General features: G+C 46.9%; 2 protein-coding genes across 3 annotated transcripts; one reads left to right on the top strand and one right to left on the bottom strand.

The window, feature by feature from the left end:
* The first annotated feature begins 41,814 nt into the window (after window positions 1-41,814).
* Window positions 41,815-45,914, top strand: LOC109773859 (disease resistance protein Pik-2). 2 transcript variants are annotated; one of them, XM_040390423.3, is made up of 3 exons: window positions 41,838-42,946; window positions 43,674-43,752; window positions 43,783-45,914. In XM_040390423.3, exons 1-3 carry the CDS (start codon window positions 42,003-42,005, stop codon window positions 45,742-45,744), a joined length of 2,985 nt encoding a protein of 994 aa, XP_040246357.1. In that variant the 5' UTR covers window positions 41,838-42,002; the 3' UTR covers window positions 45,745-45,914. The 2 variants fall into 2 exon arrangements, with proteins under 2 accessions (XP_020188176.1, XP_040246357.1); XM_020332587.4 differs by having other exon boundaries at window positions 41,815-42,946; window positions 43,674-45,914.
* An 8,966-nt stretch (window positions 45,915-54,880) lies between these two features.
* Window positions 54,881-56,415, bottom strand: LOC109773860 (uncharacterized). The gene has a single exon (XM_020332589.4). It carries the CDS (start codon window positions 55,794-55,796, stop codon window positions 55,059-55,061), a length of 738 nt encoding a protein of 245 aa, XP_020188178.1. The 5' UTR covers window positions 55,797-56,415; the 3' UTR covers window positions 54,881-55,058.
* Window positions 56,416-72,089: the final 15,674 nt, after the last annotated feature.

Genomic DNA, 72,089 nt, shown 5'->3' with positions numbered 1-72,089 from the left:
TCCTTGCTGTACACACCTTTTGGAGAGACACACATGAGTCGGAATTTATTAGAATACTCTATGTGCTTCACTTATATCTTTTGAGCTAGATAATTTTGCTCTAGTGCTTCACTTATATCTTTTTAGAGCACGGTGGTGGTCTTATTTTATAGAAATTATTGATCTCTCATGCTTCACTTATATTACTTTGAGATTCTTTTAGAACAGCATGGTAATTTGCTTTGGTTATAAAACTAGTCCTAATATGATGGGCTTCCAAGATGGGTATAATAAAAACTTTCATATAAAGTTCATTGAATACTGTGAGAAGTTTGATGCTTGATGATTGTTTTGAGATATGAGGGTGGTGATATTAGAGTCATGCTAGTACAATAATTGTGAAATTGAGAAATACTTGTGTTGAGGTTTGCAAGTCCCATAGCATGCACGTATGGTAACCGTTGTGTAACAAATTTGAAGCATGATTTATTCTTTGATTGTCTTCCTTACGTGTGGAGGTCGGGATCGCGCGATGGTTAACTCGTACCAACCCTTCCCCTAGGAGCATGCGGGTAGTACTTTGTTTTGAAGACTTGTAGATTTTTGCAATAAGTATGTGAGTTCTTTATGACTAATGTTGAGTCCATGGATTATACGCACTCTCACCCTTCCACCATTGCTAGCCTCTCTAGTGCCGCGCAACTTTCGGCGGTACCATACACCCACCATATACCTTCCTCAAAACAGCCACCATACCTACCTATTATGGCATTTCCATAGCCATTCCAAGATATATTGCCATGCAACTTTCCACCGTTCCGTTTATTATGACACGTTCCATCATTGTCATATTGCTTTGCATGATCATGTAGTTGACATCGTATTTGTTGCAAAGCCACCATTCATAATTTTTCATACATGTCACTCTTGATTCATTACACATCCCGGTACACCACCGGAGGCATTCATATAGAGTCATATTTTGTTCTAGGTATTGAGTTGTAATTCTTGAGTTGTAAATAAATAGAAGTGTGATGATCTTCATGTTTAGAGCATTGTCCCGTGCGAGGAAATAAATAAATAAAAGAGGCCAAAAGAGTCTCCAAAAAAAGAGAAAGAGTCTCCAAAAAAAGGGGAGCCTCTGAAAAAATGAGAGAAAAAGAGAGAAGGGACAATGCTACTATCCTTTTTTTCCACACTTGTGCTTCAAAGTAGCACCATGATCTTCATTATAGAGTCTCTTATTTTGTCACTTTCATATACTAGTGGGAATTTTCGTTATAGAACTTGGTTTGTATACTCCAACGATGGGCTTCCTCAAATGCCCTAGGTATTCGTGAGCAAGCAAGTTGGATGCACACCCACTCAGTTTCTTTTGTTGAGCTTTCATACATTTATAGCTCTAGTGCATCCGTTGCATGGCAATCCCTACTCACTCACATTGATATCTATTGATGGGCATCTCCATAGCCCATTAATATGCCTAGTTGATGTGAGACCATCTTCCTCCTTTTTGTCTTCTCCGCAACCACCATTCTATTCCACCTATAGTGCTATGTCCATGGCTCACGCTCATGTATTGCGTGAAAGTTGAAAAAGTTTGAAAATACTAAAGTATGAAACAATAGCTTGGCTGAAACCGGGGTTGTGCATGATTTGAATATTTTGTGTGATGAAGATGTAGCATAGCCAAACTACATGATTTTGTAGGGATGAACTTTCTTTGGCCATGTTATTTTGAGAAGACACGATTACTTTGTTAATATGCTTGAAGTATTACTATTTTTATGTCAATATTAAACTTTTGTCTTGAATCTTTTGGATTTGAACACTCATGCCACAATAAAGAAAATTACATTGATAAATATGTTAGGTAGCATTTCACATCAAAAATTCTGTTTTTATCATTTACCTACTCGAGGACGAGCAGGAATTAAGCTTGGGCCTGCTTGATACGTCTCCAACGTATCTATAATTTTTGATTGTTCCATGCTATTATATTATCTGTTTTGGATGTTTAATGGGTTTTAATATGCTCTTTTATGTTAGTTTTGGGACTAACCTATTAACCGAAGGCCTAGTGCCAATTCCTGTTTTTTTGCCTATTTCAGTGTTTTGCAGAAAAGGAATACCAAACGGAATCCAAACGGCATGAAACCTTCACGATGATCTTTCTTGGAACAAACGCAATCCAGAAGACTTGGAGTTGAAGTCTGGACCTCCGTGAGGCGGCCACGAGGCAGGAGGGCGCGCCCAGGGGGTAGGCGCGCCCCCACCCTCGTGGGCCCCACGGAGCTCCACCGACGTACTTTTTTCACCTATATATACTCTTATACCCTAAAAACATTAGGGGGAGCCACGAAACCACTTTTCCACCGCCGCAACCTGCTGTACCCGTGAGATCCCATCTTGGGGCCTTTTCCGGCGATCTGCCGGAGGGGGGATCGATCACGGAGGGCTTCTACATCAACACCATAGCCTCTCCGATGATGTGTGAGTAGTTTACCACAGACCTTCGGGTCCATAGTTATTAGCTAGATGGCTTCTTCTCTCTCTTTGATTCTCAATACAAAGTTCTCCTCAATGTTCTTGGAGATCTATTCGATGTAATATTCTTTTGCGGTGTGTTTGCCGAGATCCGATGAATTGTGGATTTATGATCAAGTTTATCTATGAATAATATTTGGTTCTTCTTTGAATTCTTATATGCATGATTTGATATCTTTGCAAGTCTCTTCGAATTATCGGTTTAGTTTGGCCTACTAGATTGATCTTTCTTGCAATGGGAGAAGTGCTTAGCTTTGGGTTCAATCTTGCGGTGTCCTTTCCCAGTGACAGTAGGGGCAGCAAGGCACGTATTGTATTGTTGCCATCGAGGATAAAAAATGGGGTTTATATCATATTGCTTGAGTTTATCCCTCTACATCATGTCATCTTGCTTAATGCGTTACTCTGTTCTTATGAACTTAATACTCTAGATGCATGCTGGATAGCGGTCGATGTCTGGAGTAATATTAGTAGATGCAGAATCATTTCGGTCTACTTGACACAGACGTGATGCCTATATTCTTGATCATTGCCTAGATATTCTCATAACTATGCGCTTTTCTATCAATTGCTCGGCAGTAATTTGTTCACCCACCGTAATATATGCTATCTTGAGAGAAGCCACTAGTGAAACCTATGGCCCCGGGTCTATTTTCCATCATATGATCTTCTATTTTCCATCATATAAGTTTCTGATCTACAAGTCTAGTTTCCTATTTATTTTATTTTTCAATCTTTACTTTCCAATCTATACCAAAAATATTTATCTTATTACCTTTATCAGATCTCACTTTTGCGAGTGACCGTGAAGGGATTGACAACCCCTTTATTGCGTTGGTTGCAAGGTTCTCGATTGTTTGTGCAGGTACTAGGTGACTTGCGTGTTATCTCCTAATGGATTGATACCTTGGTTCTCAAAAACTGAGGGAAATACTTACGCTACTTTGCTGCATCACCCTTTCAAGGGAAAACCAACACATGCTCAAGAGGTAGCAACTGCATGCGACCCAAAAATATGTATGGGTACGGTGGTGTGTGATGTGTTTAAATCCCGAATGCACAACTTCGATGGGCCACCAACTACATTACAAACAGAACACCGTACCGACCCCAAGCCTAGTTCAATACATACGATGTCAGTTTCCCAACTTCGAGGCGGAGGCGGGGGGGGGTGTCGCCCAACGCATGCGCTCAAACTTTATTTGGTCTAACATGGCACACATAGCAATCGGAAACCATCATGGTCAAACCCTTCTCGCTGTTGGGTCAAAGGGATAGATTGTGTGCCTCCCCCCTCATTATCGGTAAAGGATAATATATATACCTCAGGGAGCCCACAGATATGTGCAACGTCTATAAACCGCACAAGGGAGACATGCTCGATTAGAACACCCTGCCCCCTATACCCTGCATATGACCTGAAAAGGTTTATATAATCGCCATGACAGGTCACTATAGAGTCAATCATTCTTTAATTTTTTAGAGCAAAAAATAACCAATAAAAACATAGTCTACAAATTAGCAAAACAAGGATCCCAAGGTTTATATAATTGCCATGATAGGTCACTATAGAGATATTTATCTCTATAATGACCGTGTCATGGCATTTAAATGAAGCTTGAGATATGCAACTTCCCACCGGGTCACCCATCCTTGGACTACTCTAGCCCGAGCACGCTTAATTTCTGCGTTCTATTCGACTAGGCTAGCGGATGGGAAGCCGCCCCTTGCTGATAGGAATTGCCTCCTTGCCTTTTTAAGGCATTATACGCTGGTCACCCTATGGGACCTAGCTACTCCCTCCTATCACACACATTTGTGCATTTAGAAACTGTGTGCGATATTTACATGGCCCGTGTGTCACCGCCTAGCCTTCAATGAGCACTGACACTGGTAGCGGGAAAACGATGGGAGAAGAGGCGGGAAAACGATGGGAGAAGAGGTGGGAAACCGTTGAGAGGAGTGGTGGGAAACGATAGCCTATTTGGATATATAACAACATCAATATAGAAAACTTAGTAGTGAAGGAAGCGTGAGCTAGCACGACGCATGCGCACAGTGCTTACCCATATACTGCATGTGATGTCGAAAGGGCTGAGGATTGCCATTCGATCTGGGAGCATCCAACGGTGCAGACGTACGATCCATGGGGTTTGGGTTCTGGCCAATCAGAACGCAGGACTCAGATCGCGCGCGCAGCAGGGGGAGGGGGGCATCGGCCACGGTTTGGTAGGCACACGGCTTTTGTGAGTGAACCGTGTGCTATTTGAAAACATTTCGTGAGAAGAATCTCAGTTTTTAAATGCCCTTAAATCCAAAACTCACCCGAAAATCGTGAAACTTGGCATGGTGTCACGACATGGCACATATATGTCGAGGATTTTTTTTTCCATTTTCGCGCAAGTTCTATTACAAGCCTCTTACAAACCGGAGCTTCTCTCAAAGAAGCCTCGTGGTTCTGATAGGGAAACGTGTCCCCCTTGTGGGCGAAACGATAATCACTGCCTCTTTTCACCTTGTATTTTCTTCTACGGGCAACATGGAATGACAAGATATCCGTGCTGAAATTTAAACTTATCCAGGGTTCGTTTGGCCTTTTTATACACTAATTGAGTTTCCTAGGCATTTAGTGTCCATAATTCAAATCTGAACTACAAATACATGCTCCAGTTCACCAAAATGGCTAGAAAAATTATACATTTGTCCTTGGATGCATGTTTAGGTCCCATGCCAGGAATGGGAATGAATTAAAACCGTACCGGCGTCCTGGCTCGTCCTCAAACATTTAGAATCTCGGTTTTTAAATCCCCATAAATCCAAAACTCGCCAGAAAGTCATCAAAGGTGGCATGGTGTCACATCATGGCACATATATGTTGTGGTAAAAACATTCTCCGATTTGGGCCAAGCTTTCTTACAAACCTCTTACAAACCGGAGCCTATCGCAAGAACCCTCGTGGTTTCGATAGGGAAACGTGTCCCCTTGTGGGCGAAACGATAATCGCTCCCTCTTCTAGCCTTGTATTTTCTTCTACACGCAACACGGAACAACGGGAGATTCGCGTTGAACTTTGAAATTATTCAGGGTTCGTTTGACCTTTTTTATTCATTAATTGAGTTTTATAGGCATTTAATGTCCATAATTCAAATCCGAACTACAAATACATGCTCTAGTGCACCAAAATGGCTAGAGAAAATGTACATGTGTCCTTGGGGTGCATGTTTAGGTCCCATGGAACGAATGGTAATGAATTCAACCGTCTCGGTGTCCTGGCTTGGCCACAAACATTGCGAATCTCAGTTTTTAAATCTCTGTAAATCCAAAACTCACCAGGAAATCATGAAACTTGGCATGGTGTCACTACATGGCACATATATGTCGTGGTAAAATAATTGTCCAATTTGGGCTAAGCTATATTACAAGCCTCTTACAAACCGAAGCTTCTCGCAACCCTCGTGGTTCCGGTAGGGAAACATGCCCCTCTTATGGGCGAAACGATAATCGCTACCTCTTCTCGCCTTGAACTTTGTTTTCTACAGGCAACATAGAATAACAGGAGTGTCTTTCTGAAATTTGAAACTGTTCAGGGTTCGTTTGGCCATTGTATATGTTGGCATTTAATGTAGTCCATAATTCAAATTTGAACTACGAGCACATGCTCCAGTGAAGCAAAATGGGTGGGAAATCGTACATGTGTCATTGGGTGCATGTTTAGGTCTCATTTAAGGAATGGGAATGAATTACAAACTTCTCGTCGTCCTAAAACATTGAGAATCTCTGTTTTTAAATCCCAGTAAATCGAAAACTCACCCAAAAAACATGAAACTTGGCATGGTTTCATTACATGGAACATATATGTCGTGGTAAAAATCGTCCAGTTTGAGACAAGGCGCACACATTAATAGCCAGCGAAGTCGTTTTCTAATAAATAGCTGACACGTTAATATCGCAAACGGTTGTATTATATGAACCCTGTGTTCTCGTAACCATTTACGTGCGGCCACTACCTCTGCCAAAATTTAACCATACTCGGTGGCGTGCGTGCAGCTGTTTGATTAGACAGGACGAGCGAGAGAAGTCTGTCATGCAGGCTCGACGGGACACGTGCGAGCAGTATGCCGCGCAGGCTCCACGGGACGCGTGCATCCTATCCACCTCGCAGGCTCGACGGGACACGTGCGAGCAGCAAGGCCGCCCATGCTCGCGGGGAAGCGAGCTCTTTGACCTCCATCCACCAGCCGCCCGCCTCGCTCACAACTTCTCCATTAAGGGCGGCCGAGCCGCTGTTTAACACACGGTTAAATAAAGCACCTGGACGGAGGGTCTTTGCTTGTGATCCCATGGCAGCATTTGCTTTGTTCGTGTTTTCAACTCGTATTCCGACCTAATTTAAATTGCCACATAGGGAAACGGATAATACGACGACAAATAAAATGGCGACGGATGATACGACAACAAATTTACAATGGCGTGGATAATAATTGTCTTACAAATTCTGGATAATTTAAAATGCCACATGCGGCAAAGCAAGGAAGACAAGGGGGCAAGAGAAGAAGGAAATCGCAGACAACGATCTAGGTCGCTACTCTCTCTACTCGTCGATGGATCGCCGGGTGACGACATCCTCCAGCTCCTTCTTCAATTCCTCACGACTTTGCTTGAAAGCAGCCACGGATTCCTCCACCTCCTCCTCACGCTTGATCCGGAGCTTCCTCAAGTCACCCATCAGTTCCTCGACGACCGCTATCAGCGTCATCCCCGAGGCACTGCTCTGCTCATGCGGCATCTTCCAGCCGGCGGCCTCCTCCTCCTTCTCGGTGAGCGCCTTGAGGAGCTTTGCATTGTCACCCATGAGTTTCTCAACGAGGCCGGTCACCTTGTCAACCGAGGCATCGCTGATCTCGAGCAGCTTCATCAAGCCGTCGGCTAGCTCGTACTGCTTAATGAGGCCAGCGAGAATGTCGTCGTTGCCGGCCAAGGATTTTAGCAACGCCAGCTTGTCGTGATCGATGACGCGGCGAGTGCACTTGTGAGAGCCCTTGCGTGCCTGTGAGAGCTCATTTGAGGGCTCCGCGGTGCTCCGGAACATCTCTGCTGCGGCTGCCGCTTCGCGGCGGGACCTCTCTAGTGCTTCCGCGGCCTTGGTCTTTGCTGTCTGGTTATATGTCCACCCGAAACTCCTACCAGTCATGGTGGAACGACTTGATAGGAAAGACCAGTTTTGTGGGTGATGAGGAGAGGAATTGTGAAGTAATTTTTGAGTGGGTAGTTTTTATAGCCCCGTGCTAAGTGTGAACACATATTAGTTTGATAGGTGTGAACAGGTTTGCAATTACTTATTGCGTTGTAATCTGCAATGTGACGAGAAACAAGGTCAAATTTTTTTGATGGTTCTGGGCCTACAAAACCCGTTTCTGTTGTTCTGACTCATCACAAACAGTTCTTTTGGATCAACCGTATGCCACGCATCGGAAGCCCGAAACGTGGGCCTGCGTTCTCGGATGTACGTGTATGTGTCTGCCCACTATCACACATAGTCAAGATATCACCATCGTGTCCTATGGATGCGCCGTCGCGCCTCCCACGGGGTGCCAGAAGGTTGACCACGTGGTTGCTCGCTGTTGAGGCGGCCGCGGCGCGCTCCGCTCTGGTGTCCCTACGCGCGCTCTCCTCGCCGTTGAGGAAAATTTACAATGGAGACGGTTAATAATTGTCTTACACATTTAGGATAATTTAAAATGCCACATGCGGCAAGGCCCAAAACACAAACGACCTACATATGCATACAATTATAATAAAATATAGGCTAAAAGGCTGAGCTGGCAGCCTTCCAACGACGGTCTTCTCGGACTCCATGATCAGCATAGCATCCTTGCGGTCGTTCATTCCAAGTGTCCCGACCCGCCTCCGCCTACGGAGCTACTGGCGTTGGGAGGCTCTTGGGGCTGCTGGGCCTCTTCCAGAAGAGCTTGACAGCGTGCAATCGCGCGCATGATATCTCCGCAGAACCGCTCCATTTCCATGTCTCTAGCCTGGTAGCAAATTCCGTCCATCACCTACATCCTCAAGATATCACGTTGGTGATGTTCTACTTCTTCGGGGACGTCAACTCCGCCAAGGATGCGCTCGAGCCTGGCCACCACATCGCCGGGATCGAGGTTGACACGGCCGCCGCGGGCAATGATGAAGGTGCAGGCTGCCTGTGTCTTGACTGAATCGCAGAGGTCCCCTGCCAATTCCTTGCGGGGCATCAGGCTCTCGATGAGCACTGGTGACGGCGACTCTTTGGGTGGGTCGTTGATCATGTCGCCGAGCAGCTCTAGATCTTTTGCACAGTGGGTGGCAAACTGCTCATCAAACCTCCTCTGCAATATGTCAATTGTGCGCCCAAGGACTGTCACGCTGATATCGCTGCCGATGGGCCATGGTGCCTGCACCGGCCGGTGAAGCTCTTGCTCCCCGACCTTCTTAACGCGGGTAGGGGTCAACGTCGAAGCTTTGGTCGTTGCCTGGCATGCTTGGAATAACTAATGGTAGATGGGTAAGGACTAGATTTGCGCAGAGTGTCGCGACGGTGCGTTGCCGCCTGGGTTATATGCAGCAAGCCATTAGCTGGTGGCGGGAAACCGATGAGGGAAGAGGCGTGGATTTTATAATTCACCCATGTGGAGCGTGGGAAGCATTTGCTGGAGCGCGAGAAGACTAAGTGGAGCACACACACAACCCGAATACCGTATGCGGTGCCACGTGTTATTTATCACACACGTGTTAACATAAGGAAACGTATGTGTAACTTACTAATCATCGCACATGAGTACTCCCAGACGCATCGTATGCGATACTCCTAGCCACCGCAAGCAACTAGTTTGCATTATTCAAAGTTTTTTGTACGAACAGAATCGCACACGAACTAACTATAGTAACCATTAGTGTTATAATTTCTCATCACAAACAGTTCATCCAAGTGGGTTGTTTGCTGCGTATCACACACATCTTGTTTACACGAATCATTTGTTTTCTTTTGGCTCATCGCAAATAGTTCATCTATGCGAACTGTATGCCACATATCACACACGTCTTGTTAAGTTGAACCGTTTATGTTCCTAATCGAAAACAGTTCTTCCAAGTGCACCATATGTCGTATATCACACACACCTTGATCTGGCTGATAGTTTCTGTTGCATTCCCTAATAGCACACAGTTCATCGGAGCGAACTATAAGCCGTATATCGCACACACATTGATATGGCTGCCCGTTTCTGTGTTCTGCCTCATCGCAAACAGTTCTTCTGGATCAACTATATGCCCTGCATCGCACACGTAACTAAAATCTGAACCGTGTTTGATGTCTCCGCCATCACAAACATTTTGCATCTTTTTGACATTTTTTTACATCCCCGTTTGTGATTAATGCATCGCACACAGTTTCGTCAAAGGGGCTCTGATCGTAGTGTCGCGTTAGCAGCATCCTGAAGTAGTGTCATGTCAGTAGATTGGGAGGCTTTTTTCATGCTGTCCAAGTTAAGGCACTTCGCAGATTGGGGAGTGACCATACTCCCTTGGTTGTTGATACTTGTGCTATTAACATACCTAAGACTAAGATTTTTAGATTTCAGAAATGGTGTCTTGGTGTGGAAGGTTTTAGAGAAGTAGTGATTAAAGCCTGGAACATTGAATGTCATTTCTTAAAAGCCATTGATATTTGGCAGATTAGGATCACCAGAAATGCTATCAAAGGGTGGTGTATAAACTATGAGGCTGCTCAAAATAGACATAAGCATGCCTTGATTGCTGAATATAACTGCTTAGATATTTTGGCAGAATCTCAGCCTTTATCTCCTAACTCCAAAGATAAAAATCAAAACTATTTCAGGTGAGCTAAATGAAATCTAGTGCAGGGAGGAGATCAAGGCCAGACAAAGATCTAGGGAGAGGGATATTCTTGAAGGAGAATACAATACTGGATAGTTTTCAAGCTATTGCTAATAAAAAGAGGAGGAAGAAACATGTTCTAATGCTGAGAGGAGACGATGGGCTTGTGACTGATCCTAAAGGTATTTTAAATATTGTTGTTGATTATTATAAAAAACTTTTTGGGTACGTGGATAGATTAGACATCAACCTAAAAGTTGAATTTTGGGATGTTGCTAGTAAGGTATCTACCTTACAAAATGATATCCTAAATACCCCATTTACTGAGCAAGAAATTAAGGATGTTGTTTTTGGCTCCTGGCCCTGATGGGTTTCCTCTCGTTTTATCAACAGTTTTGCGATTGATTAAACATGATTTGTTTGCTTTGTTTAGAGATTGGGAGAAGGGTGAGCTAGACCTTTATAGGCTCAACTTTTCCCTACTTACACTAGTACCAAAATAGGTTGATGCTGTTAGGCTAGAGAAATTTATACCTCTGGCTATGACTAACTGCAGGTTTAAGATTTTCTCTAAATGAGCCACTAATAAGTTTGGCCCTATTTGCAATGAATTAATTTCTCCTAATCTAACTGCTTTCATAAAAGGCAGATTTATAGTGGAGAGAATTGTAGCTGCTCATGAAATAATTCATGATGTGACTACAAGGAAAATGTCTGGTTTTGTGTTCAAATTAGACTATGAGAAAGCCTATGATATGATTAATAGAGAATTTTTGATAGATATGATGAGTAGGAGAGGCTTTAGCCCCTTGTGGATTAATAAAATTAAGTCTTTACTGTATAATGGTTCTATTGGTGTCAGGTTAAATGACACTGACAGTGACTTTTTCCTAACTTGTAAAGGTGTGAGACAAGGTGATCCTGTTTCACCCTTGTTGTTTAATCTTGTTGTTGATGTGTTTACTAGGATCTTGTGCAAAGCTTCCAGTAACAAGATGATTGAGGGTGTGTTTCCTAACCCTGCTAGAGTTGTCAGTATGCAATATGCAGATGACACTCTGCTATTCATGGATTATAATCTAGATCATGCTAAGAACCTGAAGTGGTTATTGTTATCTTGCTTTGAACAAATTTCAGGCATGAGAATTAATTTCCATAAGTGTGATCTGGCCCCTGTCAATATTGATAGAGATAGTGCTCATATTTTTGCTCAAGCTATGGGTTGTAAACTTAGTAGATTTCCAATTAAGTACCTTGGAGCTCCTCTACACTATAGCATACTTAGAAAAGAGGATCTCCAACCTGTGGTTGATAAGATTATTAAAAGAAGGGAAGGTTGGAGAGGTAGACTCCTTTCTTTTGGCAAGAGACTTATTATAGTTCAATCTTGCCTTGCTAGTATTCCTTCCTACCTAATGGGGATTATAAAATTCCCTAATTGGGCCATTGCCCTGATAAATTCCCAGCTAGCTCATTGCTTTTGGTGATCATGAGGGGCATAATAAATACCATCTTGCAAATTGGGGTGCTTTAGCCACCAAGAAGAAATTTGGTGGTCTGGGGACTACAAATTTGACTGGTTTTAATCTTTGCTTGCTTGCTTCCTGGGGTAAAATATACCTACTGGATGATGGTGAGATTTGGAAGAATATTATTGATGCCAAATGTAACACCCACAATCCTAATATTTTTACTTGCTCTAGCATTGGTGCCTCCCCCTTTTGGAAAGAGTTTTATGGGCCATCAAAGCTTCTATGTTTGGATATTCATGGAAGGTGGGTGATGGTAGAAGTATTAGATTTTGGGAAGATATCTAGTGTGGTGAGGTTAACCTTGCTACCCAATATTGGTATCTTTATTCCATTGCAGTGGACCATCAGGTCACTATTAGTGATGTTTGGGATGTAAGTAAAATTAATTTTAGAAGATGCTTCTCTCCCAAGATGTTGATGGATTGGAACAAGATGTTCCACAAGGTTAAATGTAACACCCCGCATGTAACTTTCCATATTTGTAACTCCGACTCTTGCCATTTTCGGCTATGTGCTATGATATTCCCTCTGTGGTCGGGTTTTCTCTTTCGTTTTGCATTTTGTTCATGTCATGCATTTCATATCATGTCATCATGTGCATTGCATTTGCATACGTGTTCGTCTCATGCATCCGAACATTTTCCCCGTTGTCCGTTTTAGAATCCGGCACTCCTATCTCCTCCGGTGCACCCCTCTTGTTTTCTTTCGTGTGCGGGTGTCAAACATTCTCGGAATGGACCGAGGCTTGTCAAGTGGCCTTGGTATACCACCGGTAGGCCACCGGTCAAGTTTCGTTCCATTTGGAGGTCGTTTGGTACTCCAACAGTTAACCGGGTAACCGCAGATGCCTTCTGTGTGTTGCAGCAAAACCCCCCTCTCTAAACAGCCCAAAACCCACCAAACTCTCTTCCATGCTCTAGGTCGTTCGATCACGATCGTGTGGGCGAAAACCGCACCTCATTTGGACTCTCCTAGCTCCCTCTACCTATTTATATGTGACCCTCCCGAAAAACGAATGGCAGACGAAACCCTAACCTCGCCCTCCGGCGCCGCCGGACATTTTGGCCACCGATGGACACGTCCACTTCCTCCGCCGCCGCCACGTGGCAGCCGTCCCCGCGCCGCCGCCGGCCCGCGGGCCCGCGCGCCTCCACCGCCCGCGCGCCTCCCCCTGCTCCCGTGCGTCGCCGCCTGCCCGCGCCGCCGCCGTGCGCCGCCGCCGCCTCGCCGCCTCACCGGTGCAACACCGCCGCCGCGGCCCGCTCCCCGCGGTGCCCCGCCCTTCGCCGCTCCGCCCGGCCTCTCCGGCGACCGCGCCCCCCTCTCCGGCAACTCCTCCGGTGACCACGCCCTCCTCCACTCCGGCAAGCCTCCGGCCGCCCCGACCTCGACGAGCCCCGGCCAGATCTGGATTGCCCGATCCCGTAGGTTGACTTTTTCCCGAACCCTAGAATTCTCCAAGTCCTTAAGATTTCTCAGCAAGTGCCCATGTTCATAACGTCATAACTCTTTGCATGTAGCTCCGTTTCGCGTGTTATATGTCAATTTGTTCGCCTCGTGATTCTCTACATTTTGTTCAATTGCACCATGTTCATTAGAGGCCATCTGGATGCCCAAATTTCTGTTGCAAGAGTGCTAGTTGCTGTTATCTTCTGGTTCTTATCAGAACTTGGAGATTTGTCATTTTTGTATCATTTAATCTGTGCATCTTATGGGCATGAGCTCTACATGTGTTTTGTTGTATGCCATGCCATCTTTCAAGTGGTGTATGCCATGTATTTTTGTGATCTCTGTGGTGACTAGCATAAGCATGCAAAGTAGGCTCTGTAATGTTTCTGATTTCAGGTACTTGGTGATTTCTCCAAGTCCTTGTCTGCTGTTATTTTGTTGCCATGTAAACTTGATGCTACAGAGAGATCCATGCATATTTTGGAGATGTTTAGTAAGGATGTTTTGTAGATATTGTTGTAATTGATCCATTCCTGCCCTCGTTGGCATTTATGGAGTGCCATAGCATGACTCAATCTTGCTCTACTTTTGCTATAAAATATTTCTGGCAGATTCTTAACATGATATTCATTTTGCCAAGCTTGGTGTAGTTGATCCATACATGCTATGCTTTTGTTCTTTCCATGGATAGCTTCATAAACTTGCCATCTTGCTGTAGGTATGCTTGTTTTGTCATGAATAGCTCTGTAGTGAGTGCATCAAGCTCACAAACATGTCCTCATATTATTGTTTCTGCCATGCTCTGTTTTCTGCTAAGTCTGAAACCTGATAACAAAACTTGCTATGTTTACATGCTTGCCATCGTATCTTCTGTTCCTTTTTGGCTTATGGTCAGTAAGGGCCTTTTGTCATATGCATTTAGTAGAACACTGTCATGCCTTGTTTTGCTATGTTAAGTTCCTGTAGCATGTTGATTTCGTGCTCTGAACAGTGCTACCTGATGTTGTTTTCTGTCATGTCCAGTAATTTCACTAAGTCTGTGAACCTGTTATCTTTTGTACTTTTGCCATGCTTGTTTGAGTTTGTTATGTTGTGAACTAGCCGTAGCTCAGTGTTCATCTTTTGTCAAGCATCTCCTGTAGATTACTGTCATATGCGTTTTTGCTATGTTGGAGTGCTGTAGCATTGTTGCTTGTTGCATTCTAAGTGCTATCATGCTGTTAATCGCAGATTCGTGTCATTCTTGTTTTGCTTGCCATTTGCAAACCGTGCATCCGTTTCCGGTGATCCTTATATCGATTTCGACCGAAATCATCTCATATTTCCAGTGGCATGCTTGGTTTGCCAAGTTACTGCCTTGTTCATCATTTTCCTTCCGGAGCACGCATATGCATCGCATATCATATCTTGCATATCATACATGTTTTGCATCATGTTGCTTGTGCATTTCTCGTGGTTGATTGTGGTTCCGTTTGTTTGTGTTCTTGTCTTGGGTAGAGCCGGGAGACGAGTTCGTTAACGAGGAACCTGTTGAGTACGCTTACGAGGATCAAGCTTTCGACAACTCTGAGAACCTTGCAGGCAAGATGACCACCCCTCGAAATCACTTCTATCTTTGCTTTGCTAGTTGCTCGCTCTATTGCCATGCCGCATTACCTATCGCTTGCTATATCATGTCTCCCATATTGCCATGTCAGCCCCTAACCATCCTTTCCTAGCAAACCGTTGTTTGGCTAAGTTACCGCTTTTGCTCAGCACTTCTTATAGCGTTACTAGTTGCAGGTGAAGTTGAAGTTGGTTCCATGTTGGAACATGGATATTTTGGGATATCACAATACCTCTTATTATATTAATGCATCTATATATATTTGGTAAAGGGTGGAAGGCTCGGCCTTATGCCTAGTGTTTTGTTCCACTCTTGCCGCCCTAGTTTCTGTCATACCGGGTTTATGTTCCTTGAGTTTGCGTTCCTTACGCGGTTGGGTGATTTATGGGACCCCCTTGACAGTTCGCCTTGAATAAAACTCCTCCAGCAAGGCCCAACCTTGGTTTTACCATTTGCGACCTAAGCCTTTTTCCCCCGGGTTTTCTAGAGCCCGAAGGTCATCTTTATTTTAAACCCCCGGGCCAGTGCTCCTCTGAGTATTGGTCCAACCTGTCAGTCGCCGGTGGCCACCAGGGGCAACTCTGGTCTGGCCTATCGGAAGCTTGGACAATCCGGTGTGCCCTGAGAACGAGATATGTGCAGCTCCTATCGGGATTTGTCGGCACATTCGGGCGGCTTTGCTGGTCTTGTTTTACCATTGTCGAAATGTCTTGTAAACCGGGACTCCGAGACTGATCGGGTCTTCCTGGGAGAAGGTTTATCCTTCATTGACCGTGAGAGCTTATGATGGGCTAAGTTGGGACACCCCTGCAGGGTATTATCTTTCAAAAGCCGTGCCCGCGGTTATGAGGCAGATGGGAATTTGTTAATGTCCGGTTGTAGAGAACTTGTCACTTGACCCAATTAAAATACATCAACCGTGTGTGTAGCCGTGATGGTCTCTTCTCGGCGGAGTCCGGGAAGTGAACACGGTTTGAGTTATGAATCACGTAAGTAGGAGTTCAGGATCACTTCTTGGTCATTGCTAGATGATGACCGTTCTGTTGCTTCTCTTCTCGCTCTCTTTTGCGTATGCTAGCCACCATATATGCTTATTGCCGCTGCAGCTCCACCTCATTACACCATCCTTTCCTATAAGCTTAAATAGTCTTGATCTCGCGGGTGTGAGATTGCTGAGTCCTCGTGGATCACAGATTCTACCAAAACAGTTGCAGGTGCCGACGATGCCAGTGCAAATGATGGGATCGATCTCAAGTGGGAGTTCGACGAGGAACGTGGTCGTTACTATGTGTCTTTTCCTGATGATCAGTAGTGGAGCCCAGTTGGGACGATCGGGGATCTAGCACTTGGGGTTATCTTATTTTCATTTGGATCTTGGCCGTAGTCGGTATATGTGTGTATTGGATGATGTATGAATTATATTTATGTATTGTGTGAAGTGGCGATTGTAAGCCAACTCTTTATCCCATTCTTGTTCATTACATGGGATTGTGTGAAGATGACCCTTCTTGCGACAAAACCACTATGCGGTTATGCCTCTAAGTCGTGCCTCGACACGTGGGAGATATAGCCGCATCGTGGGCGTTACATTAAAAACCATGCTTTGAGTGACAGACCTGACACTCTCATATGGAAATATGAGGCAAAAGGGTTGTACACTATTAAATCCTTTATAAGACATTAATTTTAAGGGGGGGTTCTTCCTGGCAATATTCCTATTGTCTGGAGGTTGAAAATACCCCCAGGATCCAAATATTTCTTTGGTTGTTAGCTAAGAATAAGCTGCTAACCAGAGATAATCTTCACAAGAGACACAATGTTCCGGATTTGACATGTTTATTCTGTTATGAACCTGAGTCCTCTTGCCATCTATTTTTTGGGTGTTTTGTTGTTGTAGAGCTTTGGAGAGTTGTTGGTGAGCTTACTGGTAGTGCTAGCTATGCCTGACCATTAGGGACATAGCCCCAACACGGTTGCTGTTATAGTCCAAGCATCAGCCCTGTGGGCTCTCTGGAAATGCCTAAATGACATTTGTTTCAACCGGACAGTTTGGTCTGGAATGCAGGTGATTGTGAGGAAAAGCTACCAGCATCCTTACTATGTGGGAGGTGCTCTGGCCAGATGCTCTGTGAAGGTGGAGATGAAAGAGTTTGTGCGGTGACTAGAATAGGTAGCAAGAGACACCCCCCCCCCCCCCGCGTGCGCTCATCTTGTGGTCGGATACAGGCTGATCCTTGGAAGATGTGGCCTCTCTCCAGGAGGTGTGGGGCTCATTGATTAGTAATCTGGAGGAGTGCGGATGAAGGGGAGTTGCACCCTTGTCCTTCCCTGTTCCTACTTGTTTTCAGATGAAGCGTGCTTGGCGCTTTCCCTCCTCTAGCTTTTGCTTTGTTTAGTTTTGGTAAACTTGTTTAGGGAGAGTTTATTATTCTAGCTTTAGCTTTCCCCCTAGTTTCCCTTCGCGTGCGTTCTTTGTAATAAAAATAACTGTACCCTGGCTTTGTTGGGGTTTCATTTGTATGCAATGGAGCCGGGACCAAAAGCCCTTTTCATCTAAAAAATATCTGCCCGTGCAACCACATCCTTCACTTTCAAAACCTCAAATCTATGCAACTACATGCGTGTCGGTCAATCATTTAAGATACAAATATACATAACAATGAATACCACACATAAATACAATTTATTCGTATAGAAAAATACATAGTTCAAACATAAAATTTATTTAGAGCGCAAAATTCAAACATGATCGACAAGATCGTTGAAGTAGTTGCAGTGGATCTACTGATGTTGAAGTTGTCGGTGCATCTCTACAAAGTTCACAATATGCGCTTCATCTTGTTCTAGCTAGGAGGTAGACATGTACTCCGGGCTTCTCAAAATCATGTGTGCGGGCTGCTCCTACACCCCCATCCTCCACAATCATGTTGTGCAAGATTACAAAACATGTCATCAGCTGTCACATTGTCTTCGGTTCCCACATCATTGTAGCTCCATGAATAATATCCCAACGAGCTTGGAGCACTCTGAATGCACTCTTCACATCCTTTATAGTATCTTCTTGTATTTGTGCAAAGAGACATTGTCTGTTACCTCTGGGCTTGAATATTTTCTTCACAAACACCGCCCATTGAGGATAGATACCATCGGCAAGTTAGTACCCCATGTAATAGTTTTGCCCGTTGACGGTGTAGTTGCACGCAAACCATCCCCATCGCAAAAGTCTCTTAAACAACGGAGATTGCTGGAGCATATTGATGTCGTTGTGAGACCCAAGCATATGGCAAACAAAACATGCAAAACCCATGAGTCATTTGATGTCAATGCTTCAAATATGATGGTGTCCTCTTTGGTGTGACCTTAGTACTGCATGCGCAAACCTTTCAGACAGTTCTTCCATTGTCAAATGCATGCAATCAACCGAATCAAGCATACCGGGGAAACCTTTTGTTGTTTCAATTGCCAATAACTTTTATGTATCCTCCACAGTTGGTTCTCTTAGGTACTCTGATCCAAACACCATCACCATGGTGCGGGTTCACCGTGGCCTCAAGGCAACATCTATGGCTTTACCATATGCAAGCATCCTCGGAGCAGATATGTATTTTTGCATAGGAGAGAATGATAGTTGTCCACAACAATCCTTCATCGTCTTGAAGTAAGGATCATATTACTCCACACCATTCACTATGCGTAAGAACAATGTTTTGCTCATCCGGGAGCAACTTCGAAAAAAATCCTCATGGTATGTTGGGATGGGTTTGGATTAGTTTTTATGAGAAGTCGTGCGGCAACGATCCTATCCTAGGGCTCCTGCCATTATCGAAGCCTTGAAGCTTAAAATTGCTGGGAATTAGCACACAAATGCACTTGTGGTGAACTAAAAACTGCAGGGGAAACAAGGTAATCTCAGCACCACATCAAGTACTAACTCAAGGATCGTTACTTAGCACGGAAGGAAACATATGCAATAGCATACATGAAGGTAAATATGTTACTCAGCAGACAACACACTCCCCTGATGAGTGTCTTGTGGTAGAAGTAACTTTCTAAACAGCAGCAAGCATCAACAAAGAGGCACCAAATTTTTACGTGGAAAACCCCCTAACTTGAGGGGAAAAGCCACGGGCCGAAGCCACTCAATCCTCTTCCACTATTATCAAATATGGAATACAATAAGTTCTTTCTTTATATGTGCAAACATGAATACTCAACTACAGATGTTGGGATGGTCAAAGCATTCGCCAAGTTCTTGGAAGATATTGGAAGTGGTAGTGCCAGTAGTGATGCAGAACATGTTCATCTGCTAATGTTTGACATGCATGGCCATAAACATGACTTGTTTCAATGTTTCAGTAAATCCTTGAATCAAATTGCTTAGATGAAGCATTGATCGATTCTTTTTATTTGTTCACATTCTCACAACATTTTAGTTGTACAGTAACTATTAGCTCTGTTGTGTGAATCATTGAGATGCGTAGGCATCTTTGTTGTACTTATTATTTGAATCTTATGGGTTGGTTGTGAATCTTGCAAGCTAGGAAACATGGCATGATGATGCAGAGGAAAACAACCCTAACAAGTTGTTCAAACTTGGCAGTATTGTATGTGTGAAAGTCGGCAAATGAGTTGATCATGTGCGTCCTTAGAATAATAATTCAAGTTGTTTTGCATGTTGATCATGTGACACTGATGGAACGAGCCAATGCTTTCCTTGTTTTAAAAATAAAATTTAAGTAAAGCAAATAAAATTTATAAGTAAAGTGACCACACTAACAATTGCTATTATAGTGCAAATGCCGACCCACCGTGAATGGACGCGTGGCCCGAATAGGTTTCTCGGCTTCCATGCGGGTTTAATGGAGGTGTTTGAATGTGTCGAGGAGGCGTGTTCTACCGTGCGTGCAGCAGGCAAGGGAGGAGGGGTAGTAAATGTTGATCCCTAGTGTAAATAAGGAGCCCTTCACTATCCATATCTCCCCATCGTCTTCATCTTTCCCCTGCCCCCAATCTGCACAAAACAAGAATCGCCACATCAACTCTGCATGAGAAGAGACTCCAATGGCGATCTGAGGGGTGAGCCTACTGGATATGGACTTCAGCAAGGAGTTCACCTTTGAGTTCGTCGTTTAGACCCTTGGCAGCACCAAGCTGAATGTGATGTACACCAACGATCCAGACTCGGTGAAGCTCTGCCTCACCAAGTTCAAGCAGTACCTACACGAGGAGAAGCACAAGGCCGCGGGACAAGACCTTATGCCCGTCCATCTGTCTCCTGATAGGGACAAGCGGATCGCTATCGCCCAAGTATGCATGCAGAATGAGGTTCTCGTCTACCACTACTGTAGGGCCATCAAAGGTTCTGGAGCATTCGCCCATTTCATCGGCACCGCCGATTTCACCTTCGCTACAGTGGAGAGCAGGAAGAACGCCATTGTGCTTTATGATTCGGCCATCTGGTGCAAGAAGCTCGTTGACATCCAGAAGCAATACAAGATCATCGGCAACTGGTAGGGGAAGGACTCCGTGGTTGACCTTGCCGTGGCCATCATCGGCCCCTTCCATGCCAACATGAAAGAAGACATGGATACGAAGGACCTGAACACGTGGGAGGTACCTCAGAATATAGCCTACATCACCTATGCGGTCAAGAATGCATACGCATGCTACAACATGTACAGGCGGATCTTGGACATGAGGTCGTGTCTACTTCCTGTAACCGAGGAGTACACGGACAGCCACAACGTCATGATCAAGTGTGGCAGGAAGATCTAGATGGTGTACTTTGTCTGTTTAAGCACCTTTATCATCTGAGTGGTTCATGCATTAGCCTATGTGTCGTAATTATCTGTTTTATCTGAAATATTTCGTCAAAGAACCCATTAACCTGTTTGCTTTTTCTGAGTGGCTATTTGCTTATGTATGTAATAAGAGTACTAGTTCACTGGCTGCCATGTTACCACGTGGTTGCCCAACGCAGGTTTCTTTTCTTAGGACATCCGTGGCCCATAACATGATTATGGGGATCCAGCAGGTGTATCATTTTTTAGTGCGGTTTTTTCATTTTGAAGTCTGAGTGCAGTTTTCTGTAGGTCGCACAGTCATTCGTTTTGCCGAGATTACCAGAGAACTTCACTCAGGGTGGTCATCTTTGATCACAATGATGAGAACAAGTTAATTTTGATACCTCTTGCGTCAGTCCTTCCGACAGCCATTAGATTCAAATCCAACGGCTGGTGTGCTTTGAATCTCCTTCCTCCCAACATGTTTCCCTTCTCAGGTGGACCTAACAGGTCTCGTACACAAATATCTGGGACCAACCACCTATCCATTTGTATTTCTTTATTTTGTTCAATCTTTCATCCTCTTCCTACAGCGGTGGCGGCATGACATCCCTCTACTCCCCACATCTCCTTTTTTTTCTCCAGCGGAGGTAGCTCCACCGGCCCACCCTACACCCGAACAAGTCAACCCTCGTACTCCCCTCCGCCTGCGGCTTCCCCGGCTCCGGTTCATTCTGGTCTGAGGTCTGGACGTCGTCTTCCGCCTTGGTGCTCTTGTCGCGGCGCCGCCGTCTGTCGTTCTCAACATGGTCAACAACTGAGAGGAATCGGGAGATGACTGTACGTGGAGAGGCTGACAGTCTGGGATCACCAGGTCCATGGCCGTACGCAAGCAAGTGCCTTCTTATATATTGCAAAAAAATTATTTCTTCATATGGTATGTTGACGTGTGGGGCAGAAGAAATTGTCCACATAGTCAATAAACGAGAGAATTTACAAGGAAGACTGTCATCACGGACCTTTTTTTAAGGTGGCTGTCATCGGTACCGAGCAGGAAGTCATTTTTTAGAGGTCGAAAGCCTAGGTTTTGTTGTCTAACATGCGCGGCCCACGACATGGAGACATAGTTGAACCAACAGGTTTCAACTTTTTTTAGGTCTAGCAGGTATCAAGCGGCCTCTGGGCCTCCCAGCCTAGCTTGTTTTATGACATCAGTGGCCCAATTTATGTTTGTTTTTTCAAGACAACGCACAACTCAGTTCTATTTTTCTATAAGAACGCCAAACTAAAGTTATGTTTCCCTTCTATAATAGTGTTTATATTTATATTTTATTATATATATAGGTTCCGGTTTGACCTGTCATTCATCCAACCTTTGTATAGACCTTTCCACTTCCTTTATTTTTGTATTTTATTAATCCTATTTCTGAATTTTCTCCCACTTTTTGGAGGTAATACGATTTTTCTCCCACTAGTTTTCCCTAGAACCAACTCAACTGTCCCACGTCTATGCTAAAAAATAATAATACCTCACGTCTTATTAACTCATCAAATTAAAATAATATTTTATTTAATAAATCAATAAGTTCTTACAAATAATAATAATTGGTTAACAATAAGTTAGCAAGTTAATCCCTGGTGATTGCGTATATAAGCTTGCTAAGATTTTAGACGTGCAATCACGTGTTTATGTTTTTATAACATTTCTTTGTCCAGCCCAACATGATATTTTCAACCAGCCCAGCAAATCTGTGTATTTAAAAAAATACAAATTGACTGTAAATTCTAACAAAATATATAAATGGGTTGCATAAACGCTACATTATTGTTTCACCCAGTCCACCAAATGGACTGGATGACATGTGGGTCAGTAGGTCAAAGCCTAAGCAAGACGTTGTCAACTTAGTCAAGAAAAGATTCTCCAACGGCCGGCATTCTTCTTCAATCTCTCGTCTTCTTCCTCCAGCGCAGGCGGGACCTCCCGCTCCAGCCTCCAGCCTCCGGTGTCTTGCGGCGCTGCTTCGCGCGCCTCGCAACGAAACGCTACCCCATCGACAGCAAGACCATCCGTCCACTCCTCCGCACCTCCTATTATTGTCCGCCGAGTGTGGCCCCACCCCGCACTCAAACCAGCCAAGTCTCGCACTCCTCTTCATCTGTGACTCCACTGTCGCGTCTTCCCCATCTCCGGTTCGTTACCATCTCGGGCCTCGCCATCGTCCACCGCCTTGGTGCGCTCGGCGCGGTGTGGTCAACATGGTCAACAAACAAGAGTTATTGGAAGACAACTATATGTGGATAGGCTGACAGTGGGGATGCACCATATCCATGGATGCACGCATGCAACTGTCTCCTTTTTACGCAAAAAAATAATGTTTCCTCCCCCTGACAGCTGGGCCGCACCAGCTACATCTTCGCACGTAAGGATGTGTCTCCTTATTACGCGCAAAGAAATGATTTCTCCCCCTGACAGCTGGGACCTACCAGCTATATATTTGCATGCAAGGAAGTTGCCTCCTTAACTCCACTAACAGTTGGGACCCACCAGATCAAAGCGTACGTGCGTTATGTGTCTGGTCGCAAAACATGTACGTACATACTGTTGGATCGGTCTCTTTCCAACGATGAACAATGGTCGAGCAAGGAGCGACACGTGTCGTAGTAGAGCCATGACATAGCAGTTCAGGCAATCCTGTCTAAATTGTGTACACCTACGTATATCCACATTGTAAGAAAGTAATATGGCCACCTACGTACATACAGACAGGGTCTCAAACGCGTACAACAACGGCGCCATGTTCATCGGCAGCCAACCTGCTAGGTCGAAACGGAGAAAATAGTGTCATGTTCATTGGGAGGCAACCGACTGGCATCCTGTTCATCGGGTACCAACCGGCTTGGAAGAAAGAGCTTAAACGGGGTCCTGTTCATCGAGTCGGGGTCTGGTGTACTGCAAAATGAAGGAAACAGACTTTGGTTCAACCGCCTACGATCTAAATGGGTTCATGTTCATCGGAGGGGTCTCGCGTACCACAAAACGGAGGAAACATACTTCAGTTCAACCGCCTACAGTCGAAACGGGGTCATGTTCATCGGGAGGGCCCTGGCATACCGCAAAACGGAGGAAATGGACTTCTCTTCGAGCGCCTACGATTGAGACTGTGTCATGTTCATCGGGAGGGGTGTGGTGTACCACAAAACGGGACTCCACGAGCTACTGCTCATCCACTGTCGACTTCCTCCAAGCCTCCACCAGCTACTGTTCATCCAGCCTCCACGGGGTCCTATTCATCCACCCCCAACCGGCTGGGGTGTGGCGGCCTCCTCGTGGTCCTGTTCATCCAGCGACAACCGCCTACACACGGCCATGTCCTGTTCATCCAACCCTCGCTGGGAACTGTTCATCGAGAGGCAACCCAACAGACTAGCTACGTCTCGCACGAGGGGTCGATCGGCTTCAGTAAGCAGCAAAGGGATCGGTCGAGTTCAGTTAGCAGGGAAGGAATCACTTGGGTTCAGTTAGCAACGAAGGAATCGATCGGGTTCAGTTAGCAGTGAAGGGATCGACCGGCTTCAGTATGTACTGCGGTCGATCAATCGGTCGGGTTCAGTAAGCGAACACCTCGCTCAGGTTCAGTGAGCGAGCTCACACACACGTGCGCACGTACGAGAGAAACGCGCAAACCACTCTGCATCGCTCGGCCCCGACCACCCACCGTAACCGAGAACTCCCCGAACTTTTTCTCGCCCTCACTTCAATCACGATTTTTTACGTCATGGACAACCCAAAGAATGTCACGCAGGTGCATCTTCGGCCCGCCCAGGACAAAACGCCCAATTTCTGTCAGGATTTTTTGTCATAGAAGTAGGAGCCTACCACATCTACAATGATACGTGTTTTTGTCACAATTATCGTCATAGAATTGTCACAACCATGACAGGAAAAGTTTTCGTTCAGGCCATAATGTCACGGATGTGTCTTTTTTTTAGTGAAGGGAGAGATTGGAGACGCTTTTGGCCGTCGCCGGCAGGAACATGCAAAGAGCGCTCGGGAGCAGCAGGTGCAAGGAAAAAGCGAGAAGGAGGTCAACGTGCATGCCATTCTAAATGCGACATAAAACAACGAACTTATAACAAGACACAACCGCCTTAAGAAAAAGACCCAGCTAGCCTTGGGGGAGCATTCGGATATGGCTGAGTGCTACCAGTCAGTTGGGTCATCACCGCACTGCTGTCCGGATGGCCCTCTCTGACCACCCGTCTTGTGGTTGGTGAGGGCAAGGCAACCCAGCAACAAGCGATGGGCGCTAATAGGCGGACCCAACCTCGTTAATCGAGGCGGTGACCCAGCAACAGACGACACGCGCTGATAAGTGGACCCAGCCTTGCCAATCGCTCGTGGTGCCAACCCTGGCCGGACGACCCTCTCTAACCTCCCGGGCTCGGCTAGAGCGACTGCGCGCACCCACCTAGACCGAGCGAAACAACCCCTTACAGGTGGGCTCGGCTCGCCCCTCGTGCAAACGGCCCTAACAGCCTAGCCCCACATGCGAGCCGGTGCCGCGGGCGGCACGCACGCCCCTGCTGTCGCGACCCAACCAGCCCAGGGTTGGCTGGAGAGGCCGATGTGCGGGTCCAAGTAGCCGGTCCGCGGGGCACGCGCGAAAGGGCGCTCGCGGGCGCAACCGACGCCACCGCATGACTGTGACACTGCACGAGCCCCGCGGTCTACTCGTCATGGACCGCGGAGGTGCGTTGCCCAGGTCAAAGTCGTACGGGCAGATCGGACGGCGTGGAGAGCCCCCCGAGAGGCTCCCACGTCACGCCTCCCGAAAATGGACGACGCGGAGACGCTTTTCGCCCTCGAGGAGCCTTAGGAGGCAGGTAGTCCACCATCCTTTATAGGAGTAATACCCAATTACTCCTATAACTACACGCAAATTCAGAAACACCAACCATGACCATTGGATTTGAGATCTAACGCTCAGGTGACCTCGGATCACAGTGACTCTTGAGAGCAGCTAAGGGCAACTCTAACCGAAACTAAAAAAAGCGTTAACTCCTTACAAGATTCTCTTTTTAGGAGTTAAGCCAACTCTAACTGAACCCTCAAAATCTTTAACTCCTCAAATTTTTGAGGAGAAGCATCCACCACCATTTAAATTTGAGCAGCCAAACACAACTCTCAATAAAAGATTCGATTAGCTGGTCCTTGCCTCCGAGGACCACCACGCACGCCCATCGACAACCCTCAATCCCGCTGAACTCCTGCCAAATTCCGGCGAATTTTTTCTTTGATTTCTCGCCGTCCCCAGTCATGGCTACTTCCGTGCTACTCCTGATCGTCCCCAGTCATGGCCGCACTCCTCGCCTCCATCCTCGACGGAGCATCACAACACACACACACCAACGTGCAGACCAACCTACATTGAACACCTACATGGTTTCCAATTGTCGTCGCTGATTCTGATGAATCATTGTGTCCCGAACCACGCAATCGGGCCACAAGGTGAATGAAGAGGAGATGAACTCATTCAGACAAAGAATTACCCAATCCGTGGCCCGTGGGGGACGAATTAGCCGACTTTCTTGACTACTTCCTCGCACGCATATTTCGCGCTTGGTGAGGTTCTATCAAATTGCTTTTGCAGGTCATCTATCTTTAGCCCTAACTATCTCCTGGACATCATCTACTGCATAAAAATCGTCGATGGCCGCGTGGAAGGAAGAGGGGAGAAGGAAAAAGAGAGTGAGAGAGGCTTTCATGCGTAGTTTAGTTCATTTGAGGAGTTAAATGTGAGGGTTCGGTTAGCTACACATTTCTTTTAACTCTCAAATTTGAGGAGCTAACAAGGCGTTTGCGAAGATAATATTTAGCAGTTCAGTTAGAGATACCCTAATATTTTCTCTATGCAGAGGATGCTAGAGGATGCCAAATTGTTCGCTTCGCTCCATCCGGGGATTCGCCTGGTCGGGTTCATTTTTGCGGCAACGAATAAAGCAATTACATGGACCAGATATAGATTCGCTCACCGTCCTCAAGAAAGCAAAATTCGCTAAGAAAAATGGAGAAGCGCTAGATGCTCACCTCAAATATGGGGCCATCATCGTTGGAGTTGGTGGAGGCACCGTGTGCTTGCTAGAAGGATGGTCAGGCAATGAGATTCCAGGAGCTAGGCGTGTTTTAAGTGCCGCTTTCTCTCCGTTTGCCACGCGTTAGAGTATCACAATTTTATTTGTCCAATCAGCTTTTCAACTTAAGAGCATACAAAAAATAAAAAATGTATTTGAAGTTGCCACGAAAATTGTAAAATGATCCCATGGAAACTGACGGAAGAATTTCAACTTGTTGTAAATTATCTACAAAATTGCCATGCAGACATTTCCAAAAACATTCCTATAAAAATGTTGTTCATTACAATTTGCCCATGGGAACCTCTTTTCTGAAAAAAAAAATGCCGTGTTTACAAAAAACAAAAACAAAACTTAAAGGTTTGCCATGTTAGCGTTGTCTATTAGAAAAACACAAAAACAGTTCTTAAAATAATAAAAATTCCATGCTCTTAATAATAAAAATGGCATGCTCATAATCGTAAAGATAACATACTCTTAACAAGAAAAATGTCATGCTCTTACGTATTAAAAATGCCATGCTCTTAATAGTAAAAATGTCATGCTATTTATAATAAAAATGCTATGTTCTTAATAATAAAATTGTGATGATAAAAAATTAAAATTTCCATACTGTGTATTTTATTTTTCAAAACAAAAAATCACACGAAAAGAAAATGACATGATTCAGAAATTAAAATTGCCATGCCATTTAAAATAAATTTACCAACATATAGATTTAAAAATGCCAAATTCTTTTAAAAAATAAAAATTCCAAGCTCTTAATAATAAAAATGCCATGCTCTTAATAATAAAATTTCCTTGCTCCTAATAATAAAAATGGCACGGTCTTAATAAAAATTCCATGTAGTTTTACAAAAATTGCCATGGTTTTCAGAAACGCTTTCTATTCTTTTTTATCATGGACTATAACTAACAATCTCAAAGAAGCCAATAACTTTGGCAAACTATCTATAAAACATGACAACCTATACAAAAAATGCCATTTTTCTGAAGAACACACAAAAAGTATATGAGTTGCAGGTGGTTCGTTAATCAAAAAGGGATTGCGAAAAACACAAATTTGTTATCTTGTTGCATCTTCCCTACTTATGACACACAAAAAGCACACGTTGCTATGATATATTCTTATTAAAAAAATTAGGAATGTTGATTTTCTTTGTTCATCGAAAAAATGCCATGCAACTTGAGAAACATCCCATGAAATTAGCCATGTCAACTATAAAACAACCATTTGTGTTTATACAAAGGACATGGCAATTTATTTGGGAAAAAGATTGTGCCATGCCAACTTTTTGGAATTTGTAAGGGGCACATGGGGGAATTTGGGCATTTTATTCTTTGAAACTACCATGGATTAGAGCAAACAGTTCTTAAAAAAATGCCATGGTCTTTTTTTGCCATGACCTATAGAAAAAAATAGTTCTAAGTTGTTGTATTATCAACCAAAAAATACCATGTTGAGTGCTTAAAACCTGAAATTCCAGTGGTTGTAGCACAAATATAAGGCTGCTTTTAGTCAAAATCCATATGCATCAACACATGGGAAAGTTGGGCATTTTCGTTCTTTGAAACTACCATGGTCTAGAGCAAACAATTCTTAAAAAATGCCATGGTCTTTTTTTGCCATGATCTAGAGCAAAAACATTTCTAAAATTAGCATATATATCAACAGAAAAATGCCATGTTAGGTTCTTAAAACATGAAACTCCAATGGTTGTAGCATAGATATAATGTTGTTGTTACTCAAATCCATTGAGAAAAAATGGAGTTAATAAGAAAGCCTCAGAAAAAGCATACTGAAAAATGTGTGCCCACAACAATGGCGTATAGCTGCAAACGACGACACCAAGCCTGACCTCCTCCCACGTCCCTTGTCGAGCCACACCTCCTCCATGTGCCATCGTCGAGCCCCACCTCCCCCCGCACTTCGTCAAGCCTGGCTTTCTACGGCGACATGCACGCTCCTTTGAAGCAAAATTGATGGGGGGTGACGGTGCCAACTCTCAGCCCTTATCTTTTTTGCTTTGGTGATGGATGAGGTCACAAGGGATATACAAGGAGATATCACATGATGTATGCTCTTTGCGGATGATGTGGTGCTAGTCGATGATGGTCGGGCGGGGGTTAATAGAAAGTTAGAGCTATGGAACTAAAACTGAGTACATGAGGTGCGGTTTTAGTACTATTAGGCATGAGGAGGAGGAGATCCTTGGTGGGCAGGTTGTACTTTAGAAGGACACCTTTCGATATTTGAGGTCAATGTTGTTTTAGGATGGGGATATCTATGCAGATGTGAACCATCGAATCAAAGCCGGATGGATGAAACAGCGTCAAGCTTCTGGCGTTCTCTGCGACAAGAGAGTGCCACAAAAGTTAAAAGGCAGGTCGTATAGGATAATGATTCGACCCGTAATATTGTATGGCGCTGAGTGTTGGCCGACTACTTGACGACATGTTCAACAATTAGGTGTAGCGGAGATGCACATATTGAGATGGATGTGTGGCCACACAAGGAAGGAATAGATCTAGAATGATGATATACAAGACTTAGTTGGGGTATCACCAGTTGCAGAGAAGCTTGTCCAACATCGTCTGAGATAGTTTGGGCATATTCAGCACAGGCCTCCAGAAGTTCCAGTGCATAGCGGACGGCTAAAGCATGTTGATAATGTTAGGAGAGGTCGGGTAGACCAAACTTGACATGGGAGGAGTCTAGAAAGAGAGATCTGAAGGACTGGAGTATAACCAAAGAACTAGCCATGAACAGGGATGCGTGGAAGCTAGCTATCCATGTGTCAGAACCATGAGTTAGTTGCGAGATCTTATGGGTTTCAGCTCTAGCCTATCTCAATTTGTTTGTGACAAAAGACTTATGACAGCAACAACACCTGCGGGGCGTCCACGGAGATGAACACATGCGCGGTCGTAGCAGCTCCCTCGGCGCCACTGTTGGAAATATGCCCTAGAGGCAATAATAAATTGGTTATTATCATATTTCCCTGTTCATGATAAACGTCTATTATCCATGCTAGAATTGTATTGATCAGAAACTCAGATACATGTGTGGATACATAGGCAACACCGCGTCCCTAGTGAGCCTCTACTAGACTAGCTGGTTAAGGTTTCCTAACCATAGACATGTGTTGTCACTTGATAACGGGATCACATCATTAGGAGAATGATGTGATGGACAAGACCCATTCGTTAGCATAATATTTGATCGTTCAGTTTACTGCTACTGCTTTCTTAATGTCAAATACATATTCCTTCGACCATGAGATCATGCAACTCCCGGATACCGAAGGAATACCTTGTGTGCTATCAAATGTCACAACGTAACTGGGTGATCATAAAGATGTTCTACAGGTATCTCCGAAGGTGTCTGTTGAGTTAGCGTGAATCGAGATTGGGATTTGTCACTCTGTATGACGGAGAGGTATCTCTGGGCCCTCTCAGTAATACACATCACAAGAAGCTTGCAAGCAAAGTGACTAAGGAGTTAGTTGCAAGATGATGTATTACGGAACGAGTAAAGAGACTTGCCAGTAACGAGATTGAACTAGGTATAGAGATACCAACGATCGAATCTCAGGCACGTCACATACCGACAGACAAAGAGAATTACGTATGTTGTCATAAAGGTTCAACCGATAAAAGATTTTCGTGGAATATGTAGGAATCAATATGTGCATCCAGGTCCTGCTATTGGTTATTGACCGGAGAGGTGTCTCGGTCATGACTACATAATTCCCGAACCTGCAGGGTCGCACGCTTAACGTTCGTTGACGCTAGAGTAGTATTGGGATATTTGATGAGTGGTAACCAAATGTTGTTCGGAGTACCGGATGAGATCCCGGACGTCATGAGGAGTCTCATAATGGTTGAGAGGTAAAGATTTATATATGGGAAGTCATATTTGGGGTTCTGGAAAAAGGTGCAGTTTTTCGGTATTGTACCGGGAAGCTTCCAAAAGGTTCCAGAGGATTCCGGAGGGGTCCGGAAGTCCACAAGTGGGTCCACCATGACCCAAGGGCTAGCATGGGCTGCGGGGAGGCGCCCTGGCCTTATTGGGCTAGGCGCACCAAGTCCTCAAAAGCCCATGTGGCTAGGGAAGGCAAAAAGGAAGGAGCCCTAGTAGGAATAGGATTGGACTTGGAGTCCAAGGCCTCTCCGCCTTAGCTGAGCCCTAGGGCTTGGAGGGGTTGTTTCCCACACCTCTCCACCTATATATAGAGAGGAGGGGGCGCCCCAAGAAGATACACCAAGCCCTTGGCGCCCCTCTCTCTCCCGTTACTCCGTAATTCCACCGCCTCCTCCCGGCGCGTTTAGCAAAGCGCTGTCGGTGCTCCACCACCACCATCGTGTTGGTTGTGATCCCATCTACTTGTCCCCTCCCGCTTTCTGGATCAAGAAGGAGGAGACATCATCGAGCCGCACGTGTGCTAAACTCGGAGGTGTCGTCTGTTCGGCACTAGATCGGTTTGATCGTTATCGGATCACGAAGAGTACGACTACATCAACCGTGTAATCAACGCTTCCGCTTAGCGATCTACAAGGATATGTAGATGCTCTCCCCCTCTCATAGCTATGCATCTCCATGGATAGATCTTGCGTGTGTGTAGAATTTTTTTTGTTTTCCATGCAACGTTCCCCAACAGTGGCATCATGAGCTAGGTCTATGCCTAGATGATATGCACGAGTAGAACACAAAGAAGTTGTGGGCAGTGATGTTCATACTGCTTACCACCAATGTCTTATTTTGATTCAGCGGTATTTGGGATGAAGCGGCCTGGACCAACTTTACATGTCCACGTACATGAGACCGGTTCCACGACTAACATGCAACTTGTTTTGCATAAGGTGGCTGGCGGGTGTCTGTTTCTCTCACTTTAGTTGAATTGAATTTGACTACGGCCGGTCCTTGAAGAAGGTTAAAACAACAAACTTGATAATCACCATTGTGGCTTTGCGTAGGTAAGAACGGTTCTTGCTAGTTTCCCATAGCAGCCACGTAAAACTTGCAACAACAAAGTAGAAGACGTCTAACTTGTTTTTGCAGGGTATGTTGTGATGTGATATGGTCAAGATATGATATGATATATGTTGATGTATGAGATGATCATGTTTTGTAATAATTTCACGACTTGCATGTCGATGAGTACGACAACCGGCAGGAACCTTAGGGTTGTCTTTAATTATTGTATGACCTGCGTGTCAATCACTAAGCGCCATGTAATTGCTTTACTTTATCGCTATGCGTTAGCAATAGTTGTAGAAGCAATAGTTGGCGAGACGACCCCAACACTGTGATGGGGATCAAAGTGTTGTGCCAGTGACGATGGAGATCATGCCGATGCTTTGGAGATGGTGATCAAAAGCACAAGATTATGATGGTCATAGCATGTCACATATTTTGATTGCATGTGATGTTTATCCTTTATGCATCTTATTTTTCTTAGAATGACGGTAGCATTATAAGATGATCCCTTCACTTAATTTCAAGATAAAAGTGTTCTCCCTGAGTATAACCGTTGCTAAAGTTCGTCGTTTCGAAGCACCTCGTGATGATCGGCTGTGATAGACTCTACGTTCACATACAACGGGTGTAAGCCAGTTTTGCACATGCAGAATACTTGGGTTAAACTTGATGACCCTAGCATGTACAGACATGGTCTCGGAACACTAGAGACCGAAAGGTCGAACGTGAGTCATATAGTAGATATGATCAACATAGAGATGTTCACCATTGATGACTACCCCATCTCACATGATGATCGGACATGGGTTAGTTGATTTGGATCATGTATCACTTAGACAACTTGAGGGGTGTTGATTTAAGTGGGGGTTCATTAGTAATTTGATTAATTGAACTAAAATTTATCGTGAACTTAGTCTTAATAGTTTTTGCATATCTATGTTGTAGATCAATGGCCCGTGCTACCATTCCCTTGTATTTTAATGCATTCCTAGAGAAAGCTAAGTTGAAAGATGATGGTAGCAACTACACGGACTGGGTCCGTAACTTGATAATTATCCTTATTGCTGCATAGAAGAATTATGTCATTGATGCACCGCTAGGTGATAGACCTGCTGCAGGAGCTACTGCAGATGTTATGAACGTCTGGCGGGCTCGACCTGATGACTACTCAATAGTTCAGTGTGCCATGCTTTATGGCTTAAAACCGGGACTTCAAAGACGTTTTTAACGCCACGGAGCATATGAGATGTTCCAAGAGCTGAAGTTGATATTTCAAGCTAATGCTCGGGTTGAGAGATATGAAATCTCCAACAAGTTCTATAGCTGCAAGATGGAGGAGAACAGTTCTGTCAGTGAACACATACTCAAAATGTCTGGATATCATAACCACTTGACTCAGATGGGAATTGATCTTCCAGTTGAAAGTGTTATTGACAGAGTTATTCAGTCTGCCACCAAGCTATAAAGGCTTCGTGATGAACTATAATATGCAAGGGATGTCGAAAACGATTCCTAAGCTCTTCGTGATGCTGAAATCAGATGAGGTAGAAATCAAGAAGGAGCATCAAGTGTTGATGGTTAACAAGACCACTAGTTTCAAGAAAAAGGGCAATGGAAAGAAAGGGAACTTCAAGAAGAATGGCAAGCAAGTTGCCTCTCCCGTGAAGAAGCCCAAAGCTGGACCCAAGCCTGAAACTGAGTGCTTCTACTGCAAGGGAAATGGTCACTGGAAGAGGAACTGCCCCAAATACTTGGCGGATAAGAAGGATGGCAAAGTGAACAAAGGTATACTTGATATACATGTTATTGATGTGTTTCTTACCAATGCTCGTAGTAGCGTCTGGGTATTTGCTACTGGTTCGGTTGCTCATATTTGTAACTCGAAACAGGAGCAGCGAAATAAACGAAGATTGGCTAAGGACGAGGTGATGATGCGCGTCGACAATGGTTCCAAGGTCGATGTGATCACCGTCGGCACGCTACCACTACATCTACCTTCGGGATTAGTTTTAGACCTCAATAATTGTTATTTGGTGCCAGCGTTGAGCATGAACATTATATCTAGATCGTGTTTATTGCGAGATGGTTATTCATTTAAATCAGGAAATAATGGTTGTTCTATTTATATGAGTAATATATTTTATGGTCATGCACCTTTGATGAATTGTCTATTCTTATTAAATCTCGATCGTAGTGATACACATATTCATAATATTGATGCCAAAACATGCAAAGTTGATAATGATGGTGCAACATACTTGTGGCACTGCCGTTTAGGTCATATTAGTGTAAAGCGCATGAAGAAACTCCATGTGGATGGACTTTTGGAATCACTTGATTATGAATCATTTGATATTTGTGAATCATGCCTCATGGGTAAGATGACTAAAACTCCGTTCTCCGGAACAATGGGGCGAGCTAATGACTTATTGGAAATAATACATACCGATGTATGTGGTCCGATGAGTGTTGAGGCACGCAACGTGTATCGTTATTTTCTGACCTTCACAAATGATTTGAGTAGGTATGGGTATACCTACTTGATGAAACACAAGTCTGAAACATTTGAAAAGTTCAAAGAATTTCAGAGTGAAGTGGAGAATCATCATAACAAGAAAATAAAGTTTCTACAATCTGATCGCGGAGGCGAATATTTGAGTTACGAGTTTGTCCTTCATTTAAAACAATGTGGAATTATTTCACAACTCACACCACCTGGAACACCACAGCATAATGGTGTGTCCGAATGTCGTAGCCGTACTTTATTAGATATGGTGCATTCTATGATGTCTCTTACTGATTTTCCTTTATCATTTTGGGGTTATGCATTAGAGACAGCCGCATTCACATTAAATAGGGCACCATCTAATTCCATTGAGACGACACCGTATGAACTACAGTTTGGCAAGAAACCTAAGTCGTCGCTTCTTAAAGTTTGGGGATGCGACGCTTATGTCAAAAGGCTTCAGCATGATAAGCTCAAACCCAAGTCGGAGAAGTGCATCTTCATAGGAAACTATTGGGTACACCTTATACCATAGATCTGAAGGCAAGATCTTTGTTGCCAAGAATGGGTCCTTTCTATAGAAGGAGTTTCTCTCGAAAGAAGTGAGTGGGAGGAAAGTAGAACTTGATGAGGTAATTGTACCTTCTCTCGAATTGGAAAGTAGCACATCAGAGAAAATCGTTCCCGTGATGCCTACACCAACTAGAGAGGAAACTAATGAAGACAATCATGAAACTTCGGATCAAGTTACTGAACCTCGTAGGTCGACCAGAACACGTTCGGCACCAGAGTGGACCTCGTAGGTCGATCAGAACACGTTCCGCACCAGAGCCCTGACTCAAATATATGACTTCGTTCGACCTTTCGGTCTCCAGTGTTCCAAGACCATGTTTGTACATGCTAGGCTCGTCAAGTTTAACCCAAATATTTCGCATGTGTAAATCTGGCTTACACCCGTTGTATGTGAACGTAGAGTCTATCACACCCGATCATCATGAGGTGCTTCGAAACGACGAACTTTAGCAATGGTGCATACTCGTCAAGTCAACCTAAGTGTTTTGCTTGTGTTCCGAGGCCATGTCTGTACATGCTAGGCTCGTCAACACCCGTTGTATGCGAACATTAGAATCTATCACACCCGATCATCACGTGGTGCTTCGAAACAACGAACCTTCGCAACGGTGCACAGTTAGGGGGAACACATCTCTTGAAATTTTAGTGAGGGATCATCTTATTTATGCTACCGTCGTTCTAAGCAAATAAGATGTAAACATGACAAACATCACATGCAAATCATAAAGTGACATGATATGGCCAATATCATCTTGCGCCTTTTGATCTCCATCTTCGAGGCACGGCATGGTCACCTTCGTCACCGGCATGACACCATGATCTCCATCATCATGATCTCCATCATCGTGTCTTCATGAAGTTGTCTCGCCAACTATTACTTCTACTACTATGGCTAACGGTTAGCAATAAAGTAAAGTAATTACATGGCGTTTTTCATTGACACGCAGGTCATACAATAAATTAAGACAACTCCTATGGCTCCTGCCGGTTGTCATACTCATCGACATGCAAGTCGTGATTCCTATTACAAGAACATGACCAATCTCATACATCACATATATCATTCATCACATCCTTTTGGCCATATCACATCACATAGCATACCCTGCAAAAACAAGTTAGACGTCCTTTAATTGTTGTTGCATGTTTTACGTGGCTGCTATGGGTTTCTAGCAAGAACGTTTATTACCTACGCAAAAGCCACAACGGTGATATGCCAATTGCTATTTACCCTTCATAAGGACCCTTTTCATCGAATCCGATCTGACTAAAGTGGGAGAGACAGACACCCGCTAGCCACCTTATGCATCAAGTGCATGTCAGTCGGTGGAACCCGTCTCACGTAAGAGTACGTGTAAGGTCGGTCCGGGCCGCTTCATCCAACAATGCCGCCGAATCAAGATAAGACTAGTAACGGTAAGCAAATTGAACAAATCGTCGCCCACAACTACTTTGTGCTCTACTCGTGCATAGAATCTACGCATAAACTTGGCTCTAATACCACTGTTGGGGAACGTAGCAGAAATTTAAAATTTTCTACGTATCACCAAGATCAATCTATGGAGTCATCTAGCAACGAGAGAGAGGGGAGTGCATCTACATACCCTTGTAGATCACGCGCGGAAGCGTTCAAGAGAACGGGGTTGATGGAGTCGTACTCGTCGTGATCCAAATCACCGATGATCCTAGCGCCGAACGGACGGCACCTCCGCGTTCAACACACGTACGGAGCGGGGACGTCTCCTCCTTCTTGATCCAGCAAGGGGGGAGGAGAAGTTGATGGAGATCCAGCAGCACGACGGCGTGGTGGTGGAAGTAGCGGGATCCCAGCAGGGCTACGCCAAGCGCAAGCGGGGAGGAAGAGGTGTCACGGGAGGGAGGGAGGCGCCAGGGCTTGGGGTGCTGCTCCCATGCGCCTCCCCACTATATATAGGGGTGGAGGGGGCTGGTTTCTTGCCCTCCAAGTCCATTGGGGCGTTGGCAAAGGTGGGGGAAAGAAATCCCATCATTTTCCTTCCCCACCGATTGTTATCCCCCCTTTTTAGGGATCTTGATCTTATCCCTTCGGGATATGATCTTATTCCTTCTAAGGTGGGATCTTGGTGCGCCTTGACCAGGGGTGTGGGGCCTTGCCCCCACTACCCACGTTCATGTGGGTCCCCCTTGTAGGTGGGCCCCACTTCGGAACCTTCTAGAACCTTCCCGGCACAATACCGAAAAATCCCGAACATTTTTCGGTGGCCAAAATAGGACTTCCCATATATAAATCTTTACCTCCGGACCATTCCGGAACTCCTCGTGACGTCCGGGATCTCATCCGGGACTCCGAACAACTTTCGGTTAACCGCATACTAATATCTCTACAACCCTAGCGTCACCGAACCTTAAGTGTGTAGACCCTACGGGTTCGGGAGACATGCAGACATGACCGAGACGACTCTCCGGTCAATAACCAACAGCGGGATCTGGATACCCATGTTGGCTCCCACATGTTCCACGATGATCTCATCGGATGAACCACGATGTCGAGGATTCAATCAATCCCGTATACAATTCCCTTTGTCAATCGGTACGTTACTTGCCCGAGATTCGATCGTCGGTATCCCAATACCTTGTTCAATCTCGTTACCAGCAAGTCACTTTACTCGTACCGTAATGCATGATCCCGTGACCAAACACTTGGTCACATTGAGCTCATTATGATGATGCATTACCGAGTGGGCCCAGAGATACCTCTCCGTCATACGGAGTGACAAATCCCAGTCTCGATTCGTGCCAACCCAACAGACACTTTCAGAGATACCCGTAGTGCACCTTTATAGCCACCCAGTTACGTTGTGACGTTTGGCACACCCAAAGCACTCCTATGGTATCCGGGAGTTGCACAATCTCATGGTCTAAGGAAATGATACTTGACATTTGGAAAAGCTCTAGCAAACGAACTACACGATCTTGTGCTATGCTTAGGATTGGGTCTTGTCCATCACATCATTCTCCTAATGATGTGATCCCGTTATCAATGACATCCAATGTCCATAGTCAGGAAACCATGACTATCTGTTGATCAACGAGCTAGTCAACTAGAGGCTCACTAGGGACATGTTGTGGTCTATGTATTCACACATGTATTACGGTTTCCAGTTAATACAATTATAGCATGAACAACAGACAATTATCATGAACAAGGAAATACAATAATAACCATTTTATTATTGCCTCTAGGGCATATTTCCAACAAGACATCCTCTACTTTGTTGTTGCATGTTTTACATGGCTGCTACGGGCAACTAGCAAGAACCGTTCTTATGCTACGGGGAACATTGCATGGAAAACAAAAAAAATCTACGCACATGCAAGATCTATCCATGGAGATGCATAGCTCTGGGAGAGGAGAGTATGTCTACGTACCCTCGTAGACCGTTTAGCGGAAGTGTTTACCAATGCGGTTGATGTAGTCGAACACCTTCACGATCCAACCAATCAAGTACCGAACGTAGGGCACCTCCGCGTTCAGCACACTTTCAGCTCCATGACGTCCTCACCTTCTTGATCCAGCAAGACATGTGAAGTAGTAGATGAGTTACGGCAGCACGACGGCGTGGTGACGGTGGTGATGCAACTATCTCCGCAGGGCTTTGCCGAGCACTACAAAAATATGACCAAGGATGAACTAGAGGGAGAGGGGCGCCGCACACGGCTAGGGAATCGTGGTGTGTGTTATCCCTCTCCCTCCTCTCATATATATAGGTGGAGGGGGAGGTGAGGCAGCCCTAAGCGCGCCCCCATGGATCCGGCGGCTGCCCTAGGGCGCCTGCCCTGCCCCCCCCCCCCACCTTCCATATTAGTGCATGGGGGGAAGGAAAGGGGGTTGGCTGCCTTAGGGCGCCTCCCCTTTCCTTCCCTCCCTCCTTGGTGCGTGGGCAGGGGGTGGAGGGGCGCGCTAGCCCCCTTATGGGCTGGTGTGCTTCCCCCCTTTGGCCCATAAGGCCCACCACTTACCGGTGGCCTCCCGGAACCCCTTCCGGCACTCCGATAAATACCTGGTACTTCTGAAACCTTTCCGGTGACCAAATACTATCGTCCTATATATCAATCTTTACCTCTGGACCATTCCGGGGCTCCTCGTCATGTCCGCGATCTCATCCAAGACTCCGAACAACATTCGGTCATCAACTCACATAACTCATATAATACTATATCGTCAACGAACGTTAAGCGTGCGGACCCTATGGGTTCGAGAATGATGTAGACATGACCGAGACACCTCTTCGGTCAATAACCAATAGCGGGACCTCGATGCCCATATTGGGTCCTACATATTCTACGAAGATCTTTATCGGTCGAACCTTTATGACAACATACGTAATTCCTTTTGTCTGTTGGTATGTTACTTGCCTGAGATTCAATCGTCGGTATCTGCATACCTAGTTCAATCTCGTTACCGACAAGTCTCTTTACTCGTTCCGTAATACATCATCTTGTAACTAACTCCTTAGTCACTTTGCTTGCAAGCTTCTTGTGATGTTGTATTACCGAGAGGGCCCAGAAATACCTCTTCGGTACACGGAGTGACAAATCCCAATCTCGATTAACGCCAACTCAACAGACACCTTCGGAGATACCTATAGAGCATCTTTATGATCACCCAGTTACATTGTGACGTTTGATAGCACACAAGGCATTCCTCCGGTATCCAGGAGTTGCATGATCTCATGGTCGAAGGAGTATGTATTTGACATTAAGAAAGCAGTAGCAATAAACTGAACGATCATATGCTAAGCGAACAGATGGGTCTTGTCCATCACATCATTCTCCTAATGATGTGATCCCGTTATCAAGTGACAAATCATGTCCATGGTTAGGAAACCTTAACCATCTTTGATCAACGAGCTAGTCTAGTAGAGGCTCACTAGGGACACGGTATTTGTTTACACACATGTATTTAAGTTTTCGGTCAATACAATTCTAGCATGAATAATAAACCTTTATCATGAATAAGGAAATATAATAATAAAAACTTTTATTATTGCCTCTAGGGCATATTTCCATCAGCACAAGTCCTCAAAAGCCCATGTGGCTAGGGAAGGCAAAAAAGGAAGGAGTCCTAGTAGGAATATGATTGGACTTGGAGTCCAAGTCCTCTCCCCATTAGCTGCGCCCTAGGGCTTGGAGGGGCTGTTTCCCACGCCCCTCCACCTATATATAGAGGGGAGGGGCGCCCCAAGAGGATACACCAAGCCCTTGGCGCCCTATCTCTCTCTCCCGTTACTCCGTAGTTCCACCGCCTCGTCCCGGCGAAGCTTAGCGAAGCGCTGTAGGTGCTCCACCACCACCATCACCGCCACATTGTTGTGTTGGTTGTGATCCCATCTACTTCTCCTCTCCCGCTTGCTGGATCAAGGAGGAGACATCATCGAGCCGCACATGTTCTAAACTCGGAGGTGCCGTCCGTTCGGCACTAGATCGGTTGGATCATGATCGGATCGCGAAGAGTACGACTACATCAACCGCGTGATAAACGCTTTCGCTTAGCGATCTACAAGGGTATTTAGATGCTCTCCCCCTCTCATAGCTATGCATCTTCTTGGATAGATCTTGCGTGTGCGTATAACTTTTTTGTTTTCTATGCAACGTTCCCCAACAGCCACGCCACGGTAGCCTGGGGATGGCTTGTGGCGGCAGTGCGCACGGGGAAAACACTAAGGAGGTGTTTGTTTCAAGGAGTGGTAATGTAAACGTAAAGGGAATCAACTTACAGGCTGTAATAGCTCCGTAATGGAGAAGTCAAAACTTGTTTGGTTGGGCAATGTAATGGAAGTAAGTCGATAGAATAGATCAAGAAACAGATCAGCACCATAGAATAGATGGGCAGGTGGACCAGTAACCCAAATCACATAAGATTTGCGGAAGAAGCTTGATGGAGGAGGGGAAGGAGGCATAGAAATCTGGAGACGAGCCTTGCTGCTCCATGTGGGCTGCTTCAACGTTCCATCCTCGTCGGCGTCAACAGAGCTCTGATGCAGGTCGGCGTCTTCAATGGCTGGCGAGAAGGGGTTGTGGTGCCGCTGGGCGAGGATGAAGGGATCGTGGGGAGGAGGAGGGAATCGATCATGGTGGTGCTGAAAGAGGAGGAGGGGATCGGTGAGGCGGCGACGCTTGACATGGAGGAGAGGATCGTTCGTGCCGGGGGGGAGGGGTAATGCAACCTTTACCAGGAGGAGGTGGGCGGCACCGATTGATTATTGGATTGGACTTGTTTGCGGAAGAAGCCCATTACGGTGCACACATACCAAACACCTGTAACGTCTTCCGTTTACGGTGTAAACAGGTAACGGGCATAAATCCACGAAACAAACACCTCATAAGGAGATGTCGACGAAGCCTAGCACTGGACCAACACCACCGCGCCCCCGTCGACCACCAACATGTATCCGGTGACCGCGACACGCAACCCCCACGACGACAACTAAATGCACGACCCTTGCCACCACCATCACGCCCCCTGGCCACTATAGCCACGACGCCGACCACCAATACCGCCTCGAGCCCAACCCACCTCTGCCCGCACCGCACGCGTGGAGAAAAAGCCGGGATCCGCTGCCGCCATAGCACCTCGCCGCAAGAGCCTAGCCACGGCGGGGGAGATTTCTTTGTGTGTGGGTGTAAAGGGGGGGGGGTGAGAGAGTGAGGATAGCGGCGAGAGGGGTAACTTGCTGAGGTTGTTTCCTGGGAGCGGCAAAACTGCGAACGAATCGGTGAAACTGATGTGGCTTCAAGATTGCGACCAGATCAAACGGTAGGGAAGGGTGGGAGCTGCGAAAATGGGAACGGTCGCCGGGTAACATTACGATTTTTTGTTTCGCGCACGAGTGCCCGAGAGCCAAAAGCTGTGGCCATCTCCTACCTTGGAAATTTCTCTGCTCTGGCCACCCTCAAGAGGAAGAAGGCAGCAGCAACAACGAATCCTTGACACCTCGCTCACCGTCGGCTCTCTCTTCTTCTTCTATCCACCAAAATTATCCAGAGACCTCACTCCCTAGCCATGGAGCTTGTGGTGGGCGCGTCGGAGGCGACGATGAAGTCCCTCCTGGGCAAGCTGGGCGGCCTTCTCTCCCAGGAGTACACCCTGAACAGGGGAGTCAACGGCGACCTCCAGTACATCAACGACGAGCTACGCACCATGCAATCCTTCCTCCGTGCCGTCGGCAAGGGCCACGGCCACGGCCACGACGACCTGATGGACGACTGGATGAAGCAGATCCGCGACATCACGTACGACATTGAAGACTGCATCGACGACTCCGCCGACCGCCTCCACGGCCTGCGCTCCGACGTCTGCTGCTACTTCCTCGTCAACAGCGTGTACGAGGTCCTCACGTGGTGGCCTCGCCGCGACGTCGCCAGCCGGATCTCCGTCCTCAAGATGCGGGCGCAGCAGATCGGCGAGCGGCGCAACCGCTACGGTGTCAACAACCCGGGGACCGGCGCCGGCGGAGCCCCCACGGGCACTCGCGGCACTGCCGTTGGGTTCGACGCCGCTGACAACCAGGAGGAGAGCCTGCAGCTTGTCGCGTTTAAGGGTCCGGTGGGGGTGGAGGAGCACATGCGGGAGCTGGAGAAGCCGGTGACCTGCATCGTTGGGTTCGGCGGGGTGGGGAAGACCGCCATTGCAACGGCCCTGTACAGGAGATTTGGGGACAAATTCCACCACCGGGCCATGGTCACGGTGTCTCAGATCTCAGACCTGGGGGGCATTCTCAGAAGCATCGACGGTCAAGTCAGGCCGCAGGCAAGCAATGAGAAGCAGCAAAGCAGCTCAGCCGAGAGCGGTATCACAGCAGCCATCAAAGGTATACGGGGTCACATCAGCCGAGGCGCGTCAGCCGTCATGGCCAAGTGCTGCGGCGGCGCCGGCATCCCCGAGGAAGACAGGGCAAAGCTGGATCTACTCAAGAAAGACCTCAAGGAGCACTTCAAGGAAAACAGGTAACTTCGTACAACAAATTCATCAGGGATGCCGGATAATGCTGACCTGTTTGGTAACATTCATACCGAACATGACAGTTCAATTTGCATGTTGGGCTCGTCCACATGTATGTGCATCATTAATATGTACTCCTACTCAGATAGTGACAGTCAACATAATTGACATATACTCCCTGTTATTATTATTATTATTATTATTATTATTATTATTATTATTATTATTATTATCTGACTTCATGTTCGTATTTTGTACATGGTTTTTAGTTTTTCATGTTAAGTAATACTCCCTCTAACAAAATGTAGGATGTTTTTTTGTAGCCAGCTACACCAAAAAACGTCTAATATTTCGTTACAGAGGGAATACTTCAGAATAGGGTTATTTGTACCTATGTTTATCTCTATTGAGCAGTTTAAGATATGTGCAAATTGGTTGTGAACCCCATTTTTCGGTGTTCATGTTCACCAATTGCATGCACAGTTTTATTTGGTGACTAGAAGGACACTGAAAATTTCAGATAAAGCTTTAGTACAAGTTCAGTTTTTGACATTATTTCATTATATAAACCCTAAGCACTGGTACTGGAATTTCAGTAATTTAAGCCAATGCAGTGTCTGTCCTTGCAGAGTAGAATTACAAACTAACGCTGCTTTGATTCAGATCAGAAAAGATGTTATAGTTACTGCTGGACAGTTACTTGATCTCACTTCTATTTTCTTTTCTTTGCAGTTACTTGATCTTAATTGATGATGTGTGGTCTGCAACAACATTGGACAATATTATAAATGCACTTCCCGAAAATAAGGACAGCAGAATAATAGTTACTACACGGTTTCATGCTGTTGCTACAACACGAAGAGGAGAAGGTGACATTCGTAGAGTTAAAGGTCTTGGTGATGAGCAATCTGAGAAGTTATTTTGGCAGGCTTTCTTGGAGTCCAAAGGAAGTGAAGATGCTATTAGACATGATCCCCTTGATGGCAACAAACCCGCTGAATTACCTAACCAAGCTGTCTCTGAACCTGAAGGTAGCAAAGATGTTATTCCAGATAAGGTCTGGAAGATGTGTGGAGGGCTGCCGTTGGCCATAGTTATCATGGCTGGTTATGTGGCCTGCAATTCACGCAAATCGGAGAAGGAATGGTTGGATCTTTGCAATTCCATATTTCCAGAGTCTGGAAAAGATCGTGCGAAAGCTGGTGGGAAAGAGCTTACCCAGGAAGAAGTGGGAAAGATCATTAGCCATTGCTATAATGACATGCCTGCTGAAATCAAGACTTGCTCGCTGTATTTGAGCATATTTCCGAAGGGCCACAGAATCAGCAGGAAGCGTTTGACAAGGCGATGGATAGCCGAAGGCTTCGTCTGTGAGAAGCAGGGGTTGAGTGTGGAAGATGTCGCGGAGACATATTTCAATCATCTCATAAGGAGGAAGATCATCCGAGCAGCGGAGCACAGCAGTAATGGCAAGGTGAAGAAGTGCATAGTCCACGACATGGTTCTTGAGCACATCGTAGCAAAGGCAAGTGAAGAGAACTTCATCACTGTGGTTGGCGGCAGTTGGGTCATGCAGCCTCCTACCAGCAAGGTCCGTCGGTTGTCCCTCCAAGGCAGCGATTCCAAACGTTCAAAGGATACAGAGAAGATGAACTTATCTCATGTCCGGTCAGTGACCATGTTTGGGAGTTTGAACAACCAGCTACCTTCTCGTTCATTCAAGTTTGGAATTGTACAGGTCCTGGACCTTGAAGGCTGCACGGGGTTCAAACAGCACCATACAGAGGAGATATGCAAAATGCTTCATGTCAAGTATCTCAGCCTTCGAAAAACTGACATTAAAAAGCTCCCTGAGAGGATCAGAAAGCTTAAGAACCTTGAGACTCTGGACATAAGGGGGACAAATGTTGTTGAGTTGCCTAATACCATATGCCAGCTTGAACGGTTGGTTAACATACTTGGTGGGGATAAAACAACACGTGTGGCACTGAAGCTTCCTGAAGAGTTGAAGAAGAAGAAGATGAAGGCCCTGCGCATACTCTCAGGGATTGAAATCGCTGGGGGGTCTGCGGACTTTCATCATTTGACCGAGCTGAGGAAGCTTGCCATCTACAAGCTTAAAGCCACGAAGAATGATCCGAGTTTCAAAGAGTTGAGCTCTTCTATTGAGTACCTTGGTGGCTACTCTCTACAAACCCTGGTGATTGACGACGAGTCATCCGAGTTTATTAAATCACTGGATGATCTGTCATCCCCTCCGAAATTCCTTGTTGCCCTTGAGTTATCTGGCAAGATAGTTAAGCTCCCCTGCTGGATCAAACAACTCAGTTCTCTCAAGAAGTTAACCCTTTCAATAACAGCTCTCCGGACGGATAACTTGAAGCAGCTTAGTGATCTGGAGGCGCTGTTTTCTCTCACCTTTTCCTTTTCGTTTAGAGCAGAAAAACAGGACCCAGAAACACTGACCATTCTTGCAAAAAACAAGCTGTTGCCCTGCTGCGGAGGGGAGATCACAGTCCCAGATGGAGGATTTAAGAGCCTTAAACTCCTTTGCTTCTCTGCTCCTCTCCTGCCATCACTCATCTTCTCAGGACAAGCCATGCCAGAGCTGGAAAGGCTTGAGCTACGGTTTAACATACTGGAGGGGCTCTTTGGTGCAGAAAACGTTGCAAAGCTCAAAGAGGTGCATTTGACGTTGGATGACAAGGCTGGGGAAGGAATAACCACAGAGATAGTAAGCGAGATGGAGAGCGCAATGAAGAGGACCGGTGGCAAGACGCCGCAGATAATCCTTCATCAGTGACTAGTTGAGATGGAGCCAAACTGTGCTGCTTTATGAGTCCTTGTAAGTTGAGGATCATCATTTCTCTTTACTTGTTCTCAGTGATCATCGCAACTAGTCTGGGTAGTTCATACGAGAGTGTCAAACGGTTCAGTTATTCTGTTTGTGTTTGAAACAAATTTAATCATCAACAGCATGACATTATTATTTATTACTCCCTCCGTTCCCAAATATTTGTCTTTCTAAAGATTTCAACAAGTGACTACATACGGAGCAAAATGAGTGAATCTACACTCTAAAATATATCTATATACATCCGTATGTTGTGTCCATTTGAAATGACTAGAAAGACAAATATTTGGGAACGGAGGGAGTAGTTTCATGTGTGGCAATGGACATTTTTTATTGTGTGTATTCATCTCTGGAGATGTACCAGAATTTGAAGTTATAGGCGTTGGGCTCTGTGTAGTCTGCTGCTGTAATTGTTAGCGCTGTATGGAACATAGGGGTCTCCATTGTGCAGCAGAACGCATGACCCATCGTAAGAGTAGCAGAAGACAGCTATGGTTCTGAATCAATGGTATTATCGAATCGAATTCAGTCACATGGTTGTGTATGAGCTTGGGTTTGATCTGGAAATATCAAGACTTGTGATTTTGCATGAGCATTACCCAGCATAGAATCGTCGGGAATCGAAGGGGGGAAAGCTGCACCGAATCATATTTTGTGCTGACGAGGGGTTCTCAGTCAATGTTAAGATGCTACTGCATTGTCCCTGGACTGCTTGAGTAACAAACAACTGATGCATTGGCTCAATGGCATGTCTCGTTTGATTTGCTCAGGTAACGGTGCTTCAGGTAGTCGACGTCTCGGAAGTTTCAGTAAGCTGCCAAGATTCAAGAGCACGCTTTCTTAAGCTCCTCGTTGTAACGACTAGTAGCATATGAAAATTTGAAGCTAGTAAAATATATTTCTGAACAGAAGGGCTTTACTATGGAAAACAGTGCTTTATCTGCAGTTTCAGTGTCTGCAAGTTAACGATTTCTGAAGTTTTACATATCTTTGTCCAAAAAATGAACATGATCTTGCTATTAACGAAGATCGTTTCTGAACCCATCTAGATTTAGAGCACTAGACCAAACAAGGACTTTGATGCCTGGATGATTGACGGTGTATCGAGTTGACGTGGATGAGCGGTGGCATGGAGGCAGCTGCCGTAGCGCGGGCTAAGGAGGGGAGGCGCCGCCATCTCGAGCATTGGAAGGCGGCGGTGGGTAGGTGGCGGAAGGATGGAGGCGTGTGCCCATCGCCGGAGTGGTAGAAGGCGACGGTGGCGTGGCACGCCAAGGTGGGAATTTGAAATTCCGGTAATAATATCAGACGAGAAGTGCCAGAAATTTAGTGCTTGATCCTGAAACTGCGCCGTGCAGAGAATAGTGTCTGATGTCTATAAAAAGAGGCTAAAGCAGAGCCTGATGCGCCATGAGCTAGCTGTGTTGATCCATGCTGTACATAAGTACATTCTCACCTGTCTGGGGAGCGGGAGCAGCAGCAATTAGTGTAGGAGTGTGCGAGGTTAAGGAGTTGTTAGAGCATCTCCAACCCTCAAACTTCCCGCATCCGTTCGGACCGAGCAGTCTAAACCCCGCATCTGTCCGCGGACCAGTCCGGACTTCTATTTTCGCGCAAACTGGAGCCAAATCAGAGAGACTTTGCAGGAGTTTGGAACCAGCTAGGTAGGACTACGACACCCCCGGACCACCCAAAACTGAGGCGGAACCCGCACATTTGGAGCTGGCAACACTGTTTCCGCAACAAAATCCCCCTTTCTCAGCCTTCCTCCTCTACCATCCTGCCGCTCTCCACCCCAATTCCCGCTCTTTTGCGCCGCCGTCGTCGCATGGACCCGTACGAAAAGCTGCCGGAGACAACACTGCTAGAGGATCCGGCAATCGTGGCCGCCTAAAAGATCAACTCGACGACACGACAAAATTGCCGCCTCAAAGCGAAGGCAAAGGCGGCACCGCTCAAGAAGCACAAGGCCGGGGGTGGTGGTGGTCGTGGCGAGGACATATCGACGGTGGGCGTGGTGCAGGGCAGGCCCAGGGACGTGGGGCGCCGTCGTCGTCGCTGCTCTGGCCATAGCAATACAAGGCTCCCTACTTCTATGTCGCCCAACATCTCGGTAGGCAGTCCGCGGCATCCGCCGCCGGGCACGTGCCGTACTGCGTCAACGTCAACGCGACGTCGCTGCTTTTCTCAGTCTCTCGATCACCGCAGCTTGTCCGGCCGCAGACGTTGGGCGTGGAGCAACTCGGTGCCCGCATGTTGTTCGTCGGTATGCCTCAAGCGGGCGAGCCGGCGGGCGATGATGCAGGCAGGAAGAAGGTTAACATGATCCACGACGAAGGCGGAGGCGCAGGCTGCTACGAGGACGGGCAGGTGGATGACTTGGAATCCATGCAGCCGGGCACATACACCCAGTACGGCATGTACACCCAGCAGGGCACGTAACCGGGCACGTACACCCAGTCAGGCACGCAACCGGATTGGGCTACCGGGCAGCAGAAGCAAGAGGAGGCCGACGACGTCGACCCTGATCCAGATGAATTTGTTGTTGATAAAAAAATGATACAGGAGAAAGCTTCAACATGAAGGATGACGAGTTGTTGTGTGATGTGTGGTTGTCCACTAGCATCGATACAATCCATGGCACGGAGCAAAAGAGGTCAATATTTTGAGACAACATTCACACTTGGTTCCATGAGTACGAGCATTTCGAGCCCTGCACCGACAAACTCATCCACAACCGTTTGGTGAAGCCTCTCAACCATCAATGGAACATTATAGAAGAACTCTTGTCCAAGTATTGCAGCTACCTGAACTCTCCGAGCAAGTAAGTGTGTTGATCATAATATGCAATTTGTTAGCTGGATATGCTCTATGCTTTGGTCATTTAGGTGGATCGGATATGCAATTTTTTTACAATGTTTTAATTTGTAGCCTTTCCGTGCGTGCAATTTGTTCTTGAAGTTGAAGAAGAACTTCATTCTCATGCATTGTTGGTTGAAGTTGAATGGACAACCCAAGTGAAATGTATTCATTGCCAACTCCGTCAAGACCGCCGACATGAGCACCGAGGAAGAAACGGGTGATCCAACCGAACAAACAAAAGAGCCACTCAAGAAGGTTAGAACAAGGTTCCGAAGAAAGAAGTGGGAGTAGGAGAAGACGAAGCGAGAAGGGGTGGTGGCCAAGATAAGAACATGTTCGAGAACATCTTCGAAGAAGGAGGCATATGTCAAGACCTTCGACATCAATGAGGCATGTAAGGCCAAGATGTTTAACATGTTGATGGCGGCGACCGAGAAGAAGCTCAACCTTGAAGAGAAGAAGTCCATGCTCGAATAGAAGAAGGTTCAGATCACAGCTGCTTTGGAGGAGGCGAAGATGTTAACCTTGAAAATGATAATTTGGATGACGATGTAAGGATGATCATGTGAGCCGTCCGTTTCTAGATGTTCAATCGGTAGAAGGATCAGCTCACTAGTAGAAAAAGGACCTAATGTCAGACACATTAGTCCCGGTTTGATTTTGGCCCGGTACTAATGGTACCATTAGTGCCGGTTCGAACGGCTATGCATTAATGCCGGTTCGTGTTGAACCTTTAGTACCGGTTCGTGCCACGAACCGGTACTAAAGGGGTGGTGGCAGGCTGGCGTCAGGCCGGGGCCCCACGATCACCTTTAGTACCGGTTCGTGGCACAAATCGGTACTAAAGGGCTAACCTTTAGTACCGGTTCGTGTCATGAACCGGGACTAAAGGGGTCTGACCTATAGTCCCGGTTGGAGACACAAACCGGGACTATAGGGCAATTTTCAAACTCTACTCCCCCCCCCCCCCCCCCCCCCGTGTATCGCCATTTCAGTTTTGAAAAAATCAAAAGAAAATGATAAAAACTTCAAAAAATAAAATCCTTCGAGAGGTAGTTATATTACTACATCTACTAGTTAGGAAAATTTGAAAAGTTCAATTTGGACATGTTTTGCAAAAAGTGTAGGGAAAATGTAAAACGGCTATAACTTTTGCATACGATGTCAGAAAAAACCTATAATATATCAAAAAATTCAGCACGAAAATCCGCATATGATTTTGACAGCCTATGACCTGTTTGCAATTTTTTAGAATCCTCAAATGCCAAAAGGAAAAAAAGATATGCTCAAATTTCAGTTTTTTTGGTTAAATCTGGTCAAACTACTTATTCAAGAAGTATTAATGTTACTACATAATTATTCAAGAGTATTAGTGTTACTAAATAATTATTTCAATTTTTTGAATTTTGGTCAAATCTGGTCAAACTTATTCAAAAAATATTAGTGTTACTAAATAATTACTGTTTTTTTAGAATAATAGTTTCAAACTCAAACGGTGAAACGTGTGACCTAATGCTCAAGCTAAACTGCTGAGGGTTAATAGGATTGTCAGCTTACATTTGTCAGGAAAACAACAAGTGCAGACTTGGAAAGTAGAGGGAATAGAACTCCGAAGTTAAGCGTGCTTAGGCTGGGGGAGTGAGAGGATGGGTGACCGGTCGGGAAGTTAGACGATTTGGAATGAGTGATCCACACTTGAGTAGTTAAGAGGGGTGATTAGAGACTAAATTATCAAATAATTCAGAAAATTGAAAATAAAAAAAATCAACTTTTTTTCCAAAATTTTCAAAAAAAAAACCTTTAGTATCCGGTACTAAAGGTCCCCCATACCACAGCGCGAGCTCACGCCACGTGGTGGGCCTTTAGTGGCGGTTCATGCCGAACCGGTACTAAAGGGGGGGGGCTTTAGTCTCCACTTTTTAGTGCCGGTTGCAGAACCGGCACTAAAGGCCCTTACGAACCAGTGATAAAGCTTCGTTTTCTACTAGTGGCTAGAGGCGGAGGCAGAAGCGTCCGAGAAGACGGCGGCGGCAGAAGGATGGCCGGTCTGGCAGGGTAGGAAATCCAATTTTTTGCAGGGACTTCCGGGCTGATAATCTTTTGTTATGGGGCATATAAAAACTATGCATACTTGTCTTTTTTTGATTGTGACACTATGTGATTAGATGAGACGCATTTGAATTTTAAATTGACAACCTGAATGAACATTTAAGGGACAATTTTGAATAGCCGGCGCTCGCATCACTATGTATGAACTAGTCCTCTCTATCCACGGACGGATACAACATCTGATTTGGCGGTCAGGGATGAGCGTTTGTTTTGGTTTTAGGGGCGCACCGTGAAGAGTAGAGATACCATCCGCCCTGAAACTGTAGCTTGCCAAGATCGATTCCCCGACTGGAAGTCTGGAACCCTGGAATTTTTCTGGCTCCTGAAAAGCCTACGCCTCACGAAGGTGTCTTTGTTTAGAGTTTTGTCCATTCTACAAAGCCAACCGGTTGCTTCAATACCATCTGTCTTGTCTCACCTAGCGACGACAAAACACTAGAGAAAGCGAGCGGCTGCTCCTGATTAGTGATTACATACACGCTGATACGATCTACCTTTCCTTGCGCTTCGGAGTCGGTAACAATCGTTGATTTAAATCTATATGCATTTTCATATTGTTTCTGGATGTTTGTATAGGATTTTTTTTTCTACTACATTTTCCAGCAGCCGATCTATTTGGTTGCGCACATGCCAATTCCCGATTAAATATCTGGAAATATCGATTCATTATCGGCGCATCACTATTGCGGAATGGAAGCATATAGAGGAGCGTCTAGAGAAACAGATGAGCATTTGAAAAGGCAAGCTGCTCTCAGTGGAAGGAATGCTGATTTTGATTAACTCTGTCTTCACAAACATGGTTCTTTACATGCTTTGTTTCTTCCAACTTTCAAAAAGGGTCCTGCAAAGACTGGACTATTTTAAATCGAGATTCTTTTGGCAAGGAGATGGTGAAAAGAAAAAATATAGATTGGCCAAATGGAGCATGGTTTGTAGGCTGAAAGACCAAGGTGGCTTGGAATTCATGACCCGCAGGTCAAGAATGAGACCTTGCTCAGTAAATGATTGTTTAAACTTCTTACTGAGGATGGTGTTTGACAACCTATGCTACGCGACAAGTATCTAGGCCAAAAGGCAGTGTGTAGGCATTCTGAAAACCTGGCGACTCGCATTTTTGGGCTGGCTAATGGCAGTAAAAATCTCTCTTTCGCTTTGGATCTTTCGCGGTAAAGGACGGGTCAGAGATTCATTTATGAGAAGACATCTCGCTTGGCAATGCCAGTCTCCGAGAACAATATCCAATCTTGTACAACATTGCCCATGACAAGAAAAATACTATTGTGCAGGTGCTCAATTCATCGCCGTCGAGTATTTTGTTTAGGTGGGATTTGATTGGCCCCCAACTTGTGGCATGGCATAACCTTTTATTCCGGCTAGATTCAATTAACCTGATACAAGGCCGAGATGTATTTCACTGAAACCTTACTATATCAAGATCTTCCACTATAAACTTTATGTACAATGCGCTCACTCATTCGGAGGGACCAGTGACTAATAGCAAGAAAATTTTGAAGTCAAGATTTCACTAAAAGTGAAAATCTTCATGTGATATCTTTATGGGGGAGTTGTGTTTACCAGAGACAACCTCGCTCGACGCAACTGGCAAGGGAGTAAGAAGTGTTGTTTTTGTACCGAGACATTCACACCCCTCTTTTTCAATGTAAGTTTACACGTTCTACATGATCAGGCATCCAAAATAGCCTTAAATTTGTATCCACCCATAAGTGTTGCCAATATTTTTGGTCATTAATTGAACGGTATTCCAAATAGGTTCAAGACGGTAATAAGGATGGGAGCGTGTGCCTTAATTTGGTCGCTTTGGTTTTGGTTATGTAGACATGATTTGATTTTTAATGACAAAAATGCTTTTTCTCTGCAAGTTATTTTTCATCGTACGCACTAGCTTTGTACATGGTTTATGCTAAACAAGCGAAGTACCAACCGCTATTCAAGACGATGTGTACACGATTGAAGCAGGTGGCTATGGAGGGTTTTTTCCAACATATATGACAGCATAACCTACGGATTTATCTACCACCTCTTCCGACATAAGCATAGTGTCGGTCTATAGGACTCTACTATTGTCGATTTGTCAGTTTTATTTTATGTCTTTTTATCAGATTTTTGGGTTTGATTGTATGCATACTAGTCATGCAGAGGCCTAGTGTTACTTATAATGATTTGTATCCGTTTGATGCTACATTTTGAGATAATAAAATCGCTCTTTATCAAGAAAAAAAAAACATATGTTCTGAAACTATAGTTTGCCAAGACCGATTCCCCGACTGGAATCCTGGAACTTTTCTGGCTCCTGGAAAACAAAACCAACCGGTTGCTTCGATACCATTTGTCTTGTCTCACCTAGCCAAGGAAAACACTAGAGAAAGCGAGCGGCTGCTCCTGATTAGTGATCACATACACGCTGATAGGACCATCGATGAGACCTCCACCTCCCACTCCTCGTCTGGCCGATTGACATATAGACAGACGAGTCTTGTTTGTGTGACCTCGTTTTTAGGTGAGATCACTATGCCGTGAGTGACCAATAAACTCTTCCTTCGATGGATAAGAAGTATATCTTGCTGCACGTCCAGAATTTGTGGATGCGAAAGTCCCGCCTAACTCCAATGAGCTAGCTTTCGCCATCAGGGATAGGCGGGCCAGCCGAATGCCTGTTACCATAATTACAAGCACAAATCGCATGCCTTCTGGTCAACATAAATAAATAAACCTATCCTAAAACCCTCACTGAAGCAATTACTAGTACTCATGTTGACGCGGCATATGGCAACCAGAGTGAATCTAAGGTAGTAAGGTAGAGTATCGGCTCAGAAGGATAATCATTTTGGTTAGCCTAATTAATTCATTTGAGCTCAGTAAAGACAGAGAAAGTTCTTCCATGGCATGATTATTCTCCATCCAAGCCACTTTAAGTCATTCTCATTTGCCAATAAGTCAATAACCACATATCCATCCTAGATTCGGCGGATAAGAAACTTTTTAAGGTAAGGATAGGAGACCTTGATTCAGTGCTAGTGCTATATAAATGCAGCTCCAGGAGTCCAGTGGTACTAAGAAAAAGAGCAAAATACCTAGGAGAGAAGTGATTTCATTGATTGCATGTTGCAACTCTAGTAATTAGACAGAACAGAAAGCAACACATTCTTTTACTATTTGTAAACATACATGTTGACGTTCGGGGTCTTGCCATTACAGAAAGGAACATATACTTTTAACTGCAGCTAGGTAATATATTATATGTCGATTTGTTTTACTCAAATGTACCTATCATCTCATTCTCAACAATGTCACCAGTATTCCAACTCCAAATTTTCTTCCTCTCTCTCCCAGCTGACTTAGACCACGGGTAATAGGACAGGAATATAATTAACAGTGATATTTACACTTGAGCAAACCAAGAGCCAGAGGCATAAATAAAAGAAGTACCAAAGACAATTAACACTAGAAAAGAAACAGAGCTATGGAAAGAAAGCTACCTAATTCTGGCCACTACAAGAAAATGATAGCATAAACAACAGATAAAACACACCGGCTAGACGTCATATACAAGTGGTTAACCATTATCAATATATGGGATTTGCATGCCATTTGTAACCAAAGTGGTGTAGGTAGTTGGAACATCATCTAGTACGTACTTGTTTATTCCAAGAGAAGACTCTTATTAGGCCTCCTATTTTCGAATGGAAAAAAGACAGAAGTTTGAAAGGGAAAAACTGACAAAAGGGCTAAACAGATCTTCAGTTTTCCTAGGACTATAACTATATCAGGTTACTGCAGCAGTGCCCAGTTGTGTATGAGATCACCTGTACAGCGTACCTGTCCATATATGCCTGTCGCTCGTGACCATGTATGGAATGGTCAATTGTACGCTACAGTCAGTCTATCTGTCACTTGAAGTATTCAGATTCCTGATGTGCCATGCAGTTCATGATCAGAACCAGAAAATGAAACAAATAGAGAAGGAAAGGAATGACATGAAACCTGCTTGGTGCACGCTGAAGCGGTGATACCATTGGATGATTGGTTCCAAGCAAGTGAATTACTACTTGCCAAGACTCACAAGCTAAAATGTGATTAAGCAGCAGAAGCAAAGTACCAGAAATAAAGTGGATTTCGTTGATTGATTTGGAGTTACAAACTAAGACACTATGTACACACACTTGATCACCATTTTCTTTTCAACACCTGAAAGATCAGATAAGCTGTGGAAAAGAACTAAACAAACCAAGGGAAGGAACCTAATTTGCATTATCTATACTTGCCATCAGAAGTCAGGGAACGCCACTCTCCTGCCCCTTCTTCGCCGAGAGGCGCTTGAGGAACTCATACGTGGTGATCATGGTGGTGGCAGACAAGGACATGGACGCCCACCTCGGGCCGAGGCCCCTGTAACACGCGCCCCACCCGCCTTCCTTGATCAGCTCCCGCACCGTCCGCCCAATGGTGATTGGCTCGCCTTGGCCGTCCATGACCTGCATCCTGGTCTTGATGGTGTCCAGCGGCATGGTCACAAGCGCCGCGGCGCCACCGGCTATCGCGGCACTCGTTCCCTGCACCACCATGAGTGTCTTGCAGCTTGGCTGCAATGAGATTTCACCGTCGCCATCATCGATTTCTTGAACACCCACACCGTACTCGCAGAGGTAGCAGCCGATTCCGCTCCAGATTATCTTCTGTGACAGTGAGTAAGTCGCCCACCACACGGCATTGGAGGGGGCGTAGGTTAGGATGGACATGCCGAAGCCGCGGTACAGGCCACAGAGGCCATCGGAGGCTACGATCTTGCGGAATGCGTCGAGGCCGCCGTGGTAGCGGGAGGCCGGGCACGGGTTGCCCTGCACCATGAGGCGCTGGCTGATGACATCGACGGGCGTCCACACAACCTGCGCGGCAACGGCGGCGGTGAGCCCGGCAGCCGCGCCCGCGGCCGCGGACGCAGCAGGCTCCGGCGCGCCGAGGCCGAGCGCGGCCGGGCCGACGACGGAGCGCGTGGCCTCGAGCGCGCCCATGTAGAGCGCGCGCGCGGGGACGGTCCCGGCGAGGGAGGTGGCGAAGCCACGGTAGAAGGCGAGGGGGCCCTCCCGGCGCAGGATGGTGGTGGCCGCGGCGGCGGCGGAGGGCGGGAGCCCCGGCCGCGCCCCCGTCGCCGCGTGCGCCGGGGGAGGCTCCGGCGCGACCTGCAGGCGCGTCTTGAGGACGACGGCGGGGTAGAGCGCGGTCGAGACGGCGGAGAAGAGCCCCGCGCCGAGGACGAAGAAGCGCGACTTGTCGAGCCGCTCCCAGTCGATGTCCGCCGGGAGCTGCAGCTCCTGGGAGCCCCCAGCCTGCTCCGCCGCCGCGTCCGGCGGCGGCGGAGGCGCCTGCCGGCGATCTATGGCCTCTCCTCCATGCCGGCTCGCCGGGGACAGCGGCGGGCCGCGCTCCCGGGGGATGCTCTCCTGCGCGCGTATCACGCGGGCGACGAGGAAGCGAGTGAGCGCCGGAGGATGGGGAGCAGACTGCGGCGGCTAGGGTTTTGGGGCGGGGGAGGGAGGGAGGAGGGAGCAGAGCAGAGCAGGCAGGCGGTGGGGGAAGTGTGTGGAGCGGCGTCGGACGTGGCGCGCTCTGATTAATGGCCTGGACTTGGGATTTTCGGAGGGGATTCAGAGGAGACTGTTGGTACGGTTGGTTCGTGGCCGGGAGAGCGTGACGGCCGGGGCTGACGCAGGGCGCGGCGCGTGGCACCCGGCGGGTTTGTTGCGCCTGGATAATCCTGCCCAAACGGATGGGGTAGCAGAAAAGGGTTCCGAGTGTATTTTAGATCCACACGTTTTTATATTTTTTTGATGAAAAGGGTTTCTTAATTTTCTCTTCCTTTCGCTTTTTTTTAGAACTTTACCTCCTCTTTATTAACTGGTAGTCAAGTTTACATGCTTAATCAACATAGGAAGAAGCTCAATTGGATCATCTTCAAACCACTCATTACAAAAAGAACATCTAGCTAATTCATGAGCTACAGTATTCTCTTCTTTTGGGCAAAACTCGGAAGTAATAGAGCTGAACTCGCATATCAGGTGATAACAGTCATTAATAATGGTTGCCACATTCTCATCAGAATGACCTCCATTTTCAATAGTCTTTATGAGTTTCAGATTGCCAGAGTTGACCACAATTTTGTTACAACCCGCTACCAATGCAATATCGAGACCAAACTTGTTTTAGCTAAGCCCCATTTGGAATGTGTCGGAATAATTGGCACGGACACCCCGAATACGGCGAGACAATAATTCAAGACATCGGGGCTAGCAAAGCCCCTCAGTCCGACTGCCCGGCCGCTCCTGTCGGCTCCCCGTCCGACTGCTCATCCGGCCGGCTGCCGACTGCTGACTGCGCCGACCAGCCGGCTGCCGACTGCAGCCCGACCCGACATCCACAAGACCCCGACGTGGCGGCCATACCGCAGACGAGACGGTGTACCTCGATGCCATCATGTATAGTGTCACTTGTCCCCTGACACTATTTATGAAATGACCCAGGGGACAAGCATGACACCCCATCATACCCCCTTGCTTCCATGCCACCACATAGCCTATATGCTAAGCTAGCCATGCCTATATAAGGCACACATCCATCCATCCATCCACACACACGTAGGAGCACCACACTCCCACGGCCACACATGGCCATGCTCATGTGCCACACTAGCTAGTTAGCTTCTTGCTCTACTTCATCTGGATACAGCTCCAGGAGCAACTCTGTATCAGATATACTATAGATACTCAGACATGCAGGAGTAGGGGTATTATCTCTCCGGAGAGCCCCGAACCTGGGTAAACTAGCGCGTGCTACTCGCATACCCGCTCCCGGGCCTATCAGCAGCAGTCTTACCCTCACACTAAGCCCTTGTGGCATCTGTCGCCTCACACCTCCCCCGTGAGAATACCACGACAGTTGGCGCCCACCGTGGTGTGGTACTACTACTATGCTACCACGCTGCTGCTGGTTTCGCAGTCCGGCGGGACCATCTTCGCCATCACCGCCGCGGCGTCGCGCCGTCTCTCCGGTAGCGCTCGGGGGCTCGACTTCGACCCGCCCCCGGAGCGGCCGCGCGGGACGGCGCGTCCTCGTCGTCGGCCTCGCCGCCTTCGTCATCACCACCGTTGCGACGCCAGTTGTCCGTCCGCGCACGCGCGCCGCGCGCGGGTCCTCACTTCAGTCGGCCGCATCCATCCACGCGCCTCGCGTCTGCTCCCCTCCATGCTGCGCCTTGCTACGGCCGGAATGCGCTCCTCCGCATACCATCTATGCAAGCTAGCTAGATGCATGTCAAACCGTGGTCATACACCATCCATACACTACCCATAAAAATCTCTCGGATGCAAGTCAGACACGCCCCAGAAAATGATCGGGTATTCCCCATAAATCACCCAGATAATGGTCATACATGGCACAGCATCTAGCTTTACGCCGGCTCGCCTCCGCTCCGCTCTGGCCACCAGCAGTCCGCCATCGCCGGCCGCTGCTGCCAGCTGCCGCTCCCGAGCGCGTCCACGGCCTCGCCTCCTCTCCGCGCTGCTCCGCCTGCTGCCAGTGGCGGCATGGACGCCTCATCACCGTGCAGCCCCACACGCACCCGTGGCCGGCCTCCTCCGCGGCTGCACGGCCGCGCGCCGGCAGCTCCGCGCGCTGCCCCATTCTCCTCTTCCATGGCGCCGGCTCCCTCGCTGCTCAGGCTGCTTCTCTGCCGGCTCCGCGTGCCGCACCTCACGGGTCTCCGGCGGCCTGCCCGCTCCTGTGCGCCGGCTGCTGCTCAGCACCCGCGGCCATGGTGGTACCTCTGAAGCCCCCGAGTCGCCTCCTGCGCGCCTGCGCATGCCCCGACCGGCCGCGCCCGGCTCCCTCCGCTCAGGCCGCCGGTTCCGCCCCCGTGGCGGGCTGCCGCCTGGTCCGGCCGCTCTTGGCCCGCGCACGCGCCGACTCCGGCCTCGCCTCCGCCCGGCTTCCGAGCCGGCCGACTCGCCGCTAGTCTCGCCCCGCACCGCCACCCACCGTCTCGTGTTGGCTGCACCTCAACGGCTGGCCGCCCTCGCCAGCTGCGGTCGCACTGTCCGCACCCCGCCTCCGGCTCATCCAAGCCGCTCCGCGCGGGCCTCCCCGCCATCCCGTACCGGCTTCACCTCGCGCGCGCCCCGTGCCGACTCCACCCCGCCGGATGCCCCGCCCTGGGTCCTCTGCGCCGGCTCCGGCTCCCCGTTGCCCGGCCGGGTCCGAACCCGCGCCTCCGTCCGCTCCGCACACAGCGCCGGCTCCTGCGCTCGCCGGCTCCCCACAATCCGGCTGGCCGGCTCCCGCGCGTCGGCTCCGCCCGTCACCCGGACGGCCGGCCCCCGCCCATCACCCGGCTCGGCCTCCCCTGCCGCCGGCTGCTGCACTCCAAGTCCAGCCGCCTGCTGCGGCTGAGTGCCCGAAGAAAAAAGCAGAGGCCGGCTGCAAGGAAAAAAGGCCGACTGCGCAGCCCCTGCCGACTGGTAAAAGAAATAAAAAAGTCGCAGGCCGGTTGGCCTTGTAAAAAAAAGAGAGACAAAGAAAAGAATTACGTCCGGGTGCTCACAGCCGGCTGAAAAAAAAACTGGGCGTCCGAGAAACGAAGGAGAAGAAAGAAATGTGCGTCCGACTGCCAGATGTGCGTCCGACCGCTGGCTGCCTGGCCGGCTACAAAGAGCCCGACTGATGTATCGAAGTCCGCCTGCCCAGCCGGCTGAAGAAGAAAAAGAAGACAAATTAGTCACCGGAAGATCTGGCCCGACTGCTCAGCAGTCGTCCCGAATCTCGGGGGCTACACCCAGCGGGTGAGCTAACGCGCCCCCGCGTGCTGGCGCGCCCCCACGGAAGATTGCAAGAAACAAAAACAAGAGAAGAAAGAAGAAAAAGGGCGCTGCCAGGCGCATCGCCACCTGACCGGCTGTGCCAGGCCGGCTTGGCTGCGTTCTGCTTGCCGCCTGGCCGGTCAGGCCCGACCGGCTGGACCCTCCTCGAGCGCCTAGAGGCTCGAGGGCTACACCCAGCGGGTGCGCCGACGCGCTCCGCGAGCGCCGAGCCGCGCCGGCTGTCTTCGACGACCTCCGCCTCGGCCACACGAAAATCAATGTGAGTTCCTCACCCGCATATTTTTTCATCGCGAGAGCACGGATAACCCCGAGCGATGCTCGGGGGCTATCTCCGCATTAGATTACAGTTGCAGCACTGTTCGCCCCGGCGCCAGCCAGAGTTGGCCCGGGGGCTGGCCGCTTGGCCTGAGACGTTTGTTCCCGCAGACGGCTTAGTAGCGTGCGCAGTACCAAAGGCCCACTCTTAGTAACAGACCGCAGAGCGGCTGTCCGGCTAGCAAGAGTGAACGCTGGAGGCCACCCACGCGAAAAACGTCCGGGAAGAAAAGCGGTTCGGGCGACCCGGCCGTTTTCTTTATGAGTATCTGCTCGGTTAAATTCGCTCCCAGAGTCTGAGTATTGTACACTCCACTCCGCGGCCCACTCTCAGCCACAGACCGTAGAGCGGCTGTCCGGCAAGCGAGAGCACAAGCCAAAGAGCGGAGGGAACATGAAAGAGATTGAAGGGGGCTCGGACGAAACCGAGTCGGCACCCTCCGCATAAAACTTGCAGTGCTAAAAGCAATCATTTGATATATCTGCGTGGACTAACTTTGTCTTTTGCATGATCATTTCCATGAAACACCCGCCAAAAAACCCTCTGCCCAACTTTGCCAAGTTGCCCGGAGGCTTGGGGGCTACTGTCGGAGTAATTGGCCACGGATACCCCGAAGACGGCGAGACAATAATTCAAGACATCGGGGCTAGCAAAGCCCCTCAGTCAGACTGCCCGGACGCTCCTGCCGGCTCGCCGTCCGACTGCTCATCCGACCGGCTGCCGACTGCTGACTGCAGCCCGACCCAACATCGACAAGACCCCGACGTGGCGGCCATACCGCATACAAGATGGCTGTACCTCGATGCCATCATGTATAGTGTCACTTGTCCCCTGGCACTATTTATGAAGTGACCCAGGGGACAAGCATGACACCCCACCATACCCCCTTGCTTCCATGCCACCACATAGCCTATATGTTAAGCTAGCCATGCCTATATAAGGCACACATCCATCCATCCATCCACACACACGTAGGAGCACCACACTCCCACGGCCACACATGGCCAGGCTCATGTGCCACACTAGCTAGTTAGCTTCTTGCTACTACTTCATCTGGATACTGCTGACTGCGCCGACCAGCCGGCTGCCGACTGCAGCCCGACCCGACATCCACAAGACCCCGACGTGGCGGCCATACCGCAGACGAGACGGTGTACCTCGATGCCATCATGTATAGTGTCACTTGTCCCCTGACACTATTTATGAAATGACCCAGGGGACAAGCATGACACCCCACCATACCCCCTTGCTTCCATGCCACCACATAGCCTATATGCTAAGCTAGCCATGCCTATATAAGGCACACATCCATCCATCCATCCACACACACGTAGGAGCACCACACTCCCACGGCCACACATGGCCATGCTCATGTGCCACACTAGCTAGTTAGCTTCTTGCTCTACTTCATCTGGATACAGCTCCAGGAGCAACTCTGTACCAGATATACTATAGATACTCAGACATGCAGGAGTAGGGGTATTATCTCTCCGGAGAGCCCCGAACCTGGGTAAACTAGCGCGTGCTACTCGCATACCCGCTCCCGGGCCTATCAGCAACAGTCTTACCCTCACACTAAGCCCTTGTGGCATCTGTCGCCTCACACCTCCCCCGTGAGAATACCACGACAGCATGCGGAAAATCAAAACCTATGAATAGGAGAAATGTGGGAACTTAAGCTAAAAATATGCGTCAAATGTTATGTGTATGAGTTGTCTTATAATTGAACTTGTGATTAGCACAAGATTAGGTATTTGAGCCGAAAACGTGTAACCCATGCCTATATTATATAAAGGCATCACATGGAGGGACGGAGCCAGGATCCAAGAAAAGGTGGGGGCCAAACACAGTTTACCAAGCTTTAGGGGGGGCACACATAAATTTGAAGGGTATATATGAAAAAATAGGAAATCCGAAGGGTATATGTGCAAAAAATCAACATTGGGGGCCATGGCTCCCCCTCACGCCCTTGGCTCCATCACTGATCACGTTTATGCAGGTAAATTATATAGTTGGACTTGTTTAGCTAAAGTTTTAGCTACGACTTGAAAAACGTTCATCATATAATTGTAGGATCGATGTTACAGGTTTCATCAAACCACTTTCACACTCACCTCCCTTCCGCTCTGAGAGCCGCGACGCCCACTATTCGAGTGTTCGTTAGGTCTCTCGCCTAGGTGGTTGCGTCTTTACCGGCGATGGATGGACAAGAAGCTAACCATCGATCTCCTCCTTGGTTTCCCCATGCGGGCAATATACAGGGAGGGAAAGAGGTACACCGGATAGATATTGTCACGACCGGTTTTCCAATAAAAATATTTATTGAGAAACCGATCCCTTTTACGGACCAGTAGAGAAGAATCCTCCTCACTGGTAGACAATATCTTGATCACAGAAGAAAAACCAGGAGTACTAAATATAATACAAGGTTGAGCGGAGACTGCTCAACAATTTATTACAAACACGCCGATATTACTCATAAAGGCGGATAGGGTGGCATAGCTACTGACTCACAATAAAAGCGGTGGTGGGTATAACACAGTGAAGTGGGTGACATGACTCCTGCATCTAACAGCTCTTCGAGCGTCGGAGTGAGGCTCGAGGATACTTATTTCGGGTGGCGGAAGCGTATATAATACAAGTGACCAATATCCAGGATCGCACGGGACTGACTGGGATTCCTCTAGGCGTCGGACTCACTATCAAACTCTTCATCCATGAGATCGCCTTCGTCAACATCTGGCCAAATCAACAAGCCAGGTGAGTACTATGAAAGTACTCGCAAGACAGTTCGGACATAAGATATAACAAATGCAAACATGATGCATATGAACAAAATAATAGAGCGCACTCAGACAATGAGATAGCCATGCATGGGAAATAAAAGGGAAGTCGGGCGGTAGTCCTCCCGAAATCCCAAAGTAATACTGAAGGCCAATCGAGTGTCTGAATGACTCCTCGAAAGGAGACAGATGAAATAACAATGCCGCAGTCGGGCGTCAAGGCGACACCACATAAAGGGCTTATAGCGGAAAATAAATGACAGTGCGTGCCACAGTCGGACGTCTGAGCGACATCACATAAAGGGCTTATATCAGAAGTAAATAATGAACGTGCCACAGTCGGACGTCTGAGCGACATCACATAAAGGGCTTATATCGAAAGTAAATAACGAACGTGCCACAGTCGGACGTCTGAGCGACATCACATAAAGGGCTTATATCAAAAGTAAATGACAAGAGTGCCACAGTCGGACGTCTGAGCGACATCACATAAAGGGCTTATATTTCATAACTTAACATCTCAGTAGCTCATGAATTTAAATCATTGCAAGGGAATATTCGGGTACGAGATAAATAAAAGGCTAGTCCATCCACAGGAATAACAATTCAAACGGGTATACCACTCAAGCTTGTTCACCGGGGATTTACCACTCAAGCTTGTTCACCGGGGATTCACCACTCAAGCTTGTTCACCGGGGTTTTACCACGAAGACTGACATAGATATGGATATACGGGCCATGGCCCTTGACCATGGACACGATGACTCGGAAGGATTTGACTCTGCAGAGTTTGTACTATTTAACCACAGTCAACGGATTTCAGTAGTCACAAGGGACTAGTTCCATTTACGGTGTTTTAGGATAAACACATCTAACCAGTACACACCCATTCAACATTCCGATGCCAGGAATCACCCTCGGGAACGTTCAAGAAAAACTTTGAGACGGGGAGGCTACAACCTCGCGTAGCATGGGATCAAATTTATATACGCGCGCTCTAAGGGGTGCCCCCCTCTCGGTCCCAACCGGAAACACCCATGCCCCCTGACCGGATGACTGGCTTTAATCCAGGGCCATGGAACCCTCACCCCGGCCCCTCTATTTGGTGTGTACAAGGATAGAGGTTAACAACTTACTAAACCGTATTCTTTGCAGAAAACATGTGGCAGCACGGAAGGGGAAGAACGGTAACGTGACTCAGTCCACGTTAACGTTGGAGTTTATCGGATGACGTAAGGCTGGCATGCTACAACAATACCACCTTACTGCCTTTCATGTCACCACATGATCAGGCCATCTCTCATCAGAGATCATAATAACTTCGGAACACACGGTTGGTTGCCTTACGTGCAACGTAATACTCACCGATGCTCATATGCCATGCACAACCATTCAAGCAAACATGCAAAACACCTATCATATCAAAGGTTCAAACATGCTTGCCTGGTTTGGAGAAGTCGGAGTCTAGCTCGGCGAAGTTCACGGCTCCGTCACCTCCTCCGGAACCTACGGTATAACGAAACCGTACACTAACGTGAAAATCGTCGCGTGCATAAAAATTGTTCCAATTTTTTTCCAAATAAATACTATAAAAAAACTAGACAAAATTATAAGACTGACAGAAAAAGAATCAATCAAAAATCATCTTTTATTAAAAAGTTATAAGGGTTTTAGTCCAAGGACTGATCTGTGATGAAACAGAAAAGAAACAGGGACTTGTTTGAAAAACCAGAAAACGGTTCGGTAGGAAATGCGCTAGCCCAAAGAGAAAACGCATTTTGCCCGAAGGCGCTACCAGAAAACGGTTCAAAGGGGGAAAAGAGAGAGGCTGACGGGGGGTCCCACCCGTCAGGTTTAAAACTCCCAACGGAGTTCGCCGGCGCCCGAAGGCTGCGGTGGTCGCCGGCGTTGAACCACAGCGAGGCAGAGAGATCGGAGGGTACCAAGAGGTTCAGGGCGTTCCTCCGCGTCGGTGGGTGGTGGACTTGGCTGTCGGAGAGCACCACGTCGACGGCGACACTTTCTCCGGCGGACGGTGGTTCGGGCGATGTTGGAATGCTCTGGTGGGTGCTGCAAGCTTCAAATTGATGCGCGGGTCAGAAGAGTGGATGCATTTGGAGACTACTGGCAAGAGTTGAGGGGTGGGGGTGCACGCACGGGGGTGAATCGAGCTGGATCCCGTGGCGGGTCGAGGCGGCCGGGGTCGGGGAAGAAGGCTCCCTCAGGGCTCTTCCAGTGGCTTGGCGTGGTATTGGTGGTGTGTAGAGGTGGTGCGGGTTCGAGTTCAAGCTCGGGACCTCCTTTTATAGGCGATCCGAGGGGGTGGCCGTGAACGGGATAGCTCCGGCGAGCGATTTGTTTTTGAATCGTAACATAATTTTAAAAAATTTCCTACGTTCACCAAGATGCATCTATGGAGTATACTAGCAACGAGGGGAAAGGAGTGCATCTACATACCCTTGTAGATCGCGAGCGGAAGCGTTCCAATGAACGTGGATGACGGAGTCGTACTCGCCGTGATCCAAATCACCGATGACCGAGTGCCGAACGGACGGCACCTCCGCGTTCAACACACGTACGGTGCAGCGACGTCTCCTCCTTCTTGATCCAGAAAGGGGGGAGGAGAGGTTGATGGAGATCCAACAGCACGACGGCGTGGTGGTGGATGTAGCGGGTCTTCGGCAGGGCTTCGCCGAGCTTCTGCGCGAGAGAGAGAGGTGTTGCAGGGGAGGAGGGAGGCGCCCAAGGCTGTTGTGTGCTGCCCTCCCTCCCCCCTTTATATAGGCCCCTGGGGGGGGTGCGCCAGCCCCAAGAGATGGGATCTCAAGGGGGGCGGCGGCCACAAGGGGGGGAAGGGGTTGCCTTGCCCCCCAACGCAAGGGGGAACTCCCCCCCTAGGGTTCCCAACCCTAGGCGCAGGGGGGGAGGCCCAAGGGGGGCGCCCCAGCCCACTAGGGGCTGGTTCCCTTCCACTTTCAGCCCACGGGGCCCTTCGGGACAGGTGGCCCCACCCGGTGGACCCCCGGGACCCTTCCGGTGGTCCCGGTACAATACCGGTAACCCCCGAAACTTTCCCGGTGGCCGAAACTGGACTTCCTATATATAATTCTTCACCTCCGGACCATTCCGGAACCTCTCGTGACGTCCGGGATCTCATCCGGGACTCCGAACAACTTTCGGGTTTCCGCATACATATATCTCTACAACCCTAGCGTCACCGAACCTTAAGTGTGTAGACCCTACGGGTTCGGGAGACATGCAGACATGACCGAGACGCCTCTCCGGTCAATAACCAACAGCAGGATCTGGATACCCATGTTGGCTCCCACATGTTCCACGATGATCTCATCGGATGAACCACGGTGTCGAGGATTCAATCAATCCGTATGCAATTCCCTTTGTTAATCGGTATGTTACTTGCCCGAGATTCGATCGTCGGTATCCCAATACCTTGTTCAATCTCGTTACCGGCAAGTCTCTTTACTCGTACCGCAATGCATGATCCCGTGACTAACGCCTTAGTCACATTGAGCTCATTATGATGATGCATTATCGAGTGGGCCCAGAGATACCTCTCCGTCACACGGAGTGACAAATCCCAGTCTCGATCCGTGCCAACCCAACAGACACTTTTGGAGATACCCGTAGTGCACCTTTATAGTCACCCAGTTACGTTGTGACGTTTGGCACACCCAAAGCACTCCTACGGTATCTGGGAGTTGCACGATCTCATGGTCTAAGGAAAAGATACTTGACATTGGAAAAGCTCTAGCAAACGAAACTACACGATCTTTTATGCTATGCTTAGGATTGGGTCTTGTCCATCACATCATTCTCCTAATGATGTGATCCCATTATCAATGACATCCAATGTCCATAGTCAGGAAACCATGACTATCTGTTGATCAACGAGCTAGTCAACTAGAGGCTTACTAGGGACAGGTTGTGGTCTATGTATTCACACATGTATTACGATTTCTGGACAATACAATTATAGCATGAATAATAGACAATTACCATGAACAAAGAAATATAATAATAACCATTTATTATTGCCTCTAGGGCATATTTCCAACAGTCTCCCACTTGCACTAGAGTCAATAATCTAGTTACATTGTGATGAATCGAACACCCATTGCGTCCTGGTGTTGATCATGTTTTGCCCTAGGGAGAGGTTTAGTCAACGGATCTGCTACATTCAGGTCCGTGTGTGCTTTACAAATATCTATGTCTCCATTTTGAACACTTTCACGAATGGAGTTGAAGTGACGCTTGATATGCATGGTCTTCCTGTGAAACCTGGGCTCCTTCGCAAGGGCAATAGCTCCAGTGTTGTCACAGAAGAGAGTCATTGGGCCCGACGCATTGGGAATCACCCCTAGGTCGGTAATGAACTCCTTCATCCAGACTGCTTCCTGTGCTGCCTCCGAGGCTGCCATGTACTCCGCTTCACATGTAGATCCCGCCACGACGCTTTGCTTGCAACTGCACCAGCTTACTGCTCCTCCATTCAAAATATACACGTATCCGGTCTGTGACTTCGAGTCATCCAGATCTGTGTCGAAGCTAGCGTCGACGTAACCCTTTACGACGAGCTCTTCGTCACCTCCATAAACGAGAAACATATCCTTAGTCCTCTTCAGGTACTTCAGGATATTCTTGACCGCTGTCCAGTGTTCCTTGCCGGGATTACTTTGGTACCTTCCTACCAAACTTACGGCAAGGTTTACATCAGGTCTGGTACACAGCATGGCATACATAATAGACCCTATGGCCGAGGCATAGGGGATGACACTCATCTCTTCTATATCTTCTGCCGTGGTCGGGCATTGAGCCGTGCTCAATTGCACACCTTGCAATACAGGCAAGAACCCCTTCTTGGACTGATCCATACTGAACTTCTTCAATATCTTGTCAAGGTATGTACTCTGTGAAAGACCAATGAGGCGTCTTGATCTATCTCTATAGATCTTGATGCCTAATATATAAGCAGCTTCTACAAGGTCCTTCATTGAAAAACACTTATTCAAATAGGCCTTTATACTTTCCAAGAATTCTATATCATTTCCCATCAATAGTATGTCATCCACATATAATATGAGAAATGCTACAGAGCTCCCACTCACTTTCTTGTAAACACAGGCTTCTCCATAAGTCTGTGTAAACCCAAACGCTTTGATCATCTCATCAAAGCGAATGTTCCAACTCCGAGATGCTTGCACCAGCCCATAGATTGAGCGTTGGAGCTTGCATACTTTGTTAGCATTCTTAGGATCGACAAAACCTTCCGGCTGCATCATATACAACTCTTCCTTAAGGAAGCCGTTAAGGAATGCCGTTTTGACGTCCATCTGCCATATCTCATAATCATAGTATGAGGCAATTGCTAACATGATTCGGACGGACTTCAGCTTCGCTACGGGTGAGAAAGTCTCATCGTAGTCAACCCCTTGAACTTGTCGATAACCCTTAGCGACAAGTCGAGCTTTGTAGATGGTCACATTACCATCTGCGTCCGTCTTCTTCTTAAAGATCCATTTGTTTTCTATGGCTCGCCGCTCATCGGGCAAGTCAGTCAAAGTCCATACTTTGTTTTCATACATGGATTCTATCTCGGATTTCATGGCTTCTAGCCATTTGTCGGAATCCGGGCCCGCCATCGCTTCTTCATAGTTCGAAGGTTCACCGTTGTCTAACAACATGATTTCCAGGACAGGGTTGCCGTACCACTCTGGTGTGGAACGTGTCCTTGTGGACCTACGAAGTTTAGCAACTTGATCTGAAGTTTCATGATCATCATCATTAACTTCCTCCCTAGTCGGTGTAGGCACCACAGGAACATTTTCCCGCGCTGCGCTACTTTGATGTTTGGAAGGGGTGACTATCACCTCATCAAGTTCCACTTTCCTCCCACTCAATTCTTTCGAGAGAAACTCCTTCTCTAGAAAGGACCCGTTCTTGGCAACGAAGATCTTGCCTTCGGATCTGAGATAGAAGGTATACCCAATAGTTTCCTTAGGGTATCCTATGAAGACGCATTTTTCCGATTTGGGTTCGAGCTTTTCAGGTTGAAGTTTCTTGACATAAGCATCGCATCCCCAAACTTTTAGAAACGACAGCTTAGGTTTCTTCCCAAACCATAATTCATACGGTGTCGTCTCAACGGATTTCGATGGAGCCCTATTTAAAGTGAATGCGGCAGTCTCTAAAGCATAACCCCAAAATGAGAGCGGTAAATCGGTAAGAGACATCATAGATCGCACCATATCCAATAGAGTGCGATTACGACGTTCGGACACACCATTTCTCGGAGGTGTTCCAGGCGGCGTGAGTTGTGAAACTATTCCACATTTCCTTAAGTGTGTACCAAATTCGTGACTTAAATATTCTCCAGCACGATCTGATCGTAAGAATTTTATTTTCCTGTCACGTTGATTCTCAACTTCACTCTGAAATTCCTTGAACTTTTCAAAGGTTTCAGACTTGTGTTTCATTAGGTAGACATACCCATATCTACTTAAATCATCAGTGAGAGTGAGAACATAACGATATCCTCCGCGAGCCTCAACACTCATTGGACCGCACACATCGGTATGTATGATTTCCAATAAGTTGGTTGCTCGCTCCATTGTTCCGGAGAACGGAGTCTTGGTCATCTTACCCATGAGGCATGGTTCGCACGTGTCAAATGATTCGTAATCAAGAGACTCCAAAAGTCCATCTGCATGGAGCTTCTTCATGCGCTTGACACCAATGTGACCAAGGCGGCAGTGCCACAAGTATGTGGGACTATCGTTATCAACTTTACATCTTTTGGTATTCACACTATGAACATGTGTAACATCACGTTCGAGATTCATCAAAAATAAACCATTGACCAGCGGAGCATGACCATAAAACATATCTCTCAAATAAATAGAACAACCATTATTCTCAGATTTAAATGAGTAGCCATCTCGAATTAAACGAGATCCAGATACAATGTTCATGCTCAAAGCTGGCACTAAATAACAATTATTGAGGTTTAAAACTAATCCCGTGGGTAGATGCAGAGGTAGCGTGCCAACGGCGATCACATCGACCTTGGAACCATTCCCGACGCGCATCGTCACCTCGTCCTTTGCTAGTCTCCGTTTATTCCGTAGTTCCTGTTTTGAGTTACAAATATGAGCAACCGCACCGGTATCAAATACCTAGGAGCTACTACGAGTACTGGTAAGGTACACATCAATTACTTGTATATCACATATACCTTGGGTGTTGCCGGCCTTCTTCTTGTCCGCTAAATATTTGGGGCAGTTCCGCTTCCAGTGACCACTTCCCTTGCAATAAAAGCACTCAGTCTCGGGCTTGGGTCCATTCTTTGACTTCTTCCCGGTAACTGGTTTACCGGGCGCGGCAACTCCCTTGCCGTCCTTCTTGAAGTTCTTCTTACCCTTGCCCTTCTTGAACTTAGTGGTTTTATTCACCATCAACACTTGATGTTCTTTTCTGATCTCCCCCTCAGCTGATTTCAGCATTGAATATACCTCAGGAATGGTCTTTTCCATCCCCTGCATATTGTAGTTCATCACAAAGCTCTTGTAGCTTGGTGGAAGCGACTGGAGGATTCTGTCAATGACCGCGTCATCCGGGAGATTAACTCCCAGCTGAGACAAGCGGTTGTGCAACCCAGACATTCTGAGTATGTGCTCACTAACAAAACTGTTCTCCTCCATTTTACAGCTGAAGAACTTGTCGGAGACTTCATATCTCTCGACCCGGGCATGAGCTTGAAAAACCAGTTTCAGCTCCTCGAACATCTCATATGCTCCATGTCTCTCAAAACGCTTTTGGAGACCCGGTTCTAAGCTGTAAATCATGCCGCACTGAACGAGGGAGTAATCATCAGCACGCTGCTGCCAAGCGTTCATAACGTCTTGGTTCTCAGGGATTGGTGCTTCACCTAGCGGTGCTTCTAAGACATAATCTTTCTTGGCTACTATGAGGATGAGCCTCAGGTTCCGGACCCAGTCCGTATAGTTGCTGCCATCATCTTTCAGCTTGGTTTTCTCTAGGAACGCGTTGAAATTGAGGACAACGTTGGCCATTTGATCTACAAGACATAGTGTAAAGATTTTAGACTAAGTTCATGATAATTGAGTTCATCTAATCAAATTATTAAATGAACTCCCACTCAGATAGACATCCCTCTAGTCATCTAAGTGAAACATGATCCGAGTCAACTAGGCCGTGTCCGATCATCACGTGAGACGGACTAGTCAAGATCGGTGAACATCTCCATGTTGATCGTATCTTCTATACGACTCATGCTCGACCTTTCGGTCCTCCGTGTTCTGAGGCCATGTCTGTACATGCTAGGCTCGTCAAGTCAACCTAAGTGTATTGCGTGTGTTCCGAGGCCATGTCTGTACATGCTAGGCTCGTCAACACCCGTTGTATTCGAACGTTAGAATCTATCACACCCGATCATCACGTGGTGCTTCGAAACAACGAACCTTCGCAACGGTGCACAGTTAGGGTGAACACTTTCTTGAAATTATTATAAGGGATCATCCTACTTGCTACCGTCGTTCTAAGCAAATAAGATGCAAAAATATGATAAACATCACATGCAATCAAATAGTGACATGATATGGCCAATATCATCATGCTCCTTTGATCTCCATCTTCGGGGCACCATGATCATCTTTGTCACCGGCATGACACCATGATCTCCATCATCATGATCTCCATCATTGTGTCTTCATGAAGTTGTCACGCCAACGATTACTTCTACTTCTATGGCTAACGCGTTTAGCAACAAAGTAAAGTAATTTACATGGCGTTATTCAATGACACGCAGGTCATACAAAATAATAAAGACAACTCCTATGGCTCCTGCCGGTTGTCATACTCATCGACGTGCAAGTCGTGATTCCTATTACAAGAATATGATCAATCTCATACATCACATATATCATTCATCACATCTTCTGGCCCTATCACATCACATAGCACTTGCTGCAAAAACAAGTTAGACATCCTCTAATTGTTGTTGCAAGTTTTTACGTGGTTTGTAGGTTTCTAGCAAGAACGTTTCTTACCTACGTATGACCACAACGTGATTTGCCAATTTCTATTTACCCTTCATAAGGACCCTTTTCATCGAATCCGTTCTGACTAAAGTAGGAGAGACAGACACCCGCTAGCCACCTTATGCAACTTGTGCATGTCAGTCGGTGGAACCAGTCTCACGTAAGCGTACGTGTAAGGTCGGTCCGGGCCGCTTCATCCTACAATGCCGCCGAAACAAGAAACGACTAGTAGCGGCAAGAAGAATTGGCAAACTCAACG

The sequence above is a fragment of the Aegilops tauschii genome, chromosome 5 (genome assembly GCF_002575655.3).
Source record: "Aegilops tauschii subsp. strangulata cultivar AL8/78 chromosome 5, Aet v6.0, whole genome shotgun sequence".
NCBI classification, from domain to species: Eukaryota; Viridiplantae; Streptophyta; class Magnoliopsida; order Poales; family Poaceae; genus Aegilops; species Aegilops tauschii.
The sequence above is the reverse complement of the archived record's forward strand: the minus strand, read 5'-3'. Positions and strand labels throughout refer to the sequence as shown.

Coding starts and splice junctions, on each gene's coding strand:
- LOC109773859 (XM_020332587.4), top strand. CDS start 42,003: ATGGAGCTTGTGGTGGGCGCGTCGGAGGCGACGATGAAGTCCCTCCTG. Junction 42,947..43,673: donor GAGCACTTCAAGGAAAACAG/GTAACTTCGTAC, acceptor TTTTCTTTGCAG/TTACTTGATCTTAATTGATG.
- LOC109773860 (XM_020332589.4), bottom strand. CDS start 55,796: ATGGGCGCGCTCGAGGCCACGCGCTCCGTCGTCGGCCCGGCCGCGCTC.